Source organism: Sarcophilus harrisii, chromosome 5, assembly GCF_902635505.1.
Source record: "Sarcophilus harrisii chromosome 5, mSarHar1.11, whole genome shotgun sequence".
Classification (NCBI taxonomy): domain Eukaryota; kingdom Metazoa; phylum Chordata; class Mammalia; order Dasyuromorphia; family Dasyuridae; genus Sarcophilus; species Sarcophilus harrisii.
This window is the reverse complement of record NC_045430.1, coordinates 12612524-12681621: the sequence shown is the minus strand read 5'-3', so window position 1 is coordinate 12681621 and position 69098 is coordinate 12612524. Positions and strand designations below refer to the sequence as shown.

The following is a 69098-nucleotide window of genomic DNA, read 5'->3' as shown; positions in this document are numbered from 1 at the left end:
GAAGAGAGGAAGTATTGCTAGTATCCCCAGATGGTGAGAGGGTCAAAGGCACCAGCCTGGCAGAGGAGTGATGGAAGCAGATGGGCAAGAACCCTAGAGCATCCCTCTGCTGATGAGATCCTGGTTTCCTTGACATATCTCAAGAAGAATTGCTTCTCCTGATCCTTAGTCTCACCTCCTGCTGTGGAAATGATTTTTGGTTTTTAAAGGCCACACCAGAGGAATGCAAACAGGCAGGTTCTGCCCAATTGGAGAGATCTTGGAAGAGACTTCAAAGGTTACCTCATCCAAATCCATATTTTATAGATGAGGAAAGTGGAAGGTACTTGGTCCAAGGTCATACAGAGGATGCTAGATATATCTTTGGAAGCAACCTCAGAGGCCATTTAATTGAATCCTTTTATTTTACAACTATGGAAACTGAGGTCTGGAGAGGTTGGAGGACTTTTTTTTTTTTGGAGGACTTCTTAAAGATCAGTGATGAGCTTGAACTCAGGCCCTCAGACACTATAAGCAGTTGTTTCAAGTACAGAAGTAGGGATGAACTGCATAAAATGAATGAAACTCAGGATGAACCTCAAAAACTCAAGAGAACCCTCTTCTAAAGACCTAAAGCAATTTCATTCTATGTTAGTACAACCAACTGCCCACATCATTAAAAATGATGGGGGTGTGAAATTGTGTTCCCTTTAATCTGTAAAATGAACTCTCTAAAATTGAGTACCCTTTGATCTGTAAAGAAGGGAGATTGGAGTCTCAGGCCCTCCTGGAAAGGATATCTCCTCAGAATCCAGAGAGTCTATGAGAGAGAGCATATCCTCCTGGCTGGCCTTTTTAAAGGCAAATCACACCCCATTGATACCCTTTTCAGGAAATTCCAAATTCCAGAAGCCTTCAAAAGTGATTTCCCATTCAATTGGAGATCTAGGCCTGGGGACTTTGGCTTTCTTTTCAACCTGAAACTGGAGCCTCAAGATTCCCTGTTAAAGGGAAATTTTAAACTCACTTCTTTGCAGAATGGCCAAAGCAGGACTACGCCTTGTCCCCTGGTATAGCTGCCCGTCAGGACTCTGCCTGCTGAGAAGACATTCTCTTCTCAGTGCCAGCCTCCATTCCCCTAATAGGATTTTGCCACTATAAAGTCAGTCTCTTTAGCAAAAGTGACTTCTCATCCAACAATAAACTTCCATTTTTGCCACCTAAAACTCTTCCTCCCTTAGCTCCAATACCTATATCAAGGTGAGAACACATCAGGGATGAATCAGTTCTTCCAAGGGGGAACTAGGGGATGGTCAATACAAACTCTTTGCATAAAGCTAGGGGACTAGGTTGGAATGCAAATCAAGCTTCTCTGGTAGAAGTCTTCAGCATAGTCCTGAAGAGCAACCACTTGGGGAGGAGAAAATCTCAGCCTCACATCCCTAACCCTTATTTGACTGGTGGAGCATCTTTGGAGAACAAGATGATTTTGGAATTTTAGAAGCAATCCCTAGCAGTGCACTAGCTGATGGTGACATTGTCGCATCAGGAAAACGTGGATGGCATGGACTGTGGAAGGCGGATTCAAGGTTCTCAAGAGAAGCCAGCAGAAAAACTTTACCAGATAGAAGAGTTCTATCAAGCGTACCTCAAGGAACAATGAATTACCCTTTGCCATTCCTTTGGACTGTTCTGTTCCTGTGGGAGAGTTCATCAAACCTTTGTGGGAATGGCTTTGTTTCAACTAAATCACTTTCATAAATATCCATATTTATTACGGGAGCAACCTGCTAGTGGCTGCTGGGGATCTAATTCTGACCAGCAGAATGGATCTCCTCATGTGAGAGGATGATAATGATACAAGAAGACTGAGAAGCAGTGACATTGTCTGACCTCTCTCCTCTTCCCTCTTGCCTCCTACTTATTTCATTCCTAATTCACAAGCAATATCTGTATCAGTAAAGGCTGATTGGGAATTCCTTCAAGAGTGTTATGATTCACAGCTATGGAGGCTTTTGGAGAACTGACCCACCCCTTAATGGTACAGTTCCCTTTAACCCTTTATAGGCTTTCTGGGTTTCACACTTAGGTGTGGTCTTTAACACATATTATTTATTATGCTCATAGTTGGATCTTCAACCACTAACCATTGGTGTTTCCCAAAGCTCAGTCCTGAACCTTTTTCTCTTCTTCCTCTAAACTACTTACTTCACTTGAGATCTCATCAGTTCCTATAGATTAAATTAGCATTTCTTTTTTTGTTTTGATTTATTTTTAATACACACTGTTTTATGAATCATGTTGAAAAGGGAAAAATCAGAGCAAAAAGGAAAAACCATGGAAGGAAGAAAAAAAAAACAGAAAAAAAGAAATGAACATAGCATGTGTTGATTTAGATTCAATCTCCTTGGTTCTTTTTCTGGATGGCATTTTCTGTTCAAAGTGTATTGGGAATGCTTTAGATCATTGAACCGCTGAGAAGAACCAAGTCCTTCATAGTTGATCATCACATATTCTTCCTGTTACTGAGAACAATGTATTCCTGGGTCTGCTTGTTATGCTCAGCATCAGTTCATGGAAATCTTTCCAGGTCTTTCTAAAATCAGCTTGTTCATCATTTTTTTAATAGAATAATATTCCATTACTTTCATATACCACAACTTATTTAGCCATTTCCCATTTGATGGACATCTATTCATTTTCCAATTCTTTGCTACCTCTGAAAGAGCTGCTACAAACATGTGGGTCCTTTTCCCTTTTTTATAATTTCCTTGGGATACAGACCCAATAGTGTCACTGCTGGGTCAAAGGGTATGTACAGTTTGATAGCCCTTTGGACATAGTTCCAGATTGCTCTCCACAACAAAATATTCAAAGCCTCCCATGATTTGTTTCTCTTTAGTCTTGTGAATCTCAACAGGGTGTATTCCTCATTTTAGTTTTTCTTAGAGGTTTCATGCTTTTTCATAATACTTGAAACTGGAATAAAAAATTATTAAATTTCCCTTTGAGGCCATTCTGCTACACTCCAGAACCATTGGATCATTTCACAACTTCACCAACAATGCATTAGTGTCCCAGTTTTCTTACATCCCCTTAACATTTATCATTATCTTTTCCTATCAACTTAGCCAATCTGAGAGGTGTGAGGTAGTATCTCAGAGTTGTTTTAATTTGCATTTCTCTAATCAATTGTGTTTTATAATGAACAGTTCTTTACAAATGATTCTCAAATGTATTTATTCAGTCTTTCTCCTGTCTTCCATCCTGAATCTCCAATTGTGTATTCATACACTGTGAATTGAATATCAGGCATCTGAAGTTTAACACCTCCAAAACTGAAATCATTATCTTTCTACTCAGAACCTCTTATCTTCTAAACATTTTAAAAAATTATTGTTGGAGTCACCACCATCTTCCCAGTCAAAAAACATTTAATAAGCACCTACTATGTGCCAGGTACTATACTAAGCACCAGGGAAGTAGAGGAAATGCCTTTTGCCTCAAGTCACTAACTGCCTAACGGGGGAGTCAACATGAAAACAACCATCTCCAAAGAACATTGAGACTGTTAAACTGGAGATAACGAACTAAAGAAAGGTGCTATCTTAAGAAAGTCAAGGAAGGAATCGTTATACAAAGTAGTTCACCTAGGAAAGACTCATCCTCCTGAGTTCAATCTGGCTTCAAACACTTCCTAGCTGTGCGACTTTGCACAAGTCACAATACCCTCAACTAGAGATCAGCTTCTCACTCTTTATACCTCCTTCCAATATCAACTGAAAATTGAGTGAATCCTATCTTCATGACATTTCTAGCATATGCCCCCTTCTCTCCCTGACACTGTCAACCTCCACCCCTGCAGCCCCTCATCACCTCACATTTTGACTCTTAGAATAATTTCATTGGTCTCCAAGCCATTAAATGCCCTTCTCCCTCCCTTCATTCAGTGAGTTCCAGTGCTTCCCTATTACCTCCCAAATCAAACAGAAAATCCTCTACTTGGCTTTTAAAGCTTTTCCCAACTCACTCCCTTCCTATGTTACTCCCTTCCACATAATCTACTATCCAATGACATTGGGTTCCTTGCTTCCTTGCCCAGGACACTCCACCTCTTATTCTCTACATTTTCACTGGCTCTCCACATGCTGAAATTCTTTTCTTCCTTATCTCTGCCTCTTGAACTCCTTCAAGTTTCAGCGTAAATTTTACTTTATGCAAGAAATCTTTCCCTTACATTTAGGCCCCTTAATAGCAGCACCTTTCCTTTGCAATGATCACCAATTTGTCACATATATATGCATATGTACACAAATGCAAACAATTCTGTACAAATAAAATATAGATACAGACACTCTGACTCTACATGTTTAGAGAGAAGTAATTTTTGTTCAGTTGTTTTTCAGTCACATCTCTTTGTGACCTTATTTGTGATTTTCTTGGTAGAGATACTGGAGTGGTTTGCCATTTCCTTCTCCAGCTCATCTTACAGGTGAGGAAACTGAGGCAAACTGGGTTATTAAGCAATTTGCCCAGAATCGCATAACTAGGAAGTATGTGAGGGCAGATTTGAACTTAGAAAGATGTCTTAAGACTCCAGGCCCAGCACCTTACTGAGATGTCTATATCTATATCTGTCTATCAGTCAATCAATCTAGATATAGATATATCTTGCTTGTACAGAATTATTTGCTTGTTGGTTCCCCCATTAGATTGTGAATTCTTTGCAAGCAGGAATTGTTTTTTTGACTGTCTTTAAATCCCTATTGATTAACACAGTGCCAGGCATTCAGGAGACATTTAATATACACTTTTAGTGATTCGACTCATTTCTAAAAGTAAATTAAGTCTGGCCAACTAATTTATTTCAACCATTAATCATGATGGGGGATACACAGTGGTGGGGCTCATACTATAGTGTTGGAAAGACACTTCCTAACTCCTCTGGGTTATCCCATACAGGGAGAGAGAGAGAAATTTCCCCCGGGGATCTAGCCCAATAATACAAGTTGAGGTTGGAAGAGTAGCTCTAGAACATATGCTACAATTTCCTAAAAAAGATATTGAATCTAGTGGAGTATAATTAAGAAAGGCAAAATATTCAAAGCCTTCCATGATTTGTTTCTTTTTAGTCTTGTGAAACTCAACAGGGTGTTTTCCTCATTTTAGTTGTTCTTAGAGGCTCCATGATTTTTCATAATACTTGAAACTGGAATAAAAAAAATTATTAGATTTCCCTTGAAGGCCATTTATTTAACACTGCCATACTCTGAACTAGTAGTTTCAAAATAATTGGTAGACAGGAAATGAAGAATAAGTATTTTCCCTCAAATATCTTACATTCTAATAGAGAAGACATGTATATTCTCACCATATACATAATATAAAAGAAACGAGTAAAAGGTAATTTGGGGAGGAAATGTATTAGCAGCTGGGTGCCTAAAGAAAGACAGCATATACAAGGTAGTAGTTAAGGACACAGATTAGAAAGCAAAAACTTTCTAATTAGAATTGTCCAAAAGAAAAAAAAAAGGAGGAATTACCACAATGAAGGAGGGATAATACATTCCTAGTCATCATGGCCAAATACCCACTTGGTAGAACTCCCAAGAGGATTCATGGATAGGTTCTTTCCAATTCTGCAATTTCATGATCTTATGAAATGTCAAAAGTACCTATTTTGTACAAAACTCTGTGTTAAGTGCCTTCAGCCCTAACTTAGAACTGTCTGGGTATTTTCTTGAGGTTTCTAATGACTGTATCAGGGGCCACTTATCAGAGACCATGACAGAAGGTAGAAGCAGATAAAAGACACAGAGGGAGTTTCTTTCCAAAATGTTAACCTAAATTCCAGCACTGAATATCTCTTTGTTTCTTTTTTTCTTTGTTTTTTTTTTCCTTTTTTCTTTCTCCCCTCTTCCCTTTTTTCTTCCTTCCTTTTTTCTTTCTTCCTTTTTTTTCTTCCTTCATTTTTGTTTTTTCTTCTTTCCCTTTTCTTTCATCCTTCCTTTCTTCTTTTTTTTACTTTATTTCTTCTTTCCTCCTTTTTTCTCTTCTTTTTCTTTCTTTTTTCTTTCTCTTCCTTCCTTTCTTCCTTCATTCTTTTCTTGCTTCTGGAAGCAATTGTGATTAAACCACTTGCCCATATGTGTCTGATGCCAGATTTGAATTTAGGTTCTCCTGACTCCAGGGATGGTGCTCTATCCTTCTTAACATGTTTATTAAAAAGTTTTTAATTGGGGAAGACTAGAGGTACAAGAGTCCACTCCAAGTTTTACTTCTCTTTGGAATCATTCAGTAGCATGCTTAATGACATCTCAACATTTTTGGAGAAGGAAACTTTCTAGGGTAAAGGTTTTTAACCTGAGTCCTATGACCCTCCTTTTCTTAATATTTTGATAACTATGTTTTAATAGAATTGGTTTCTGTTGCAGTCTGATGTATCTTATACAGTTACAAATGAAACTCTGAGGAGACCATAGACCTCACCAGACTGGCTGTCAGAAAGGCTAGGACATAAATTGTATCAGAACCACTATTCCAGATAAGAGTGGTTTGATTTTTGTTTCTTTTGAGATGAAGCCTTATGCACACAGCTGTTGAAAAAGAGTAGGACCATCTTCAGTTTAGCTTGTGCTCTATGATTTCTTCAGGAAAAAAAAAGCAGATCCACTGAGCCACCCATGTTTATTTCTTTTATAGCGTCATCTTTGAGGTCATATTTGAAAACAGAGCATATGAGTTGGGTGATTCTGGGCAAGTCACTCAACCCCTATTACATCCAAAAGAAAAGGAAAAAGGCGGAAAGGATACTTCTTAGAAAATAGCAACCTGGGAAAGTTGGCTTTAATTCAAGAAACCTCTAAGAAAAGCCTTGTCTTTCCTTGGAGAGCTTAAGAGGAAACAAATTATCACCCTTGCCCTCAGGGAATTTATTATCTTATGGGTGAAATAAAGTAAACAATATACATTATAAATATACAAGAATTGTTTTTTTTTAATGTTAAAGATAGGATGACATATGGATGGAGTCCATCTTGATGGAAAGTAAGGTTGATGGGAGGGAGGAAAGACCTTTACAACTCCAAGAGGGGGGGAATCCCCATAGGTGAGAAAAGATAGGATATGTGTAATTGGGAACTAATGGCCAGCCCAATTCATAGAGTGTTTGAGGAAAGAAGACTAGAAGCTGAGCACAATGTCCATCACCATAGGCTTTTAACAAATGCTTTTTAGATGGACTCAAAGAGAGGTTGGAGTCAGATTTTGGAAGGTTTCAATCCCAGACGATTCAGTCTTGTGGTCTGAGAAGTGATGGGGAGCCATTGATGTTTTTAGAGCATGGCAGCAATATGATGAAGCCTAAGCCTTGGGAAAATCTGCCTGGTAGAGTTGCTGCTAGAGCCATAACTGGAATACGGTGATGGAGGCTCTTTCCCAGGAAGCCCACATCCAGGGTGAGGTAGGCACAACATCTGCCATGAAGACAAACTGACTGTTTCTTATAAACCCCAGGAAGTTGGCTCAGAAGGGACTGCCAGGGCTTCCTAGAATCTTGGGGTATCAAAGGTCAGCTTGGGAGGAGTCAGGGACCTTTAGACCTGATGGTTTTGCTGGTCCCTGTGAGTCACCACACCTGGTATGAATGCTCACCAGCTATATTTAAGTGTCTGCTAGATTTAGCTTGAAATGGGGCTCATGGAGTATTCTTTCTATGCTGTGATTCCGTTTTGTTCACTGTCAGCTCTCTGCCTAAAGCTGAACCGGAAATGCCAGGCCTGGCCCACAGTTTAAGGAGCGCACTATCTCCCTTCTTAATGAGGGCAGATGCTACTACCCTGTAGTAGCACAGGGACACTTGTGATCCAGAGACAGCCAAGTCTTCAAGATGAGGTCCCACTCTCCCACTAATTAACCGGCCTGCCTTCCACAGCACCCCATTTTACCATCTGCAGAGGCAGGGCTGGACCCTCTGTGAGAGGTATTGAAACTGGGGTATCACTCCCCCTCTTCATTAGATGCTCCTACCTCCAACTGTTATTAGCCCAGATGAAAGAGTTCTTATTTAGGGAGGGCCAGGATAGAGTGCTGGATGTAGAGTCAGGAAACCTTAGTGCGATTCTTACCTAAGACATTTCCTCATTGTGTGACTCTGAGCAGGTTCATTACCTTCTCTTTCACTTTTCTCATCTATAACATGGGCGAGATAATAGTACCTTCCTCCCGGGACTTTTGTGAAGATCAAATGAGATAATACTTGTAAAATGCTTTGTAAACTTTAAAGTCCTACATACATTCTAGGGCGTTGGGGAGAAGGAACAGAGTGGAAGCAAGGAGACCCCTTAGAACACTATTAATGATATTATTCTAGGTAAGAGGAGCCTGAGTTCCCCAGTCACATGTAGTAGGAGGAAAGATTCAGGCACAGAGGCCAGGTCCTGAGACTCAGGGCCACGTAGCAGCTTTTAATGGTTATACTTGTGTGTAAAAGATATGGTAGAGAATTGATTTTCAAAAAGTATGAAGACTTGACTTGTGGAATCAGTTCATTAACAAGAAGCTTCCAACTTTGCATTGTAAATGGAAAATGGAACAGGAATAACTGAAGATGCTTTTTTGATTCTTGATATATGTTTGAAATTGCTTTTAGGTGAGATTTATCTTGGAATTATATTAATGACAATTCAGCATTAAAAGAAACTTTCAATCCAAGGCTACAAGTCCCCTTAGACAGGTCTGGATCACTGTGTTCCGACTTGAGCCCCAGTCCCAGGCTAGGAAGACTGTTGTTGGTAAGATGATGGATGCCCGAAAGAACCCAGATGAGGAGGATGAGGAGAAGCGCATTATGGAGCCACTGCCGGCTTTGGGGGGAGCTCTGAAGGGACTGGAGATGTTCAGTGAGGAGGAGCAGAAGTTAAAGGCCTTGATTCCTCCCCGGGGTCCTCATTCCTAGCTCCCTGACGTGGAGAGGCACTGATCCCCTCCTTCCCGATGAACCTCGCCCTTGTTTCGCACATATTAGGCAGATATGTACATATCCCGGCCCTCTGAGTCAGCGGAGTCTACCCCCTTCCCTTTCTATCGGGAAAGACACGGAGGCACATAGTGATTTAAGAAGTTTGCTCCGATCACCACAACGCCCAGTCCTTTGAATTCTGCCTCTCACGACTGCCCACGAGGGGCTCGGGCGCTGTCCTTGAGGGCAGAGGCAGGCTGACAGTTCTGCCTCCGACACCAGCTGTCAGCCTCAGTTTCCTGGTCCGTAAATGGGGAGAAGTGGCAGCGCCGGTGGCGTAGGGTCGGGGGGAAGCGCAAATTGTCTTTTTATCGCCTGCGCCCCGGAGGTACTTGGTATACAGCAGGTGCTTAATCTGAGGGTGAGCCGGGGGTCCCACGGGATGTCAGGGGCTGAGGTGGGGTTCGAACCCTGGCAGCAGGCAGGAGCTACTTCTCGGGGCTGGGGCACTCGGTGCGATGCTTTTCCTTGGCCCACGACGTGCCGGGCCCCAGACGCAGATGCCGGCAGCCCGAGCTGGCGCCTGGCACCAGCCCCAGGGCCTCCTAAGCGTCCCTTTAAACGAGGGCCCGCCCAGGGCGCGCTGGGCCGCGTCCGCCGCGATCACTGGCCCGCAGCCTGCCCGCTGGGTATTTGGCTGCAACTTTCCAAGCTTTACGGTGCCCAGGAGCCGGGCCAGGGGGCCGGACACCCACCCCGCGTCCCCATTGGTCGGAGGCGGCATCCATCCATTCTCCTCCACGCCCATTGGCGGAACGTAGTTGGGCCGGAGGGAAGACAGTTCCTGAAGGCCGAGGGAAAGGCGTGTGACGTTTCCATCATTATTTGTTGTGAGGGATAAGGGGTATTAAAGATTCCCCTTAGCCCGCGCGGCCTCGCAGGCGGCTATTGGAGGCTCGGGGGCCCCTGCTCGATTATTCATGAGCTGACCCCTCCCCAAGCTCCATCATCTCCCTTTCCCCGGCCGGTGGCGGCTGCGCAGAAAGCCCGGTTCGGCGTCGGCGGCTGCGCAGAAGCACCGGCTGGCGACGGGGGGGCGGGCCCGCGCATAAATTAGTCAAATGCAGCAGGCGCGGGGCGGGCCGGGAGGCCGGCGGCGGCAGCAGCGGCAGTGGCGGCGGCGGCGGGGCAGGCGAGGCAGCCGAGGCGAGTGAAGATGGCGGCGGAGCGAAGCCGCTCCCCGATGGGCTCGCCGGTGCCGGCCTGTATGTTTGCGCCGGAACCCAGCCCCCCCGGGCGCGTCCCGCGCCGCGGCCGCCGCCGCCCGCCTCCACACGGGCTTCGACTCGGACTGCAGCGAGGACGGGGAGGCGCTCAACGGCGAGCCCGAGCTGGACCTCACCAGCAAGGTGCGCGGGGGCCGCCGGGGCTCGGCCGGGGCGGGCGGGCGGGCGGGGGGCCTAGGCCGGGCGCGGGGCATGCCGGGAAGAGCTCGGGGGAGGGGGCGACACCATGGCAACGGCGCGCGGCCCCGCCCCTCCCGGCCCCCCGGCTGCGCGAGCCTGGTCCCGCCCCGCCGCCGCCGGGGAAACTGAGGCCCGGGGGAAACTGAGGAAGGGCACCCTGGCTTTTGCACCTCCTCGTCCCCCGCCGCCTCGGGGACTCCCACCCCGGAAGCGTCAGGCCTGTCAACCCCGGGCTGGCGGCTGCTTATCAGGGATGCGGAGAGAGGGGAGCCCTCCCCCCAGATAAGCACTCGGAGCGCCTCCCTCCCCGAGCGCCACGTGGACAACCCCCCTCCCCTCCCCCCGCGAGCCCGGCTCAGGCTGGGCCCCAGGAGGAAACGGGGAGGGGGGACGGGGGGACCCGGAGGGGAGCTGGGGGGGGAGCTGGGACTGGCCCAGAGGGGACCCGGAGGGGAGCTGGAGGGGGGCTCGGCCTGGCTCAGTGACTCTTTACAGAGGAGGAAACTGAGACGGGGGGAGGCGGGGGGCCCAGAGGGGAGCTGGAGGGACCTGGGGGCTCGGCCTGGCTCAGTGACTCTTTACAGAGGAGGAAACTGAGATGGGGGGAGGCGGGGGGGGGGGCCCAGAGGGGAGCTGGAGGGACCTCGGACTGGCTCATCCCCCCTTTACAGAGGAGGAAACTGAGGCTGGGGCAGGCGGGGAGACCCGAAGGGGAGCTGGGGGGGAGCTGGGACTGGCTCAGTGACTCTTTACAGAGGAGGAGACTGAGGCTGCGGGAGGCAGGGTCTCCCAGAGGGAAGCTGGAGGGACCTGGAACTGGCCCGGAGGGGAGCTGGGGGGGACCTGGGACTGACCCAGAGCGGAGCTGGGGGGGACCTGGGACTGACCCAGAGGGGACCCGGAGGGGAGCTGGAGGGGGGCTCGGCCTGGCTCAGTGACTCTTTACAGAGGAGGAGACTGAGGCTGCGGGAGGCAGGGTCTCCCAGAGGGAAGCTGGAGGGATCTGGGACTGGCCCGGAGGGGAGCTGGGGGGGGACCTGGGACTGGCCCAGAGCGGAGCTGGGGGACCTGGGACTGGCCCAGAGGGGACCCGGAGGGGAGCTGGAGGGGGGCTCGGCCTGGCTCAGTGACTCTTTACAGAGGAGGAAACTGAGATGGGGGGAGGCGGGGGGGGGCCCAGAGGGGAGCTGGAGGGACCTCGGACTGGCTCATCCCCCCTTTACAGAGGAGGAAACTGAGGCTGGGGCAGGCGGGGAGACCCGAAGGGGAGCTGGGGGGGAGCTGGGACTGGCTCAGTGACTCTTTACAGAGGAGGAGACTGAGGCTGCGGGAGGCGGGGTCTCCCAGAGGGAAGCTGGAGGGACCTGGAACTGGCCCGGAGGGGAGCTGGGGGGGACCTGGGACTGACCCAGAGCGGAGCTGGGGGGGACCTGGGACTGACCCAGAGGGGACCCGGAGGGGAGCTGGAGGGGGGCTCGGCCTGGCTCAGTGACTCTTTACAGAGGAGGAGACTGAGGCTGCGGGAGGCAGGGTCTCCCAGAGGGGAGCTGGAGGGATCTGGGACTGGCCCGGAGGGGAGCTGGGGGGGGACCTGGGACTGGCCCAGCCCCTCTTTTTACAAGAGGAGGAAACAGGCCCATGCAGGGACGCCTTGCCCAAGCCTGGGGGTCCCAGAGGGAGGGGTCGGGGCACTGGGCCGGGGCCCCTGAGGGCCAGGCCCCCCGCTAATGGTGGTGATTCACCCGGCTGAGCTGGCTCCCCACCCCGGCCCTGCTGGCCCTGTCTAGCAGGTATGGCAGGGTCTGAGATTCCCCACTTTTCGGTCTGAGAGCCAGAGGCCTTGCTGGCCCGGAGCTGCCATTCAGCCCTGGGGGTCTCTCCCTGCACCCAGCCCAGGGACCCCCTTGCTTTGCATCCTTGGTTACGGCCCGGAGAGTGCCCGGCCCTCTCCCGGGAGGTTGGTGAGGGAGGAAGCTTGGAGCAGGTGGCCACAGCGGGCCGTGTAAGGGTGACCGTGGCACAGGGTGGGATCGTTCGTGGACAAGGGCCCAAGGGCCCCCCGCGTTACTTGGACAGGCCTGGGAAGTCGCCCGGCAAGGCCCTGATGCTCCTTGTTGGGGTGATTTCCATGGCCCCGAGGTTGGGAGTCAGGTACCTTGAGGATCATGGAGGGGATGCTCTGGAGGGGGAGCCCTCACCTGCCTCTAGCCCTTTGTGCTTTTGCGGGGATGACACCTGTCCTGTCTGGGCCAGCTCTTGGGTGCCCAGCTTCTCCCAAGGATCCTTCTCCCCTGGCCCTCACCCTGCTTGAGCTCCCACCTTAGCAGAGAGAAGTGATGAAATGCCCCTCCCCCCAGGGCACTGGCTCTTCCTCCTGGGCTCCGAGACTTCTCCTTCCTCCCAGGACCCGACAGCTGAGGAGGAGCAGCATACGGCAGGTGGAAGCTCTGCTTTCCACCACCTTCTCTTTCCCTGATGGGGCACTGTTGTTGTGGGGGGGCCAAGGGGGTCCCCCTCCTTTGGTAGCTATTCATGGATCTCAGAGGCTTTGGAGTCTTGGCCAGAAACCAAGCAGGAGGAGGCCTGGCTCGTAACAGTGCCCCCAGCCCCAGCCTCCTCCTCTGGGACTCCAGTCAGGGCTCCTGGGGTTCCAAGCACTGATATTTTGGAGCCCTGTAAACCTTTGGCAAACCCTTTCCTCTGGGAGCCCTGATCATGAGGGTATGGCCTACCTCACACAGAATGAGGGAGGGTAAATCTTGAAACACATTCATAAAATGAGTATATTAGAAGCCCTGGAGAGAGAGAGGAAGAGGGGGAAGGGGACAGAGAGTCAGAAAGAGACAGGGGGAGAGGACAGAGACAGAAAAAGACAGAGATGGAGAGGGGGGCAGAGAGAGGGGGAGAGAAGAACACAGAGAAAGAGACAGATGGAGAAAGAGACAGAGAGATGGATGAGAGACGGAGAGGGAGTGAGCAAGCTTCCCAGCAACCCAGCAGAGAGACTGTGGAAAGGGTGACCCCTCCGAGTCAGGAGAACTTGTCTTTCTCCTCCTGTGCCCTCTCAAGTTCCAGGCAGGCAGCAGGGCTAGGGGTGCCACAAGGAAGGGCAGAGGTAGCCATGCTGCCTGTGTAGCCCACCCAAGGCTTGATTTTTGTGCATTATGTGGCCCCCCAATATGTGTATATGACTGGTGGGTGCAGTGAACCTTGAACTATAATGTGACTCAACACTTGCAAAAATAACATAGGAGGTCACGGGAAGCAGAGGGGTCTCTGGCATTAAACACAGACCTTTGTGAACAGTCATCATAAGGACGCCCCTGAGGCCCCACCATGTGCTGCCCAGCCAGGCCTCCCTCCGGCCTTCCTCAGCTCCCTAGTTGGCTCTAAAGTTGAGACAGCTCCCGGGGAGGAGGGAGCTGAGCCCACTTGGGCTTCCCAAGTGACAGCCAGGCCCCTTTGTGTGCAAATCAGCTCAGGATCCCAAAGGGCTGTTTTTCTTCCCAGAGGGGTCCTCATGTGTCATTGGCTGAGAAACTTGGAGAAAACCCTAACCCAATCAGCACGATGGGTCTGTAAACAGACCCAAACCCCATCTGCTGCTTGGCCACATGTTCCTCCTGACCAGACTGAGCTCCTTGCTCTGAGAGCTGCTGGGGACCCCCAGTGCCCTACGCCAGAGGTCCAGACACGAGCCGGCGCCACTCCAGGGAGTTTATCGAGCGGCGTAGGGCGCTTCAGGAGCTAGCCTCAGCTGGGCAGGTGGAGGTTCTTGGCCTCAGGAGGGGACACTCCTCTGCCCAGCAGTGCCCCGGCCTGGGCCGTGCCGGCCGATTCTCAAGGGTTTGTATTGCATGGAGCACTTGGGCCGAGGGTGGGTGGAGGAGCCAGCCCTGCCTCAAGTGACATAGGCTGAGAAGGCGCAGCCCTTTCTGTGTTAGTAGGAGACGGAGGCCCGACTCTCCCCTCTGAGACGCTTCCCATGTGCTGGGAGAGAAGGAGGGCAGAGGTGGGCCTACCCTGGGGCAGTGGGTGAGGGGGTGCCAGGAGGAGGGGCAGGGACAGGGGGAGGGGATGCTACCAGGAAGGGCAGAGTAAGGGATGCTACCAGGAAGGGCAGAGGTGGTCCGGCCCTGGGCAGCGGGGCAAGGGGCTGTGTGGTTGCCAGCTCTGGCTGGGCCAGCTTTGCAGGGCCCGGAAATCCTAAGGCCTTCTGGTTTCTCCCCTAGCTGGTGCTAGTGAGCCCAACATCAGAGCAGTATGACAGCCTCCTCCGGCAGATGTGGGAGAGGATGGACGAGGGATGCGGAGAGACCATATATGTCATTGGGCAGGGATCAGGTGAGCACCGTTCTCCTTTCAGCATTTGAGGACTCCCGGGATCCGCGCGCCCTTCGGCCGGAGGGCCGCGGTGCTCCCTTCACGGCCACAGATCGCCACCCCCTCGGGTCTGAGTAGACTGTCGTTGCGAGCCACTCTGGCCAGACACCCCACCCACCCCCCATGGCCTCAGATGACGAGCTGCCGCCGGGCTGGCCTGTGGCCAAGCTGTGCTCGGAGCCGGGCCGGCACTGCGAGGCCCATCCTGTGCGAACCTAGGTGGCCCAGGGTGCTCAGGAGCAGCCTCTCCTCACAGAAGTCTCTGGTAGTCTGCCGGGTCTCCTTTCAAGCCCTCCCACCGCCTCACTTGTCATGTGGAGGAACCCTCTGCATGGCTCTCTGATTCTGCCCCACCGTCGTGGGCTAGAAGCTGGGAAGGAGCGTGGGTCCCATGGTCCTCCCCACCGAGGCTCCTTAGTGTTGGGGTGAGAAAGGCAGTTTTCAGATGATGTCCCGGATGCATTTCTGTCCCCACCAAGACGACAAGGAAACCCTCCGGCTCACAGTGTGCTTATGGCCATATGGGGAGAGGTCAAGGAGTGATGGGACGCGGGGCCCCAACTGTGGCTCCCATGGAGCCTGGATTGTCAGAACGGCAGGGTTTGACTCTGCCCGTGAGCCCAGACAAGGAAAATCCTGGGCCCAGCCATTTGCTGGCTTCTCCTGACTGAATCAGACCCGCCGTGATCCCCCACTCCTGCCGAGGCCCCTGTTCTCCGCTGCTTGCTCCCCGGGAACCCTGCTCTGTCAGAGAAGAGTTTTATTGGAGCCTGCTGGGTGGCCATTTGGGGCTGGTGGTCTTCGGGGGATAGGACCGCCCCCCGACGTGTGGCTTTCCTCCAAAGTACTCCTTGGTCCTTTGGAGGATCAGGGAGCCCACAGGCCGGGAGGCCTTCGACCCTCCTCTGCATCTTAGCGCCAGTGACACAAACAGGTCCGGCCCTGCCGTGTACCGCTTGCCTGCCTTTGACAGGAGGCTGGGGGCCTTGTTAAAGGAGCAGCTTCATTTCTGGCCTTGGTTTTTGCCCAGGGAGGCTCAGAGTGGGACATTCCCCCCTTCATTCGCCAAGTCTTTGGAGCGGCTGCGGTGTCAGATTGAGTCGAAGATGGGCTCCCTGCCGGGATGGAGCTTGAAATCCAGTGAATGAAAGAAGGCTTGATTCCCTCCAGGGAATTCAGGAGAAGTGCAGACAGGAGGACGCAGGAAGTCGAGAGAGGGGAGCTGCCCATCCCAGCTCGGCCCTCGGCTCCACATAGGCCGTTTTCAATGTTTCGCTGGCTCCCTTTGGTCCATCTCAGCCGGCTGCCAGGCTCCGGCACTCCCCCTCCTTCCCTCTAGAAGCATCCCCGCTAACGAACAAGTGAATCCTCGTGCAGAATAGGTCTGAAAGTAGCTGGTGCTGGTGCCCCATGAGCCAGGCTGGACCCGAGCTTGCCACTCTGTCCTTGCTTCTGGTGAATCCTTCCCTCTGGCTGGGCCGTGTGTGACGAACAGAGGCGCTTCAGAAGGGCTCAGATGATGTCACTCCCCAGACACCAGAGGACCCTGGGCTTGCCGCCTCTCTCTCTGAGGACCCCTCCTTCCTGTCCCACTGCAGGCCATTTCTTGTTCCCCCAGCCTTGCCTTCCTGCCTCCCGTGCAGCCTCCGCACCCCGCCTGCCCTGCCTCCCTCCCTCATGAGCTTTCTTGGATTGTTCTGCTGGGAAATTCACTCATCTTGCATTTGTGAAGGCCCACTGTGTGTCAGGACCAGCCAGGCCCCGGGCTTGGGGCCCACAGAAGTGGGCTGGGCAGGAGGCAGAGACTGAGGAGTCGTGTTCCTAGCAGGGGCAGTGGATGAAACTGAAGAGAGGGGGGGAGTTGGGGTAGATCCCTGGGGGAGACCCCAGTAGGAGCCAGGATGGAGATGGGGCCCAGGGTCATGGAAATGAGGCGCTGGCCCCAGAGGCAAGGGGCATGAGCCCATCTAAGGCATCTCGGTTCCAGATCTGGGGCCATGATGTCTCTCGGGGTGCCCAGTGTTGGGAGAACCTTTTGAAGGGCCAGGTCTCAGGACCACTGTGCTCTGCCTCTTTCATGTGGCTTCTCAATGGTCTTTTCCAGCCCGGCGTCAGACAGCTAATTAGTACCTTCAATCCCAAAGCACCATATGGTGGCGAAATACTCATTAGGTCATCCTGGGAAAGGACTGGGATTAGTACCAACAAGAAGGTGACTCACTCTGTGTGGGAGTTGGGTAACCCCCTGTGGCTCCATCCCCCTGCCTGAAGTGCTCCCCCTCCTTGTCTGCCCCCCTGCTCCCTCAGGGAGCACTCAGCCCCTTCCGCACGCCTTCCTGGCCCCTTCCCTCCGGGGCTGCTGCCCAATTACACAGGATAGAGCCTGAGTGAACGCTCACTGCTGGTTGGTGGCATCCCGTTTTTAGCCATGGATGCGTGCTGACTGACTGAGCTTGGAGAGTGAGCAGCTGGGCTTAGTTAGACCCCTAGAACTTGGTCACCACCTCAGGGTGGGACATGAATCTCCACCTCGTCGGACCCTTCCCTGGCCGGCGTCCGTCCCCATGTCTCACTGGGTCGGGGTCTGCTGATCAGGGTAGTCCTCCAGGTGATGGAGGGAACAGAGAGAAGGGCTCAGCTCGTGGCCTGCCCCCAGCCTGGCCCACAGAGAGCCCTGGCCTCCTGTGATCATTTTGTTCTTCACATCGGCAGTGGGCTGAGTGCCTGGGAAATGAGGCAGCGATTTAGGCTAATAAGTGTAGGGTAATTTGGGTGGGGAGAGGGACCTTCCCAGCAGGTTGGAAGTGAAGAGGGAAGGGGTAGAGGGCAAAGGCATTGAGGTGGAAAGCACATTGTGCTTTGTAAAGAAGGAGGAAATCCCCTTCTGTCTCCCTTCTCCAGTCCTATTCAAGTCTATGAGAGGTTAGGGTGGCCCTCCCCTGCTCAGGCCTGATGTACTGTACTAGGAGGCCCTCCCGCCAGGGTGGCCAGCCCCAGGCCCCCAGACCTGCCCCACTTCGGACAGCTGGGGTGGTCCTGGCTGCCGAGAGGCCCATCAGACAGGCCCCCCGTGTCTCCTCCATCTGTTCGGCCTCTTGGGACGGATGGGGCCGCCTCGTCCCCCCTTCCCTGTGATGACCAGATAAGGCTGTTGTGCTTCTGATCCTGGAACTTGGTGGCTGCCAAGTCAGCGGCGTTTTAATTTTTGTGGGGTATGTCTGTAGAGCCCTGCCCCTGACATAATGCCTTCCTTTGTAGCAGGGCTTCTGGAGTCGGGCTGCCCTCTCTAATTAGACTGGCTGTCCCTCCCCTGGGGATCTCTGCCCAGACCTACGGAGGGGCAGAGGAGAGCTGCGAGTACAGGAATGTGCCTGCGCAGAAGAGGGGCAAAGAGGGAGAAAAACAGTCCTTGCAGTTTATCATAGCACACTGCCCTGTGGGGCAGTCTCCTGCCCATTTAATAGATGGGAAAACTGAGGTTCAGGTCATTGGACTCTTTCTCCTGACTCCCTGCTCCAGCTGCTAGGGTTGCTCCTGGTTAGAGTGGGGGTGATGATGGGGTGGGTGCATACAAGAGTCATCGGCTCTCCGAACGGCCAGCAGGCTTCAGGGGGACCGGGCTCATTCTTCCCTGGGAAGCCTGCTGTTGGCCACCTAACTCCCCCATCATCTGGGGGTGGGGAGGGCTTCAGGGTGAATTCATTGGTGAACTCAGCAGGTAATAGAGATAGTGCCAGGTTCTGGGCCAAGCCCTCGGGACAAAGAAACCAAAGGAACCAGGGGAGGGCGGCCCAGTGGTTATTGAAGTGTCCAGACCAGAGAGCCATTTCCCCCGGGCACAAGCAAGGCTGGCAGGAGCTGGGTTTGCCCTTCCTTTGGGCCTGTCCCCAGGGGCTACTGTGGATTTTGTTAGGAGAAGCCCTTTGTGCTTCTTTCCAGCTTTGAGGCTCTGCAAACATTAATGGTGACATTGCTGCTGGGCCTAGAATAAACAAGGTAATGTCATTTACTGCCAGGGTAAACAGAATTAGAGTTGAAAAAATTCCCTCTAGACCGTCTTGGACCAGATCAGGGTCAGCTCTGAGTGAAGGCCTCTCTCCAGCCGCAGCTCTCACTACATTTCTTTGATGCAGAGATTTTTTAAAAAAGGAATTTTATTTTAAACTGAGCCATGTTTTCTCTTTTATTCTGGACAGACACCAGATAAAATGAGCATTTCCGTGTGAAGTGTAGAAATGGAGAGGTTGCAATCGTGCTCTCATTCAGGATTTGCTTTTTAAGTCTGTGGTAACATTTTCCTAACTACTCTTTTTCTTCTCCCTTCCCTTCATAAAAAGCCAAACTCCTTATAAGACCAAAGAAAAAAGGAAAAAAAAAAAAAAAAAAAAAAAACCCGTCAGCAATAGAGTCAAGCAAAATAAATGCCCACGAGGGTCTTGTTTCGTCTCTTATTCATCACCTCTTGGGAGATCATCAATGGGGTCAACGGGGTGGGAGTTCTTTGGTTTTTCAAAGTTTCTTTTGGTGGAATTATTATTGTTTACATTGTCCAGTTCTGCTCGAGTGGCTCTGCATCAGTTCATTTGAAACCTTCCCAGGTTTCTCTGAAATCATCCCCTTTTATCATTTCTTCTTTTGCAACAGAATTCCATCACACACCCCGTACCCTAACTTATTTAACATATCCTTCCCCCAGTGATGGGCACCTCGTGGCTCCGGTTCTGGATGTCACAAAAAGAACTTTCATTGAGTACCTGTGTACACCTTTCAGATCTTTTTGAGGGCATTGGCCTGGCCAAGAGTACCCACAGTTTAGTGCCTTTCTGCCATCTCTACTAGTTTGAAGCATACAAGATGGAACCATGAATTATTTTAATTTGTTTCTTTAATAGGGATTTGGAGAATTTTTGTCAGCTGCCTCTTGATACTTTGAATTTCTTCTTTTGAAAACTTCATATTCTTTGATCATTTCCCAGGTGGCGAATAGGCCGTCCACTTTGGGACAGCTCTCATTGTTTGGAAGAGCTCCTGACTTCTTCCCTGCCTCAGTCTCTCTGAGGAGGAAACCTCCGTGGTTTTCCTTTTGTCTCTTTGACCCTAGTGACTTAGCCCAGGTCTGGCATGTCATAATTACCTGCCGAGTCTGAATGAGTGAAACAATAAACGCATCCTAGATTTGGGGCTGAAGGGGGCCCTGCCTGCTGAGGCCGGGGGGCAGGATGAGCCCACTGCCCTTTGCACGGGCTGGCCCTTCTTATGTTGCAGCTTCCTCCTTGCCCCAGCTCTTGGCGTAGGAGGCCAAACAGACCAGACCTCAGCCCTCCCACTCTCCAGGTCCTCTCTGTGGGTCTTCATGGGACATAGGCCTGCCTCTGGACCTGGTAGCCTTCCTAAAATGTGGCACCGAATCCAGCCTTCCTGCTGTCCTCTGTGACCACCTCTTTCGGCCAGCAGGCGATGCCCACGATCTGGGGAGCCTTTTGGCTCCTGAGGAGGGCTGTGACCCTTGGGGCTTGCGGTCCACTTAGAACCTTTCTGGCCTTTCTCAGACAAATTGCTCCCTCTCCATTTCTCCTCCATCACATACTTGGGAATTATTATTTGTCCTGATTGCATATCATCAGACTCCACCCTGTCAGGAGGGTGTTGTAGGTAGGGCCTTCCTCGGCCACATTAGCTCTATCATCGTTGCTTTCTGCAGGTCAAGGGTGGCCCAGTTCAAGCCCTAGGACCCTCCAAATTCATTTGTCCAAGTCACTGCTAAGACCGGAGCACTCCAAGCCCGAGCATACCGTTCCCCCGAGCCCACTCAGTCTTGTTTCTCTGGCTTGCACAAGCAGAGTTGGAGGGACGTCAGGTGTGTTGCTAGAATCCAGAGACTGTCTTTGGTGTCTCGTGACCAGATATTCACAGTGAGCCAGTCTGTCTTCTGGGAACCAAAGTCAGACTCATCAGCCCAGAGTCTGCAGACCCTGTGTTTGGATGTTGGGTCGGGGACCTCCTTTCTCTGACTCCATGGCCCCTCTCCCAGTCACCTCCTCCCAATCTTTCCGGGCCTGACAACCTGAGTTCACCAAAGGCAGCTGGGGCCCCTCCTCATTTATCTTATCAGTCATTATTCTTTTGGTGTTTTCCAGTATAAAGACTGTTCTCCTTGGCTTGGAAACGGGAGCCGCAGAGTGGCGCTGTCCCACCTTGTCCTGTCATCCCTCGCCATTGTCCCCTCACTATCCTCTGTTTAACTGCAACGCAGCTGGAGACAAACCAGAAATAAAGCAGCCGCCCTTTTGTTGTCCTTTGCTTTGTCCAAGCCAGGCCAGGCTCATTGGGAGCCTCAGCGCTTCTGAAGTGATTTTGTTCTTTTAAGTTGTAGGGGATCTTTTGCCATTTTTGCTTTTACATCATCTACATTTCCCAGGCTATCCTTATAATAATAAAAATAACTAATAGAGACCTGTGTGCTCAGTGCTTTACAGATATTAGCTCGTTTGATCTTCATATCATTTTTGGGAGAAGGGTGCTTTTATGATCGACTCTGCTGCTCATCCCTTTTAACAATGTCCTTAACCTTTTTTACATCATGGTCCTCCTGGGCAGCTTGTGGAAACTAGTAGCTCCTTAGAATAAAAAAAGGATAATTTCATAATAGAAAGAAATACCGAGTTTCACTTAGACATTACTGAAAATTAAAGGTGTAATTTTTCCCCCACTTGGGTTCCTGGACTCCATGGATCCTTTAAGGGTTTGTGAACCCTGACATGATACGTTTTTAAAAGGGTGGGAGCATAACAGAATTTAATAAAAGTAAGCAAGATATTCAGAAACTCTAATATTCTCATTTCACAGCTGTAAAAAGTACGTTGGGGAGGCTGGGAAAGGGACCTTTTCCCATCTCCTCTTTAAGACCAAGCTTGGTCCTTATAATTTTACCACATTCTGTTTTTTTAAATACATTTTTTATTGATATCTCTTATTTTTCACCTAAATTTCCCGATATAGCTCTATCTCCCAGAAACCATTGCTTATGACCATTTTTTAAAAAATGCAAAAAGACAAAAAAATCAGCAAGATGGATCATATATATATATATAAATCTTTTAAAAATATATATATTTTTAATATCTATGAATGTATGTGCTATTCCTCATTCATGAAATCCTACAAATTTCCTTCTGAAAAGAAGTGGGGCAGGTGTGGTCTGTGGTCCCCTGCCCTGCCCTATCCCCTTGCCTCATTGCTTCACCGGCATACTTGATGAATCCATACCTAGGGCATGAGCATCCCCTCTCACTCCAGTATCAAAGAACCACAAGAAGGGCTGTTGTAAATACCACAGATTATTTGAAGCTTTTTTTGGTGGGGGTCACTGCCCTTGTTGGGGTACCCGATTAGCCGTATGGCGTCTGGGTCACAGGGTTTGGACGTCTCTGTCACTTTGAGCTTTCTAGAATGGTTGTACCAGTGTGCCCATCTTTCCACAGCTCCACCGGCATCACCATTTCACCCAAGGTCTTCTGAGTCTTTTCCTGATTGTTATTGAGTTGCAGTTCTCTCCTGTGGCCGTTTGTTAATCATTTCTGTTCTTTTTCTGAGAACTGTCCATACCATTTGACCACTTAGCTGCCAGGAAACGGTTTGCCTTGGTTAGTTGTATAGACTTGTTAGTTACTTAAGATATTTGTTAGAAGGTTTTAATCTTCCCACTGATGCTTGCTTTTTGTCCTAATTGCATTAATCTTGTTTATGTAAGGACTTTTACATTTCAGGTTATCAGTATTATCTGTTTTTTCCTTGGTGATTTTGCCTATCCCTTGTTGGGTTCCTGCAGCCTTGTAATTGTGTCCTTTTCTCTTTGTCTTGATTATTCAGCTTCGATATTGTTGTCTCTGACAGAGACTCCAGACCGTGTGGTGGTCCAACCCGGTCCCCTCTGGCACCCTGCTGGCCAGGCTTCCCCCTCCCTTCCCAGGGGGCTGGTGATTTCCCTGGGCCACACACACGTCTGTCCAGCCAGTTCCTGTTCTTCTTCCTCATTTGAATTACTCCCTTTTGAGTCTTTAGGCCTTAACCCTTAGCTGGAGTATGATATCACACCTGGGCTCTCTTTGAAGTCTGCTTCCTCAACTTCCAGGCGCCATGCTGGACTTGGCGGCCTGCCTTTGCTCTTTCTGTGTCATTAACTCTGGGAGGGAACGGGATTTTCACCGGGGCACGAGAGGCAGGCAGACAGTCAGAGGGAGGGACAGAGAGAGAGGAGAGAGAGCCAGACAGAAAACAGAGAGAGAGGAGAGGGAGACAGAGACAGAGACAGAAACAAACAGGAACAGAGAGAAGAGAAAGATAAAAGACAGGGAAAGCAGAGAGAAATGGAGAGAGGAACAGAAAGAAAGGAGAAAGTCAGAGACAGAAACAAACAGAAACAAGAGAGAAAGGCAGAAGACAGGGAGACAGAGAGAGGAACAGAGAATGAAAGGAGAAAGCCAGACAGAGACACACACAGAAACAAGAACAGAGAGAAGAGAAAGGCAGAAGACGGAGACAGAGAGAGGAACAGAGAAAGAAAGAAAGGAGAAAGACAGACGGAAACAAACAGGAATAGAGAGAAGAGAAAGATAAAAGAGCAGAGAGAAATGGAGAGAGGAACAGAGAAAGAAAGAAAGGAGAAAGTCAGCCAGACAGAAACAAACAGGAATAGAGAAAAGAGAAAGGCAGAAGACAGGGAGAGGAGAGAGAGAGAAATGGAGAGAGGAACAGAGAAGAGAGAATGAGACAGAGGAAGAGAGAAAGAAAGGAGAAAGCCAAACAGAAACAGAAACAAACAGGAACAGAGAGAAGAGAAAGAAGACAGGGAGAGGAGAGAGAAAGGAGAGACAAACAGAGGATAGAGAGGGAGAGAGAGACAGAGAAGAACAGAGAGGAGGGACAGACAGAAAGAAAGAGAAGTCAGACAGAAGAGAGAGGAGACAGGGAAAGGAGAGAGAGATGGAGAGAGGAATAGAGACACAAAGGGAGAGACGGAGAAACAGAAGAGAAAGCCAGACAGAAAAAAGAACAGAGGAGAGACAGAGATAGGAATAGAGAGAAGAGAAAAAGGGGGAGAGAGGCAGAAAGAAAAGAGGAGGGGGGTGGGACAGAAAGACTGACAGGGAAGGGGGGAGAGAGCTCCCTTAGCCACACAAGTGAAGGTGCCTCTGGTGCCCCTGGGCTGGGCCTGGGAGCTCTTTCCCACACCTCTCTCCAGTCAAGGTGGGCAGTGATGTCTGACAGAAAGCGCCCCTGTCTTCCCAGGCTCTCTGCCCACCCTGCTTTCCCCCTGCCCGCTTAGCCTCTCCATGTGTACACCCCAGCCCTTGTCCCCATGTCCCCCTTGCTGTCCTGTGGCCTCCTGGCTGGCTTTGGACAGACCGAGTCTCCTCCTGACTCCTCACTTGCGCTCCGTGTCCTCTGAACTCGGAGCTGTCTCTGCAGCTTGCTCTCGTTCTTCCTCGAGGATGCTTTGCCCCGGGGGCACGTGAGTGGGAGGGTAGCCTGCTCAGGCAGCCCGGGCAGTGGGGGGGGGCTCAGGATGTCTGGTGGAAGGGTGAGCTGCGTCTAGCCGCCGGGGAGATTGGGGCTGCAGTGTGGGCTCCCCCGCTTCTTGGGAAGGGGGTCAGCAAGGCCTTCTGCTTCCCAGAGGTGGGGAGCCCCGTCCCCAGCTGCCACCTCTGCATGGGATGATGGGGCGGGCGCAATGACCTCTGACATGGACGCGGCCTGTGGAGTCTGTGAGCGCTTTATGGCAGGCGCTGTCTTGTCGGGTCTTCCCCAGAGTCCTGTGAGGTTGGCACTTTGGGCTTGATTAACCAGCCCCCCTTTCACAGATGAGGAGGCTGAGGGTCAGGTTCCCCCTGGAACCTTGGGGACTGAGGGGTGAACTAGGAGCGGGTCAAGCTTAGCAACAGAGAGCCTCGAATGCTAGGCTTGGGTTATCTGCAGGTGTGGGGGACTGTGAAGGTTTTGGAAGTGGCGCTGGGCAGCAGGGGGACTGGGGGGAGGGGAGCGGAGCTGCCACCAGTTCTGAAGAGCACCGCTCTCAGCCTCAGTTTCCACCTCTGCCAAGTGGGAGCAATAATGTTTGTGCTCCCCTCCTCCCCATTTTTATGATGAACTGTATAGAGGTGAGTGTTTAGAGGAGGGCATGACCCCAGGGGTCCAGGAAGAGGCTGGGCTCCCTTCGGAAGAGAGGCGTCTCCTGGTGGGGAGGAGAGGGCAAGTGAAGGTGCGGTCCTTCCCTGGCGTGGCTTGTCTCCGCAGAGTAGAGGCAGGTGCTGAGACTGGGGAATGGGGATGAACACACAGAGCGGCCCCAGCACAGATGGCGGAGAGGCTCCAGGGTGGGCATGGGAAGCTCAAGAGGGAGAGGAGCCGAGGGCCGTGCTGGGGCAGAGCCGGGGTCAGGCAGGCCCTAGGCGGGCACTCTGAGGAGTGAGCGTGTCATCCCCGTGATCTCTCATTGTCATTGTGGCCCCCAAGATGCTAAGAGCAGGGCCGGGGGAAGGGAGGGAGGCTGTGCTTGTTCTATGAGGGGTGCCTGGGGCCTGGGCTGGCAAGCAGGGCTCCCCTGGGCTGAGGGGCCGCTCCTGGCACGGAAAAGGAGCACGTCATGCTTATGGGGAGGGTCCTAGGGGCTGCTCGGTAGCTGCAGTGACACAGGGAGCTGAGGTTGGACTGCCTCCTCATGCTCAGAACTGGAGGCAAGGAGGCTGGGCTTCAGGAGCCTCAGTCTCTGGCGCTGGTCCAGGGGCAAGGAATGGCATCTCTCTCTCCTTTCTGGGCCTGACTTGAGCCCAGGGCCATGGGCAGAGGCCGGACCTCAGCCTGGCACTGCCTTGTTGGCACCCACAGCAGGGCCTCCCTCCGGCCCTCACTAGGAGCAGGGAGGACTGCCCCGGAGCTCGTTTTTGACAATATTTCTCTGTTGGGCGCCTTTAAAAGTGGCTCCCTCGGCAGTCCTGCGTACATTAAAAACGTGAGCCTACCAGAAAGGCTCCTCTAGACTTCCCCAGAGCCCCAAAGCCCAGCAGACGTCTCAGCCTTCTTGGGGAGGTCTGGAAGGAGGGGCTGCCGTGGTGGCTTCATGCCCAGGCCAAAGCCCCTGCCTGCCCCCTGCGCCCCCGGGTGTCCTCGTGCTACCACCCCCTGTCGTTCCGGTCCTGGGCAGGCTTCAGCTCAGGAGTCATGAAGGGTGCGGAAGGCCTGTGGGCAGGACTGGAGGGGGCTCGGTCAATTCTCTGAATGAACGGAAGTACCTTTCTGCAGACGGAACCGAGTATGGGCTGAGTGAGGCCGACATGGAGGCCTCATACGCCACCGTGAAGAGCATGGCCGAGCAGATGGAGGCCGACGTCATCCTCCTCCGGGAGCACCAGGAGGCCGGTGGCCGAGTGCGGGACTACCTTGTCCGGAAGCGGGTTGGAGACAATGACTTCCTGGAGGTCAGGTGAGCCGGCTCGCCCACCCCTGGATCCCCCGGCCTTCCCTCCATCTGCCCTGGCCCACGCCACAGGCTTGGCGAGCCTCTGCTTTCCCTCACTTACTTGCTCATGCCCGTTGCAGGAGTGTGTAGACCCACAGAGAAAGGACAGGCCCCATCCCCAAATTTTCCCATCGGGGTTTAGGTTTGGGGGAGCCAGGAGATGAGGAGTGGGAACGACAGCCAGGGACCTCTGGGGGGAACCCAGCGTTTGTCCTTTTGTCCCCAGCGAGACCAAGCTGGGGAAAGGGAGGTCCAGGGCGAGACCAAAGGGCAAATAGGGAACTTGGTGTTGGGTTTTCCCGCTGGCTTTGGAGAGGAAAAGGAGAGGGAGGCCTCTGGGAGCAGCACCGCTGGCCCGAGCCCAGCCATGCGGGAGCTCCCCACGTCCATCTAGCCAGAGCCCAGGAGGTCTTCTGCTATGTGCCAGGCTCAGGACCTGACCCGTCTGTGGGCATGTGGCCCAGGACGGCACTGAGCCAGGATCTGGCCTTCTGAGGCTTGGGAGACCAAGGCCTGAGCTGCAGATGCGGGGGGTGTTTTCTTCACTGACCCACGTCCCCCACCCTCACGCAGGGTCGCTGTGGTGGGCAATGTGGATGCAGGGAAGAGCACGCTGCTGGGGGTCCTGACGCATGGGGAGCTGGACAATGGCCGCGGCTTCGCTCGGCAGAAGCTCTTCCGGCACAAGCACGAGATGGAGTCCGGCCGCACCAGCAGCGTGGGCAATGACATCCTGGGCTTCGACAGCGAGGGCAATGTGGTGAACAAGCCCGACAGCCACGGGGGCAGCCTCGAGTGGACCAAGATCTGCGAGAAGTCCACCAAGGTCATCACCTTCATAGACCTGGCCGGCCACGAGAAGTACCTGAAGACCACGGTCTTCGGCATGACGGGCCACCTGCCTGACTTCTGCATGCTCATGGTGAGTGTGGCGGCCATCCTGCCGGGGGTGACACCTGGGGAGCCGCGGCCACAGGAGGGGAGAGGGCGGCATCCCAGCTGGATCTGCGCGCTGTCCCAAAACACAGGAAGTCCAGGGACCCTCTCAGCGAGCTAGTGAGCACCAGAGAGGGGTCTGTGGGACAGAGGTCACTCTGGAGAGCCCGGGCCCCAGGACGTCTTACCTGAGGAGCCAGGGACATACTATCGCTCATAAAGGGAGAGAAGCATTGCCTCTGGGCAGTGGGGAGGGTTGGGAGCAGCTGGGAAAGGAGAGGATGTGCTGGCAGGGGTCCGAGATGTCCAGGCTTGTCCTATACAAAGGAAATGGAAAGGGGGACAGCGCTGGGCCTTGTAGCCGATGGGGGTTTTGGTCTGAAGCGGCTGAAGTGATGAACGTTGGAAATCCGTTAGATTTTCAGCCTCATAAGTAACGAGGCTACAAGATTTGGTGGAAGGCAGAATTTGTGTCGGCCAGCCTCCCCGGAGCCATCCCTCGTCGTCCTGCTGCTCGTGTGAGCAGGTCCCTACGTGAGCATCTGCTCATAGCAGCTCACCCACACAGATGCTTGGGGGAGAACAGCCCTGTGTGTGACCTCAGCCTGTACCGTGCCTTCACTTGGTAACCCCTGATGAGGAAAGGTTTATTTGAGCCCTCAGGCTTCCAGCTTTCTGAAGCCTCATTTGGGTTTATAAATACCTAAAAACAGTCTGTCGGGTGACATAGGAAATCTATTATTTTGGAGGACTGTTAGCAGAATTTTTTTTCCATTTCATTATAGTTTTTTTATTGACAGAACATATGCATGGGTGATTTTTCAACATTGACCCTTGCAAAGACTTCTGTTCCAACTTTTCCCCTCCTTCCTCCCACCCCCTCCCCAGATGGCAGGCAGTCCCATACATGTTAAACATGTTAAAACATCTCTTAAACCAAGCCATTCTCCAGTTGATAAATGGTCAAAGGATATGAACAGACAATTTTCAGATAATGAAATTGAAACTATTACCACTCATATGAAGGAGTGTTCCAAATCACTGTTGATCAGAGAAATGCAAATTAAGACAACTCTGAGCTACCACTACACACCTATCAGATTGGCTAGAATGACAGGAAAAAGTAACGTTGAATGTTGGAGGGGATGCGGGAAAACTGGGACACTGATGCATTGTTGGTGCAGTTGTGAACGAATCCAACCATTCTGGAGAGCAATCTGGAATTATGCCCAAAAAGTTATCAAACTGTGCATACCCTTTGATCCAGCAGTGTTTCTACTGGGCTTATATCCCAAGGAGATACTAAAGAAGGGAAAGGACCCTGTATGTGCCAAAATGTTTGTGGCGGCCCTCTTTGTAGTGGCAAGAAACTGGAAACTGAGTGGATGCCCATCAATTGGAGAATGGTTGGGTAAATTGTGGTATAAGAATGTTATGGAATATTATTTTTCTGTAAGAAACGACCAGCAGGATGAATACAGAGAGGCTGGGCGAGACTTACATGAACTGATGCTGAGTGAAATGAGCAGAACCAGGAGATCATTATATACTTCAACAATGATACTATATGAAGATGTACTCTGATGGAAGTGGATTTCTTTGATAAAGAGACCTAATTCAGTTTCAATTGATCAAGGATGGACAGAAGCAGCTACACCCAAAGAAAAAACACTGGGAAATGAATGTAAACTGGTTGCATTTTTGTTTTTCTTCCCGGGTTATTTTTACCTTCTGAATCCAATTCTCCCTGTGCAACAAGAGAACTGTTTGGTTCTGCACACATATATTGTATCTAGGATATACTGCGACATATTCAACATATATAGGACTGCTTGTCATCTGGGGAAGGCGGTGGAGGGAGGGAGGGGAAAAATTGGAACAGAAGTGAGTGCAAGGGATAATGTTGTAAAAAATTACCCTGGCATGGGTTCTGCCAATAAAAAGTTATTATAATTAAAAAAATAAAATAAAATAAAAAGCATCTCTTAGATACAATATAGGTGTATATATATTTATACAATTATCTTGCTGCACAAGAAAAATCGGATTTAGGAAGAAGGTAAAAATAACCTGAGAAGGAAAACAAAAATAGCAGAATATTTTAATGGCTTTTTATTTTTCAGAATAGATGCAAAGATCATTCTCAGCATTTGCCTTGGCAAAACCTTGGGTTCCAAATTTTTCTCCTTCCCTTCCTCCCACCCTCCTCACATAGGACAGCGAGTAATCCAATATAGGTTAACTGTGCAATTTTTCTAAACATTTCCATATTTGTCATATTGTGTAAGAAAAATCAGATCAATGGGGAAAAATGAGAAAGAAAAAAACAAGCAAACACACACCATCACAACAAAAATGGTAAAAATACTATAATTTGATCCACATTCAGTTCCATAGTTTTTACTCTGGGTGTTTAAGACTCTTTCCATCCCCAGTCTATCAGAACTGCCTTCAATCACTTCATTGTTGAGAGATCCATGTCCATCAGAATTGATCCTTGTATAAACTTGTTGTCGTGTACAGTGACCTCCTGGTCCTACCCTTTTCACTCAGCATCAGTTCGTGTAAGTCTCTCCAGGCCTTTCTGAAATCCTCCTGCTGGTCATTTCTTACAGAACAATAATATTCCATAACATTCATATATCACAATTTATTCAGCCATTCTCTAACTGATGGGCGGCCATTAAACTTCCAGTGGAACAAAGGTGTGGAAGCTGCTTTTAATTTGGAATTAAAATGAGAAATCTTTCCTACTGAGTTCTGGTTCCTGACCACGAGTGTAATCGGAATTCTAGGCAGGGTCTTAGAGCCACGGATGGCCTTAGACAGGCCCTTTCAAGAAAACGTCACTTCTGGAGCCCAGAGCCTTTGTTTTTCAGTCTGTGGGTGCAGGTGGGGCCCCCTTTGGGGCAAGGTGGGGGCCCCTGGCCCATGCAGACCTCCTCAGCCATGTCTCACTATAAGTCTGCCAGAGAAGCTCACACCGTGAGCTGGAGACCTTTCCCCTGCTGTCGGTTCTCTTGTAACCTTCTCTTGTGTCCTTATGCGCCCGTCATGCCTTTTGGTGCACGTGGTTGTCACCACCATCTTGGGCCACGAGTCTTGTAAGTGCGTGCCGTAGGAATGGATGGCACAGCAGGAGGCCCCCCCTGCTCTGGGCACTGGAACTGGCTCCACCACACACTAGGGAGGGCCTTCTCTCCCAGCAAGGGGAGCTCCCGGGGCCAGCTCTGGGTGCTCTGGGTCTCTCCAGCCTGCAGCCTGTGCCGTTGGGCTTCTTTGTTGGCAGCCCCAGTGCCCGTGACCACTCTGCTTTGGTGGAGGGAGGTCTCCATGCTGATGATGGGGCTGGCCCCCATCTGGCCAGTATCGGGCCGGGGCGCCGCCAGTGTCCAATCTCGCGCACCGTTGCCCTGTTCCTCCTTTTCCTCCTGGGCCGGGGGCGCCCTCCTGCTCACGGTTCCTTTCTTTGTCTGGGGCAGGTGGGCAGCAATGCCGGGATCGTGGGCATGACCAAGGAGCACCTGGGCTTGGCACTGGCACTTAATGTTCCTGTCTTCGTCGTGGTCACCAAGATCGACATGTGTCCCGCCAACATCCTGCAAGGTAACTGGGAGCTCTCTGCAAGTGGAGGCCTCTCCGGGGGGGCTGCCCACACTGGCTCCCTCCGGCAAGCCGGGATCATCTTCTTCCTCGTTTCTTGTTTGGACCTTGGCCAAAAAATGTCTTTTTAAATTGAGTGACTTTCCCCTCTGGGTCCCGAATAGAACCGGGGGCGACAGTCTGGAGGCCGAGAGAGGCAGGTTACCGGGTGTGGAAGCCGTCCTTCCTTCTGGCTCCCTGCCCAGCTGCCACTCCTCCCTCCCCCTCTCTCACTCCAGCCCATCCTCGCTGAAAGAGGCTTCTTCCCCCATTTTCCCCTGGAGCTCGCGCTGATTCTCTCCCTTGTGACTAGTTGTGTAGTTCAGACTGGTGCCCGTGGGAGGCGCCCGCCTTGCTGAGGAAGGGGCCCAGCGTCCCCCTCTTTGGGTCTGGGGACTGAGGGGAGCTGCATTTTGGGGGCAGGTCCCAGCTGTTCTGGGACAGGCCCTGGAGTCACTTCCCAGAATCCCCTCTGCGGCACTGTTGACCAGGGTCCATACAGATTCCTTTGGGACGGTGCTGGTCTTTAGGAAGGTTTTCCTTACCTTGGGCTCAATTTGTCCAGTGCTCTTCCATGGTGGGGGCGTATGGGGGGCACTGGGTGTACGAAGAGCTTCCTCTCTGCCTGAGGGGGGCCTGTGCTCGCCAGGAGGGTGGGCCCAAGCCTGCAGCTGCCTCCTGTGGGGCGGGGTTTTCTTTCTCCCAGCTGCGGGCAGAGTTGGTGTCAGGGGTTACTCCTCCTGGCCTGCTCCAGGGTGGCTGCGGGTGCTGCCGGCTCGTGGGAAGGATTGGCTTACCTCATGTGAGCCCCTTGCTGCTGCATCAGGATGGGTGGGCAGGGGCCAGGGAGGCTCCCCCTCTCCCTCCCTTCTTTCTCCCTGCTGCCTCTTGCTCTGTCTCTCTTTTGCTTCCTCTGCACCCCGGTCTCTCCTGGGGTAGGCCACCCCGCAGAGTTGTGTCCCTTCTTTCTGCTGCTCTAGGCGCCATGACCGTTAGCCCTCCTCTGCCCGTCCGGCCGCTGCCAGTCCGTCTCTCGCTCGTGCCAGTGCTGAGGGTGCCCGGCCAGAGGGTTGCTGCGCGGGCCCTCATTCTGTTCCCTCTCACCCTTTAAGAGACGCTGAAGCTGCTGCAGCGCCTGCTCAAGTCCCCGGGCTGCCGCAAGATCCCTGTGCTGGTGCAGAGCAAGGACGATGTGATCGTGACCGCATCCAACTTCAGCTCGGAGAGGTAGTGAGGCCCCGGCCTGGGAGCGTGTCCCCGGGCCCCTTGTCCTGCCCCCCCCCCCCCCCTCGGCTTCTTCTGAATCAGGTGCCATTTGTTCCGGGGCCCTCGTCCCCGGCCGGGCCCCACTGAGGCTCACACTGATCTGGTCCCCGTTCTTTGTGGGTCCCTGGCTCTCATGGGAGCGCTGGGAGGGAGCTCAGCTCGTCCCCCTCGGGGGGCACGAGCTATGGGGCCGGTTCCCGGCCTCCTCGGCTGCTTCCATGGCGGCACTGGCCCTGCCTCATGGCTGCCCCCCTCGGGCACTTGCCCAGTCTGGAGAAGCTCAGTCCCCCCAGGCTGATGAGGTTGTGTCAGGGCAGGGAACCTGGTGCCCACCTCTCGTTCCCCGCAGCGGGTGCTTGCCCGTGTCTGGCCCCGGGGGGGGCCCCAAGGAAGGAGCCGTCACTCCAGCGTGCCTCTGCTCACTTTTTCTTCACTCCCTGCTTAGGATGTGCCCCATATTCCAGATCTCCAATGTTACAGGAGAGAATTTAGACCTGCTCAAGATGTTTCTGAACCTGCTGTCCCCACGCACCAGTTACCGGGAGGACGAGCCCGCTGAGTTCCAGATCGATGACACATATTCTGTTCCGGTGAGAGGCTTAGGGCCGTGGCCAGGGGGTGGGGGTGGGGGCGCTAGCTGGCCACGGAGTCGCCTCCACGCCTGCTCTCTCCCCTCCAGGGAGTGGGGACCGTGGTGTCAGGAACCACCCTGAGGGGCCTCATCAAGCTGAACGACACGTTGCTGCTGGGCCCTGACCCCTTGGGCAACTTCCTGTCCATCGCTGTGAAGTCCATCCACCGCAAGAGGATGCCAGTCAAGGAGGTGCGCGGGGGCCAGACCGCTTCCTTCGCTCTGAAGAAGGTGAGGCCGGGGGCACGGGGCAAGCCAGCCCACCCAGGCCAGGGCTTAGGTGAAAGTAGGAGCCTAAGCGTGGCGCCTGGGGGCATTTGGTTAATATGGTGGCTTCTTTGGTAACCCTGTGTATTTTGTTTTGTGCGGTATCACCATGTCCTGAGAAGGGCTCTGTGGGCCCAAGTGCGCCAGAGACCCTGAGATCGTTCTAAAGCCCTGCTTTAGAATGGTCCCCCTGAGCTCCTCTGGGGCTGGGGGGAGGACAGAGATTCCCTGGGGGGCTTATGGAAATTGGTCCTGGTGTGGGAGGCTCGCACCCAGCCCTAGAGGACGCTGCAGAGCAGGAGAGGGGCGCAGCTAGACCAGGCTGGGGCGGGGCAGGTGGACCAGGCCGGGGGGGGGGGAGCCACTGAGCCAGGCCTGGGGGGCAGGTGGACCAGGCTGGGGGGGACCACTGAGCCAGGCCGGGGGGAGCCACTGAGCCAGGCTTGGGGGCAGCCCTCAGATGCCAGCCAGGTATTATGCCCATGGTCCGAGAGCCCCAGGAAGGCCGGTGCACAGTCCAGGCCTGCTGCTGATTGGCTCATCTCCCCTCAGAGGGCCTTTGCCCTCTGAGAAAACGAGGTCTCTTGAGCAGTGGCTTGGGGAGTCTCAGGGCACTCATTTCGGTCCCCACCCTCTCAGATTAAGCGCTCCTCCATACGGAAAGGCATGGTCATGGTATCTCCACGCCTGAATCCCCAAGCCTCCTGGGAGTTTGAGGCAGAGATCCTGGTCCTCCATCACCCCACAACCATCAGCCCACGATACCAGGCAATGGGTAGGTGACCATCCCAGCCCCGAGTGCCCCCTCCTATCCCGCCCGTGCCTCTGCTGCTGCTGTCGGGGGGAGCTGACAAAGAGCAGCCCTTGTCCCCCCTGACTCTTCCTCCCCCCATCTATGCCCTCAGTTGGCCCCTCTCCCAAACTCTGAGGTCCGGGAGGGCAGAGCGTGCAGTTTGTCTCAGCTCAGTTTTGTTCGGCAAACATACCGTGTTAGTCTGTCCCGAGGTCATCTGGGCCCCACCCTCTTTAGCCCCTTCCCCAAGATGAGCATCCCCCCATTCCTGTGGCAGTGCATTGTGGGAGCATCCGGCAGACTGCCACCATCTTGAGCATGGACAAAGACTGTCTGCGCACCGGAGACAAGGCCACGGTCCACTTCCGCTTCATTAAGACGCCTGAGTACCTGCACATAGACCAGAGGCTGGTGTTCCGAGAGGGCCGCACTAAGGCCGTGGGCACCATCACCAAGGTTGGCCCCTGCCCTCCCCCTGCCTTGTCCGACTGCCTGGGGGGTGGCCCAGGGGGGAGCCCCCCTTTGTCCAGATCTGCCCTTTGGGCTGCACCCTCCAGGGGCTTGGGGCAGGACTGCAGGCCCTGGGCAGGGGCCGGGGGCAGACATGGAAGCCTTTGGTGACTGGCCCTGTGGAAGGGAGGGAGGCAGGGCCTGTGCAGGCAGACAGAGGGAAGGCCCTGGACAGGACGGGTGTCTATACCTGGGGAGGGCCCGGGAGGAGGAGGGAATGGCTGCTTGGCTCCCTTCCCCACTGAGCCTCTGTGGCTGCCTTTGACCCCCAATGTGGGCAGCTGCCAACTCCTCCTTCTCTCCCTGGCCTCTCAGCTCCTCCAGACCACCAACAACTCCCCAATGAACGCCAAACCCCAGCAGATCAAGATGCAGTCCACAAAAAAGGGGCCCCTGACTAAACGAGAGGACGGGGGGCTGCCCAGTGGGCTGGCAGCAGGGGCGCCCTCCGGAGAGGAAGCCTCCCCAGCGGGGGCCGTCCAGCCCACCCCTTCCAGCATCCTTCAGCCCCAGGTAGGTCTGGGGGGCCCGGCGGGCTGTGGGGAGGTCCCCTGCAGCTTGCCCTTCGCTCTTCCTGCTCCCCCCCTCACTGTGGCTTCCGCTGCCTTTCTCTTCCCGGGTCACCCTGAGGATCACCGTGTGAGGCCTTTGCCCCACTGGGCCCGCGCTGTCCCTTGGTCCCTCCCTCGTGCTTGCTCTGTCTTTTGCTCACCTCCTCTCTCCCCTTCTCGACATTCCTTCTGCCAGGCTGCCCAGGATGGGGAGACCCCGGGTTGTGAAGGCCCCAAGTTACTCAGGGCTTGCTGGGAGCCAGCTGGGGAGGGTGGCCGCCTGCCCCCTCCCCATCTGGCTCTGTGCCCCTTGGCGCTTGGCTCGCCGCCATGCTCTCGGACCGGTCCTTCTGAGCCCTTGGTGGTCAGGCGAGGTCCTTCCCATGTCAGGGTCCTTAGTTTCCCATGAGCCCATATGAGAGGAGGAGCGGCCCTCCCCTTTTAGAGATGGGCAGACTGAGGCTCCCGAGGGCACCCAGTGGTGGCGTGGGCCAGGAACTAGCCCCTGGGCTCCTTACTCTCTGCCCACCCCTGCGTCCTGGCTCAGGCTCCCCCGTTCTCTCTTGCAGCCCAAGCCCAGCAGCGGGGGCCGTCGACGGGGAGGCCAGCGGCACAAAGTGAAGGCCCAGGGGGCCTGTGTGATGCCGGCCAGCGGCTGCTGAGCCCCTCCTGCCTCCCCCAGTCTTCCCTGGGACCCTTCTGTCTGCCCCCCACCTAGGACGAAGCCAAGCAGCTGTTTCCCCCCCTCCCCCCCCCCCTCCCCCTCCAGCCTTTCCCCCAGGATTGTAATTTATAAGCTCAAGAAAGGGGCTGGAGGAGCGCGGGACTGACCAGCCCCCACGTCCCTCCCGGCCCCTCTGCCCCCCTCTCCCTGACACATTTTTGTACATCTTGGGCCCTTAGTTTTTATTCCTTTTTATTATATATATAAATATATATAGAGAGAGTGTGTGTGTGTGTGCAGATGAAGGCGGCTAGGCTGGCTGGCAGGCCCGTCCACCCTCCGTGCCTCGGCCATTTCCGTGTAGCCATCCTCAGGGGTTTTCCGACCGACAGGCCGAGGGGCGGGGGCCGCCATACTCCGGCCTCCCCCTCTCTGGAGAGCACAGCGGCAGGAGCGGCCCCCCCGGCCCCCCGCTTCTGTCTGAAATGGAGGCGAGAATGGGAGCGCCGCCCCCTCACCCTCACTCCATCTCTTTTTAGTCCCCCCTCCCCTGGAAGAGGAATGTCCCAAGCGCTTAACTTTGGATGGGAGGGCCGCAGATCGGCCTTAGCCTGTCCCTCGGCCCACCGTGGGGGGCTGCCATTTTTCCCCTTTTGGAGACAATCCCCCCTTTCCCCCCCTCAGCCCAGCAGCCCCAGAGTGAGACCCCCCTGCCAGTCCCTTGGAGTTGGCTTTGGGGATTCTGGAGAAGTCCCATCTTCCTCCTTTCACTCTGGCCCAGAAGGGGGCCTCCAGCCTGCTGAGGGTCGTGTTTATGAAGTCCCCTGTGGGCTGGGGACCCCTTCCCCGAGTGGGTGGGGCAGCTGTTTCCATCGCCCTCCTGAGCCATACGAACCCTCTCGCCCTTCCAGCATCTCCACCCTGTCCCCATTGTGGCCACTCCTAGGGCAGGTTGGGGACCCGGGCGCTGAGAGGCCTCCATGGCCTGCTCCAAAGCCTGCGGTTCAGGAGGGACCTGTGTGCCTCAGAGATGCTCAGGCTGGGGATGGGACTAGCTGTGGGGGCAGCCTTGGGAAGGGGGAGGATCCACAGCCTGGGGGGTGCCCTCCCTCAGCCTCCATCTTCCACCCCTGTTGCCCCCTTTCCCACTGGAAGACAAGGCCCCTCCCCAGACTTGTCTTGCTTTCCCCCCCTCACCCCCAGGTGTTTGCCCTGGTTGTTACTGACCAGCATTCATGGACCGGCCAGACTGACATCCAAAATAAAAGTTTGTTCCAAGTTGAATGGGCTCCCGTGTTCCCTTGGCCGGTCTGAGCTCCTCCAGGCAGCCCATCAAGGGGAGCCGGGTCAGGGCTGCTCCGCTGGGGAGAGGCCGGTGCCCCTGGCACAGGAGAGGCTGCGGAGGGCAGTTTGACTGTGTCTCCATCCCAGGCAGGTTGGGTTCCCTTGACCTCCCTTTCAAGGCTCGCGACGCTGAGAGCCACATAGGGCCTCCCAGAGCACCTGGAGATGTGGGGTCCCGCAGAGCCAGTGAGGTGGGCAGGACCAGGATGGGGCACCAAGGCCTCGGGCCTGTGTCATGATAGCCCGGAGCGGGGGGTGGAGGTGCCCACGGGACCTGCCACTTTGAAGCTGCAGGGAGGTCCCACGAGGGGTCCTGGAGGTCTGCTCGTGGAGGGCCGTGCCCATGGTCACAGCCCGAAGGCCATCCCCACGGGTGCGAACTGCTTAGCCTCTCCTAGGTGCCCCTTCAGGCAGCCCCCCCTAGGGTGGAATCCTTCCCCCCCCCCAACCTGGACTGAGGGTGACGGGAGGAGCAGGAGCCTTGGTGGCTGATGCTGCCCAGCCCTATAGTGTGCCCCCCCCAATGCCAGCCAGCAGCCCCTCACGCTCTCCAGTCTTCCCAGAGGCCTGCCCTGGTCCTGGCAGCCTGGTCCGCGCTGGACGCTCCCATGATGCTCCGCAGTCACATGTGCCCCTCCCTCTGCGGGCCACCATCCTGCTCTGGATGTTGGTCCCTGGCTGTGTCGGGCTGTTTGCAAATGAGTCTCGGAGTCCCCGGTTGCCTTCCATGCTGGCTAGGACTTCTGGCCTGCGAAGTGGCTGGGGGGAGGAGGGGGCGGCCACCCTATACCCACTAACCCGGATCCACGTGGCAGTGACCAAGTGATGGGGACTCATCCCTTCGGGATCCCCCAGCCCCACCCCTCACTTACAGAGCAGAGAATTGGGGTCGGCCGAGGCAAGGAAGGCAGACTCCCATCCCCTGCCCCCCGTAATGTCCGGGACCCCTAGTGAGGGTCGCCCGCCAGGCGTGGGCCCTGGAAACCCTGTGTATGACCCAGGCAGTCCCACCTCTGCACCAATAATAGGCAGCTTCTGGGAGATTGAGTGTGACCCTGGTTTTGCCTGAGACTCGGTGGAGGTTGCGGCTGGGCCAGAATCACACAGGAGGGAGCAGAGCCGAGTCTCCCCGGGCTAAGTCAGGGCGGTGCGTGAGCCAGGCAGCTGCCATCCTGATGGCTCGGAACCTGGCACCGTGAAGGCTCCAGAAAAGTAGGACTCCTCGGGGTTCCCATCCAGCATCAACCATTTTTTAAGTCTGTTTTGTTTTTTTTTCTTTTACATCTTCACTTTTTAAAATATACATTTCTGTATGAATCACATTGGGAGACAAAAATCAGAAAAAAAGGGGAAAACCATGACAGAAGAAAAACAAACCAAGAAAGCAAACAGATGAGTTGATTTACCATCAGTCTCCATAGTTCTTTTCCTGGATGAAGATGGCATTTCCTGTCCAAAGTCCCTTGGGATTGCCTTGGAGCACTGAACCACTGACAAGAACCGAGCCTTTCATAGTCGATCATCACACACTCTTGCTGTTACCGTGTACAGTGCATTCTCACTTCTGTTTGTTTCCCTCAGCATCAGTTTGTGTAAATCTTTCCAGGCCCTTCTAAAACCAGCTCGCTCATCATTTTTTTTTTTAAATAAAACAATAATATTCCATTACTTTCAAATACCAGCCCCAATCATTTTCACAAATGGGATGAAATCCCAGGCTCCAGCCTCCCTTTCTCCCAGTGCCAGGCTCATGGGCCAGCTAAGAACCACCAAACTACATTTGCGCATGATGTGTCAGCCTCCTGTGTGTGAATTCCATATGTGAACATCTCAAGTACCTTAATATCTGCTACGTTTCTCAGCAGCATTCGTTTTGGTGAATATTCAACTCTTTTCCTAACCCCAAACTGCAGCTCTAAAAACTTGCTATTACTTGAGAATGGTTATAAGAACGTGATTTTCAATTATTAGATCTAATGCTTAAATACATTAGTCTTAAGTACAAAGGTGTGTGTGTGTGTGTGTGTGTGTGTGTGTGTGTGTGTATTTAAGCTATAGCAGAGGCAAGAGAAGGTACAGGGAAGGGATGGGACTCATGCTCACATAAATGGGCCAATAAAATGATAACTGAACTATTCATCTTTTACTTTGCTTCTATTTTCTTTCCTGAGAAGAATGAGTATTGGAAGAGGAAGGATAAGACACCAAAATCGAAGCCCAAGAACAGTGTGGAGGTAAGGAGTCCATTCAACTCGATAAAATCTGAGAAACTACAGAGACAGCAATGAAAACATAGTCTCTGTTCCCAGGAAGCTGCTGTTTTGCTACATGTACCCGAATAAGTCAATATGTGGTGCTTTGAGGTTGGGGAGAACACTTAACAATTAGGAGAATTGAGGCTTCCTACAAGGAGGCAGCACCTGAGATAGGGATTTTCAGTAGTCTTAACTGCGGCCTAGCCACTAGGTGGTGACTTTTGGCCATGACGACTCATAAAACTAAAATGCAAAATTGCCTTCATTGTGGGCGTTCCCCTTGTACATCATCAGCAAAAGGAGCAGAGGAGGGCTGTGAAACTGCAGCTTTAACTGCATTACCCTACACGGCAGAGCCTTAACCAGAGATCTCTCTATTGGAGGATTTGAAGTGTTATCAGTGTTGTCATTCTTACAGTAAATGAAACACCAGGAAGTGGAAGGATGGCTCACAGGTTCTTGAAGAAGTAAATAAAGAGTTCAATTTCATTGGGCCTGCAAAGCAACAAATGGGAAATGTTCCTCGATTACTTAATCTTCTGGTCTTGCAGAGCTCATTACAAGCACAAAGCATCTTTGTAGCTTCTGAGCCGAAGATGAAGTTCTGTGAAAAAATCAATACATTTCTCCAGATGAAATCAATATATACTTTAATATTTAGTGATTTCAGTGCAAAGGATGGCAGAGAAGATGCAAAAAGTACATTGGAAAGTATAATTTGGGAGTAGGAAAGGAAAGAGTTCGATATCTATATAGCATAAATACTTCCTTCAGAAAGACTTAGAAGAATTGAAAAACATTTAAATGCGGGAATTTGCATTACTCAATTTTACATGTTTATTACAAGGGCTTTGTTTTTCAGTGGAGAGAGATGGGAAAGAGAAACGGTAGATTTTCATTAATATGAAAAAAATTCAAGGTGGAAGTCGCTGGATGTGGCAAACGCCAAACAACCTCACTAAAAAATTGAAATTGAATCCTAGTGGATAAGAAATAATTGATTATTGATGAGGAAATTATTTCTGAATAAACTTGGCAGTCAAATCATCTTGTTAAAGCAAAGGTCAAAAGTCCCATTTAAAAAAAAATATAAGATGACATGGAATTAAAAACTTCAACAGCAATATGAAATGGCATGGAATTAAAACAGTTTCAAATAAGTTCCAAGTGCTGAAAAGCAGGGAAGAGATTAAGGAAAGGGCAGAAATTCAATCAACATAAAGTATTGCTTTAGCCAACCAACACCTTATCTTCTTATCAATAAAGCAACCAAGGCAAGACCAGTTTAAAACATAAAATAAAAATACATAAAAACCTTAAATAGGATGGTGGAAGATCATGAACAGGATCACTTTTAATTCTCTAAAAACAGTGAGAAATATTAAACGGGAAAGTAAATTTCCAGAAAACCGGGTGTGAGACTTAATTAAAATAAATCATTCCGAGAATATTTATTAAAAATGAAATTGGCAAGAAGACAACAACATTACTAAAAATGGATAGATTTATTATATTATTTTATCATTGACCACATTTGGAGCCTAATGTTTCTGTTCCTCATGTTCTATATGATGTAGAAAATGGGGGGAAAAAAAACAGCTGGATTGAGAAATGTGTACTGATGGATTACATTGTTTGCAAGAGGTACCTAGACGTCCTTTCCTTTCACTCTCTTGACTTCCTGCAGTCTGGCTTCCAACCTCTTACTCAACTGAAACTACTCTCTTCTTAATTACCCAGTATAAAGCCCTTCTCTCCGTAGTCATTGTCATTCATTTCTCTATAGGCTTCAATGAGATCACTAATGCTTACTTTGTGTTAGACTTTGTGGTAAAAGCTAAGAATACAAAGAAAGGCAAAAACAGGGTCCTTGCCCTCAAGAATCTCACCATCTGCTGAGGGAGTCGACAAGCTAACATCTTTGTAAAAACAAACCATGTATGGGAAAAATAGGAAAAATTCAAAAGGCCTTTAAGAAGGATGGGAGAGACTTCTTGTAGAAGGTGAGATTTTAACTAGTACTTGAAGGAAACCACGAAAGCCGGGAGGTAAAGGTGAGGAGGAAGAATGTTCCACACATGGGGAATAGCCAGAGAAAAGGCTCCCGAGTTGGAAGATGGAGAGTTATGTGCAAGCAATAGCCAGTCCAGTATCACTGGACAGAAGAAGATGCAGAGGAGAAGGAGGTATATAAGAAGACTGGAAAAGGGAGCTGAGGGTTATGAAGGATTTTGAATGACAAGTAGAGGATTCTGAATTTGATCCTGGAGGTAATAGGGAGTCACTGGGGTTTATTGAGTAGGTGGAGGACATAGACCTGTACTTTAGGAAAATCAAGACAATTGAAAGGAGGATGGACTGGAGTAGGGAGAGATTTGAGGCAGGCGGACTCACCAGCAGCTGCAGGGATGGAGTGATGAGACCTGGACCAAGGTAAGGGGGAAACAGAGGAGAGTCTCAGCTCATTTTTGAAAGATGCTGTAGAGATGAAATTAACGAGAGATGTTGCAAGGGGTGAAATTGAAGACAGACAAAAGTGAAATTTACGAGAGATGTTGTAGAGGTGAAATTGACAAGATGTGCCTGTAAAGGTGAAATCCACAAGAGATGTTGCAAGGGGTGAAGTTGAAGAGAAACAAAAGTGAAATTTACAAGAGATGTTGCAGAGGTGAAGTTGAAGAGTGAAATCTGCAGAGTTGAACTTGAGAGGTGCAACAAAGGTGAAATCCGCAAGAGATGTTACAGGGGTGAAACTGATGAATGGGACAAGCTTTGGCAACAACTTGGATGAGGAGGTGATGACAGTGAGACATTAGACTCCCGGGGGTCCTCAAACTACGGCCCGTGGGCCAGATGAGGCAACTGAGGACATTTATCCTCTCACCCAGGGCTATGAAGTTTCTTTATTTAAAGGCCCACAAAACAAAGTTTTTGTTTTTACTATAGTCCGGCCCTCCAACAGTCAGGGACAGTGAACTGGCCCCCTATTTAAAAAGTTTGAGGAACCCTGCATTAGGGTTAGGATGATTGGAGGCCCAGGAAGACCTACTAAAGGTCTTTATATCGGGTAAATTGCATTCAGATAACTAAGTCCTGGATTAACTTGCTTTCATTTTCATTTTTATTTATTTATTATATTGGGGGGATAATATTTTATTTTACTTTTTAAATACATATTGCTTTATGAATGATGTTAGGAAAGAAAATTAAGAAGAAAAGGAAAAAGTCACAGGAGAGAAAGAAAAAACAGAAAAGAAAGTGAACATAGTATGTGTCAATTTACATTTTCTGGATACAGATGGCATTTTCTGTCCAAAGTCTATTGGGATTGCCTTGGATTGCTTTCATTTTTAAACTTTTTTCTTGTAGTGAGAAGCTAGGAGGCAGAGATCTTAAATACTTTCACTCTCTTCCTTTCCCCTAGATTGTATATATAACTAGGCTCAGAAAGAGCTCTAGATTACCCTAAATGTCCCTTAGAGAACCCTGAAGTTACATTCTGGCCCTATGCATGGTTTTTGAGAGACCTTGGGGACAGGTAACTCTTTCTTTTTTGGCTAGGCAGTTAGGGTTAAGTGACTTGGGCTGAGTTACACAGTTTATAAGTGTTAAGTGTCGGAGGCTGAATTTGAACTCAGGTCTCTGATTTCAGGCCAGATCCTCTATCCACTGTGCCATCTAGCTGCCCCTGCAGGTGACTCTTAACAGAGAACAGAAATCAGGCACAGATTTATAGAAGGTGTATAGATTCATCAAGCAGATGGGAACTACCTCCAAAAAAAGCTGTTTTCAATCTCACTGGGAGCACTGCTTAATTTCATACTGTACTCTAGTTCTTCCTTTTTTGATGATTTATTTTGATTATGTTAAATTAAAAAGGTTTTGTCCAAACTAAACCACTGCTGACAAGATTAGAAAGAAAGCAGAAAACTGGAAAAAAAATGTTTACATCTTTTGTGACCGGAGGGCAGAACCATGTGATAAAAAGATGCATTTCCTCCCTACTCTGCAGAGAGCTCAGATCCTTTGTAAAACAGTGTCGGATGTACAGCTAGTCTTTGATTAGATCAGAGAAACGCTGCAAAGTGCACTAAAATTTGAGCAAAACCTTTGATTGCATCATTCCTGCCATCCTTGCAGATTGTTGGGACAGGGACCAGATGTTGGATCTGGAAACAGTTAAGGAATTAAATCACCCAGGCTGATGAATGGATGGATGCCAACTCATCCGGAGGTCTCAGGTGACTGTCCTAATTGTCCTTGGGAACTCTCCTTTTCCTTGTGCTTGTTCCAGCATTTTTCATCAATGACTTAAGTGAAGCCATGGAAGGTGTACTTGTCCAAAGGTACCAAAACCAGAGCTGGAAGGGGTGGAGATGAATATCAGAAGGGAGATGAAAACATTCAATTCTCAATCTGAGTTTTAAAAAAATGAACAAGTACCGAGGTGGGGAGAGGAGATGGACACGGCCCCTGTTCAGTGGATCTTGGGGATTTCAGGGGAAGCAGAATCTGGGTGAGTCACTTGTGGAACATGGCAGCTGGAACGGCTAGTTCCTGTCTACAGGGCATCGAGGGGCCCACTGGTCCAGAAAGAGGGACAGACTGATAGGCCTGCCTTACTCCAGCCTGGTCAGACCACAGCTAGAGAACACTGTCCATGCCTGAACATCACGTTTTGAGAGAAAAAAAATGGACAAGTTGAGGTGCATTTAGAGAAGGGTGAGCAGAATAATGAAAGACCGGAGGAAAATGCCGTAAGGACTGCTGTAAGACTCTCAGAGGCTTAGAGGGACCATGGGAACGGTCTTCACATGGTTCAGGAGTTAGAGCATTGGGCCTGGAAGAAAGAAGATCTGAGTTCAAATCCACACTCAGATACTAGCTGTGTGATCCTGGGCAAGTCACTTACTTGTGTGTGCTTCAGTTCCCACATCTTTAATAAAGTGGGGATAATCACGGCACCTCTCTCTCAGGGTTGGTGTGAGGATCAAAAAAGATTTATAATGTGCTCTGCACATAGTAGGTGCTTTATAAGTGCTAGCTATTATTAGCCTATTCTGTTTGACTCAGGAGCAAGAGGCAGATTTCAGGACCATTTTTTCAACAATCTGAGCAGTCCCAAAGTGGGTTGTTTGATCTTTGCTGGAGGGTTTCAAAGGCATGCTAGATGGCCCCATGTTGAGAATGCCGTAGACCACGGCTTCTTAAATTTTTCCAACTCACTGATGCTATAAGCAAGCAGATTTGAAGAATAAAGGATAGTCTACCTCTCAGATTTGTGGAGAAGGAATTTATATAAGGCCAAAATTGCATTTCATACTGTACTCTAGTTTTTCCTTTTTTATTATTTTGATTATATTAAATTAAAAAGTTTTTGTACAAACAAAACCAATGCAGACAAGATTAGAAGGGAAACAGAAAACTGGGAAAAAAATCTTTACATCCAAGAATTCTGATAAAATTCTTATTTCCAAAATATATTTATTTATATTTTTGATTTATAAGAATGCAAGCCATTCTCCAATTGATAAATGGTCAAAAGATATGAATAGACAATTTTCAGATGAAGAAATTAAAAGCATTTCTAGTCAGATGAAAAAAAGCTCTAAATCACTATTGATCAAAGAAATGCAAATTAGGACAATTCTGAGGTGCCACCTCACACCTCTCAGATTGGCTAAAATGACAGGAAAAGATAATGATGAATATTGGAGGGAATGTGGGAAAACTGGGACACTGATACATTGTTGGTGGAATTGTGAATGGATCCAAGCATTCTGGAGAGCGATTTGAAACCGTGTCCAAAGGGTTATCAAACTGTGCATACCCTTTGATCCAGCAGTGTTTCTATTGGGCTTATATCCCAAAGAGATCTTAAAGGTGGGAAAGGGACCCACGTGTGCAAAATGTTTGTGGCAGCCCTCTTTGTAGTGGCCAGAAACTGGAAAATGAATGGATGTCCATCAATTGGAGGATGGCTGAATAAACTATGGTCTATGAATGTTATGGAATATTATTGTTCTGTAAGAAATGACCAACAGGATGATCTCAGAGAGGCCTGGAGAGTTACAGGATCTTATGCTGAGGGAAGTGAGCAGAACCAGATCATTGTACACGGCAACAACAAAATTATGTGATGATCAACTGTGATGGATGTGACTCTTCAACAGTGAAGTGATTCAGGGCAATTCCAGTAGACTTGTGATGGAGAGAGCCATCTGCACCCAGAGAGAGGACTATTGGAACTGAATGTGGATCACATAATTTTTCCACCTTTATTTGCTTGCTTTTTTTTCTCATTTTTCCTTTTTGATCTGATTTTTCTTACACAGCATGATAGATGTGGAAATATGTAAAGGAGAATTGTATATAATTAACCTATATTGGATTACTTGCCATCTGGGGGAGGGAGTGGGGAAAGAGGAAAAAAATTGGAACACAAAGTTTTGCAATGATTAATATTAAAAACTATCTTTGCATGTATTCTGAAAATAAGCTATTATTTAATTAAAAAAAACTTTTCCCACTTGCAACTCCTGTTTGAGAAATTTATATACAACCTCAGGTATATAGGTATATAAAATACATATATAAACCAAACATTTACTGATAAATCATAAATTCATTTTAAAAACAATTCTTTGGTATTCATATAATTTTACCATTTATTAAGTAAAAGCAAATTTGCATACTAATGAAAGGGATGTGCTTTTTTTTTTTTAATTTGATCCTGTGGGACAGAGAGCATCTTCAACGTTTTTCAGAGTTGATCAATATCTCGATATTCCCTTATGTCGCAACCCAGAGTTTCAGCAGCTTTGCTGTAGAGGGGATTCTTTCCGTGGAAGTTAAATGTATGGAACGGCTCATAGTAAGTGTCGGCTGTGGGGCAGACCGCGTGCTGAGTGATGGGGAGCTAAGACACAGAACCATTCCTTCCTTTGGGGAGCTCGCCTGCCATTGCAAGATGTAACAAGCATCTGACGCATCTGTCTAGGTACATATCTAGAGACGTACAACAAACAAGCACAAAACAAATACAGATTTCTGGGGGCCCACAACTGGAAGGGAGCATCAAGACCAGGAGAAGCTTCATGAAGGGGCGAGGAGAAATGAGAACCAGCTCAGCCAGTGCTGGGCTGTTGTATCTGGCTTATTTTTCAGTTCTGCCCTCTTCCTTTCACATGACAAATACTGAAAACACTCCCCCCCCCCCCCCGCCCCCACCTCTACTTCAGATTTAAAAGTTTTCAGTGAACAAAGATCTTTTTCTCTTATCTCCATAAAAAAACAACCTCTTGTAACAAAAGTGTGTCAAGAGGAATAGATTCACAAACATTCTCCCCAAATTGTGTCTTTTCAGCAGAAACTTTGTGTTCGTCGGAAGTCTTTGAAAGTTATGCTCACTCGCTATTTCTGGCTCTGTTCACTGCACACCAGTGAGTTCCTGGGTCATCCAGAGGGCTGAGGCAGCTCGGCTGTGCCACAGGGCCCACAGTCTGTTGGCAGCAAGACATCTTCCCGAATTCAAATCCAGCCTCAAACTCTTCCCAGCTTCCTAGGCCAGACTCTGGGCTCAAGGTTCAGTCAAGTCACCATTTGCCTCAGTTTCCTCATCTGTGAAATGAGCCGGAGAAGGAAATGGCCACCCATTCCAGTCTCTTTGCCACGGAAAGCCCAGATGAGTTTGAACAGTCACTCATGAACTATTACTGAACACCCCATCTCAAGGTATTCCCACCTGCCCCAGCACTCTGTAAATTGAACCAAAATTTCTATAAACCACCTTTATGTTTGCCCAGGTACTAAGTTATTTGCTAAGGGAAGAGGCCATTTTTCTTCCCTGATAAATTTATCCCTAGTGTTGACCTCTCCCCCAAAGCCCTGCCTTTCTTTCAACTTCATTTGGAGCGGATAACCGACAAGTGGATCACAACATGGCCCTTTGAGGGGCCAGAGGAATCATTTAGGTTGGGATTTGAGAGACATTTGGGCCCATAACCTTTAGGGTGTGCCCTGGTCTGAATCGGGAGCTCTTCCTGTTTTCCTGTACAAGATCATCCTCCTTTAGACTCCGTCATCTCTCCCGCTGACGTCTTCTCTGGGGAGCACGGAGCGGGGCTGTCCCGAGGGGAGGCTCCAGCCCATCGCCGGCACTTCCTCCGTTTCTAATCATCCCAGCCTGCAGTTCTGTGACTCAGGAAGCTGACGTATCGAGGGCCCTTTCCATCCTGGCTCTGCCACTCGCTGCCCATGACCTTGTCCAGGCCCGGGCTTGGCTGGCCCGGGACCCTTCCTCCTCACTCGGCAGGAGGGAAACCTTGTTCCGCCCGCCAGCAGGGGGTTTCCACCCAAATCCCGCCTCCTTGGCCTCCTTACTCCTAGAGCGGCCTCCGCATGACAGACAGATGAGCAGAAACCACAGATGCAAGAAAAAATTTATTGTTTTTTTGCATAGGCATAAATTAGAATCTGTCGATTAAAAAATAAAACTAAGGAATTAAACAGTGTAGCCTTTGGGATGGGGAAGAGCTAAAGCCCCAACTGCAGTTCTATCCTATCCCTATCCTATTCCTATTGGATGCCAGCTTCCCGGGGAGGGGTCCGAAGCAGAGGGAGCGGGCTGGGCCGAGGGGCAGCTGGCGGCAGCCCCGCCTCGACTGCCGTTGTACAGAGCGGCCTTCCCTCCTGATGGTTAAGAGGCAGAAAGGATGGTGGAATCGGCGCTCGACAGTCCCCTCCCCGGCTGGGCTGGAGTGAATATCACCCGGAGCCCCAGGGGAGGTGGCCAAGAACAAAGCCCTTAGCTTTTCTTTCTGGTAAAAAAAAAACAAAACACGAAATATATCTATATATAAATATAAATATATATCTATATACATAATACAATTGGCCCGCAGGGCCAAAGACTTTGTGCCCTCCCCCTCCCAACCTGGTCTTAACTCCAACAAGCCCACCCCTCCCCCCCATCCCAATGAACTTAACACCTGCCCTGGGCTTGGTTGGCCAAGCCAGAAAAGAACTAGGGCTCGAGCCCCTAGTGAGAGCCCAGGGGGACCTATAAGGCCCAGTTTCCCTGCAGAGGCCCTTTGGGCATGGCAGGTCCCGCTCCCGCACGGGAGAGGGCAGCACATGCTCAGTGCAAACCTAGAGGACCACGGAGGGCCCCTTCTCATCAGCTTCCCCGCCAGGCTCTTTTCCCACCGGTCCCCAATTATGGAGCTGGCGGGCCCCAAGGAGAGCCCCTGGGGACCCAGGCAGAGCAGGCTGGGCTCTAAGGTGGAAAGATGGGCCTCTGGGCCTGCAGGGGGAGGGAGAAGCCGCAAGACAAGCTGCCCTGCTGCCTTGGGAGCCCTGGGCCTGGGCGCCCAGGACCCTGAGTCCCCCGTAGCTCCCTTTCAGCATCATCTAATCCATGATTAATGCTGTGTCTAATACTGCCACCAGAAGCCCTCGATACCTCTCACAAACCCCGCTGGGTCGAAGGCCTCCCCGCCAGGGCTGGATCCCTGGGGGGGACAGTTTCTAAATGCCGCGCCAGGTGGTCCCAGACGCACAACTTTCCCCAAAACGAGGCTGTTGGCACAAAGTCCAGGGAGTCACGGTCCATCTCAGGTGCTTCCGCTCTCAAAATCCACACCCGTCGTGCCCCTTGGTGGAGGGGACCAGGCGGTCCCTTGGCAGGGGCTTTGGCCGGCGCCCGGGGCACGCTCGCCACAGGCTGGCCGCCAGTCTGCCCTTTGCAACTGTTCGATCAGTCCATCCTTAAGACACCCGACTCCCTGGCCTGCAGCCAGGTGAGCCACGGTGCGGGGGACCGGGCAGAAAGGGCCCCCGGAGGTCCAGGCCCCACCCCCAACATGTAACACATAGCTATATATACACTTCCGAGGGGGGCAGCTCGGCCACGTGACCCAAGGGGAAGGGGAATGAAACAGAAATAGCTCGGGGGGCCCTCTCCATGTCCGAGGGGGCCCGCCGAGCAAGACTGCTCCGCAGAGGGCTTCTATTCCTCCATCCCTCTCCCAGAAGCCTTTGGGGGGCTTAAGCGTGGGGGTGGGAGGAGGAAGTGGGAGAGCTGCTTGCTGCGGGAGGGAGGGGAGGAGGTGCACAGGGTGCTGAGAGGGGCCTAATTGGCGGCTGGCCGCTCCCCGTGGACCCGGAAGCGGTAGATGCAGGTGTACTGGGGGTGACCCCAGTTGCTCAAGATCCGAAGCTCAACTACATGGTATGCAAATGTGTTGTTGCCCTGTGGGAAGGGGAGTGTGGGGGTCAGGGAGGCCCGAGATCCCTGGGACGCCCTGACCCCCAGACCTGGGCCCAAAGCTCACTGGCTGCATTAAGCCAGAGTTCTATCCCTCCTGCTGCTCTTGGGCCCCCGGGCTCCCGGTTTCCATGACTGCCACCCCCAGAGCCACAGAGGGCCCGGGGCCCAGAACCAGGCCTCCCTCCGTACCTGCAGCTGGAAGGTCTGAATGGGATCCCCGTCCTTATCGTAGGTGAACTCCCCGAGGACGATCCCCTCCGACTCGGATTCTTTACTCAGCCCCTGCAGAGGAGGAGAAGCAAAGGGAAGGGATGGAAGGAGGCTGGAGGAGAGATCGTGCTGTTAAGGACGTGAATCCAAATCAATCCGGGGAGGCAGAGGTGGAGATGGGGGGGGGGGCGGGGAAGACGACGAGCAGTGTGGGGGGGGGAGGAGGAGGAAAAGGGGAGATGGAAGAGGGGGGAGGAAGAAAGGGGAGGAGAGGGGGAGGGATACATTGGTGAGAGTAAAGGGGAGAAAACAAAAGCCACAACAATGATGTTCGCTTCCTTAATAGCCTCTCGTGCGCCCCCCCCCCCCCACTTCCACCATCAGATCCTCTCCTCTCTGAGCCCGACCTCCTTGGCCTCTTCTCCATGGCTGCTGAATGCTGGCCCACGGGTGTCTCAGTTTGTCCGGATTTAGGGCCCGAAGCCCCCCCTCCCCTGTGTTCATTGCCCTCTCCTTACTAGACGTTCTAGCTCTGCCCTAGGAGGTGACTGCCATGTGGGAATGGCGCTCGCCCCCTCCCCAAGCACCCCTGGGATGGGGGGCTGTGAGGGGACCGTGTTTACAAAACCCCGACCACAGCAGGGAAACCTGGGCCCATCTGGCCGCTCTCCTGTCCTTTCCTGGCCTAGGCTCTGGCCGGCCCAGGCTCCGGGGGCTCCCAGAGCCCCCGGCCGGCTCTATGTTCCCCACCCCCTCCCCGAGTGCCGCCAGCCTCAGATACTCACTAAGACAGCGAATTCGCGGGGGGCACTGGGGATGTCGCCCGAGGGGGACAGGGTTCTGGACACGTGCTCCAAAGTGACCGAGGTGGGGCGGATGCGGGCGGCCAGGCGAATCACTGCAAAGCCCTGGGGGCCCTCGAATGCCCAGCAGTTGCCGGGGTACACATCTGGCTGTGGGCAGAGCAGGCGGGCTCAGGGGGAAAGGTGGCCCAGAGCCCGGCGGGGCCTCCCCGTTAGTGCCCATGGGCTCAGCCTTGTGGGAGGGCGGCCGCAGGCCGAGAACCAGGCTGGGACCCTCAGCCCTACCTGGAGGATGGCTCTTGGGGACTGCGTTAAGTACCACAAGGGGACGCCAAACAGACTGAGGACTGCCGTCTTAGTGTCGTAAGTCTCTGAGCAGCGGGTGCTGATGATGCTGGCGCCTGAGGAGCAGAGGCAGGTGAAGGGGGCGCCCCCGCCGGGCCCCGGCCCCCCACCCGTCTCAGTAGTCGCCTACCTGCCGACTCCAGGGCGTAGTCCACCAGCCCGATGCGGTCCTCGCTGTAGCGCTTCAGGGCCTGCTGCACGATCTGGTTCACTTCCTAAGGGACACAAGGACGGACTTATGGGGACCAGCCCGATCCCCCTTCCCCACTCAGTCCTGCTCCGGGGGGCCTGGCCGAGCCCCCTGCCCGTCCCCCCCCCCCCAGTCCTGTACAGGGGCCGGCCCACTCCCTCCCCATGCCGGGCCCAGGCCCCACTGGCTCACCTCCTCAGTCACGCCGGTCATGCCTTCCTTGCGGAGGGTCAGCTTCAGGTTGGCGGCGGCTTCCCGGGCCGACCGGCCCTGCTCCTCGGCCACGCTCACCAGGATCCTGCGCTCTAGCTCCTGCAGTTGGGCCTGCACCTCCTCCAGCTGGAAGAGCCTGGCCAGAGCCTCCTTGTCTTGGAGGAGGAACTGGTGGATCCAAGCTGGCAAGTGCGACTTCACCTAGAACCCATCAGAGGGGGAGCTCAGCCACGGCCTGCCGTGGGGGGGCCCGCGCGGAGCAGGCCAGGCTTCCGGCAGACGCCCCCGCGCAGCGGCCGGGCCCAAGCCCCCACGCTGGGACCCCACCCCCGGGACGCGAGCTCACGTCATCGCGCAGAGCCTCCATCTTCTGCGGCCAAAGGTCCACTTGCTGCTCCACGGCCGCTTGCCTCTGGCCCAGGGCTGCCAGCTCCTGCTTCAGGCCGGCCAGCTGGGCCTCCAGCGGGCCCATCTCCTTCAGCACATTCTCCCGCAGGGCTTCTTGGGCCAGACTGGTCAATGACAAAGGAAAGGTCAAGGGCATCCACCAGACGGGCACGCAGGAGCGAGCCGGACGGAGCCGGGAGACCACAGGCCTACCCAGCGGAATACCGGAGCTGGAGTCCCCAGAGCGGCTCCTTCCCCTCCCGGGCCCGCCCTTGCTCCGTGGGACACACTAGCCCCAGATCCTGGCTGCCCCGCCCTCCCCGCCCAGGCCCACTGTGGGGAGCTCTAGCTCTGGGCCTTCCCTTCCGGGGTCTCGGCCCTCAGGCTCCAGGCCTTACCTCTGCCACTCAGACTTGAGCTGGAGGACCCAACTTTCCATCTCCTATAAGGAAGAGGAGGACATGATGAGACAACTCAGTGCTGCCCCCCGGGGACTCGCCTCTCCTCTGGGGGGCCCCGTCTGCAGGGGAACGTCTCTCAGAGACCGGGCTCTGCCGACTAAACCTTGGGGCTCCAGCGGGAGGAGACACCGAGAAAAGACCCGCGCCCGCTGGGAGGAGCCAGGAACCACTTTCCCCGGAGCGTGAGGCAAAGAAAAGCTCCCACAGTCGCTCCTGAGTCTGCTCTTCTCGCTGACTGCCTTATCCCTGCCTAGTTCCCATGCGCACATGTGCACACATGAGGGCTCTAGAGAGGAGCTGCGGGGGGCCCAGCTTCTCTTACTCAGTATCCTTCATTCTGCAGTACCTGGGAGGCCTGAGTAAACCTCTTCAAAAGGTTATCCAGATCCTGCCGATGTTCTGCCCTGAGCGTGGCGAGCTCTTCCTGGGGAGCAAAGAGAAGGAGAGGGAGGTTCGGCAAGCTGCAGAGATCTGTCTCACCACAAGACCTCCAGGCTCCACCCCGGCCCAGTCATCCCCAAATGAAAACGGCTTCTGGCAGGCTTACCGGGCGGCCCTTCTCACCTGGATGTAGGCGGCCGTGTCCCTGCGGAAGTCCTCCTTCAGGGCGGCTTCTTGCCGGCTCAACCGGCCCTCCAGGATGGTCAGGGTGTCGTCGGGGCTCGGGCCTTTCCCACCGGCCCTCTGCTCTAGTTCCCGATGCTCCAGACTCACTTTCTTCTGCCAATGGGTAGAGTATTCGGAAGCCAGAGTTTCCAGGCGTCTTTCCAGGGTATGAATCTTTGACAGGACATGCTGTTCAGCCTTGGGGATCAAGAAGATAAACACACAAAGGTGAAAAGTCTCCGAGGAGGAGGAACAAGAACACTGCGTATTAAGAGACACCAGCATTTATTGAGTACCTACTGTTTGCCCGGCATGGGGTTGGAGGCTAGAAATCCTAGGACCGAAAATGAAACCTTTCTAACCCTCACCAGGAACTTCTGTCCCAATGAAGGTGACAACATTCCAGAGTGCCGGGTATTACACTACTGTGTATATTAATTTTATGCTGCCGCTGCTGCTGGCATTTCCTATGCTATTTTTCACTTCCCCCATTAGAACCTAAACTCACTGCAAATGGAAATTGTTTCATTTTTTGGTACTTTTATTCCCACCCTGAGGTCAGGGCCTGGTACAATGTGCCTACTAAACACCAGCTTGGGGAACAGAAATACAAGTGGAAAGGGAACCCAGAATAAATTCTTCCCATGAAGACAGCCATTTTCACTAAGGAATATTGATGCAAATAATTTAAAATACCATTAAGAAAATTACAGGAATATATAACAAAGATCATACACTCTGACCAGGCTGGATTTCAATTATTAGGAAAACAATTATTAATTATAATTATATAATGTATATTACATAATTATATACTATAATATATAATTATAAATTATTAATTTCAAAAACAACAAAAATCACATTTCAATAGCAGCAGAAAAAGCTTTTAACAACATACAACACCGATTGCAGTTAAAAACACTAGAAAGCACAGGAATAAACGGAGTCTTTCTTTAAATGGTTTAGCTAACTAAAACCAGGAGCAAGTAGCTGCTGTAATGGAAATAAACAAGATGCCTTTTCAATAAGATTGGAGTGAAGTAAGAATGTCCATTACTACCATTACTATTCAATATTGTACTAGATATAGAAATTGTAAGACAAAGAAGACGAGAAAAAGAAATTGAAAAGGATAAACATATGCAACAAAGAAACTAAACCACCCTCTTGTAGGATATAAAATAAATCCATAAAAACAATCACAAAATCCAGCAGGAAGAGATAAGAGAAATTCCATTTAAAATAACTGGCTAACTGTCCTCAGACACTCTTGACACTTCCTAGCTGTGTGACCTGGTCAAGTTGCTTAGCCTCGATTGCCTTGCCAAAAAAATTAAAGAATAAATGAGTGCAGTCAGCATACAATACCCAGAAGTTTACCTGCCAAGACACACACAGGAACTATATCAAGATAATTACAAAAGTTTTCCCACACAGATATCTTAACAATTGGAGACATATTCATTGCCCATGGGTAGGTCAAGCCAGTATAATAGAAATGACATTACCTAAATTCACTTTCTTATTCAATGCCATGCCACTCAAACTACCTTAAAAGTTATTTAGTGGCAAAGAATTGTAAATAAAGTAGATACCCATCGGCTAAACCCATCGGTTTATAGATGCAATTAAATATTACTATGTTATAAGAAACCATGATATCAATAAAATAAACACAAGAAGACCTATATGAACTATTATGTCCCATAAAGTAAATTAAATGAACGAGAACAAAATAATAAGGACCACAGTCAACCATGTAAATAGAAAGAACCACCAACGATTGAAACCAAATGTTGTGAAAAGATCATGATCAATGTGGCTCCAAAGATGACCAATGAGGATTCTCTTCCCTTTCCTCCCCTGCAGAAATGAGCCTACTGGGATGCATATTGCATATAATGCTGGACGTGGCCGATAAGTTGGGTTGGTTTTGCTGAACTCTTGCCCCTTTTAAAAAATTCCTTTTTGTAAGGGACAGCTCTGTGGGAAGCTATATATATATATTTTAGGAAAACTACATGAAAAAGCTATATATCTATCTAGTTCTTAATTATTTTCACTATTAGATCACACAAGCTCTGAAGGTTTTATCTCAGACACTGGCTATGTAGGTTATGTAAAAACAAAAGATATTAAAATTTTTTTTGAAAAACAAAAACAAAGACGACCAGAAGACTATTTTCAGACATTGGAGGACAGGGGTTAGATTTGTTCTGCTTGCCCCAGCAGGGCAGAAGTTGTGCCGTGTTTCAAAGAGGCAAGAACAATTTCCTAACAGGGCGAGTTGCTAAAAGGGGAGAGGGACTGCCTCCGCAGGAGGTTAAGGGCCTCTAGTCTCAGGCCTGGGCTGAAGTCCCTTCCTGCTTTCTGCTATTTCATGAGGTCACGGTTGGTGCTCTTTAGTCGCCACCCTTTTCTCTTTTGCCAGTGACCCGTCCTTGGACCCAATGTTGCTTTTGGCTTCCGTGGCTTGGCAAAGAGCCTCCGGTCTCTGACGAGAGGCAGCCTCCAGGCCTGTTAGCCTTCTCATTGGAATATGGTGTTTGGGGGCAGTACTCAAACATCCTTAGGAAACGATACTATGAGTCAGTGTTACTTTTGTTCATTCCTGAGCTGTTAACACATCTGAACAGGAAGGATCGGAACTGTTGTAACTGCATAGTGTCTATATGATAACAGCCCAAAGCAAATCACATTTAGGGATGGTCTAGAATGTGAAAGCTGTGGATGACCCGGGACTGTTACTACTTCAAGCAAAAACAGCTTAATTATGAAAATAATGCTTAGAAATGAGACTAAAATTAAATTAAAAAAAACTAATTTAGGTAAAAATGGTAGATCACAAAGCTAACAAATTTACAAAAGAAGCTGAAATTGAGACTATAGGGAAGAAGCAAAAAAAATAAGACAAAAAGGATCTGTGGTTTTTCCCCCATCAGACTTCTGTAGCTAATTCTCCAATAGACAAATGGGCAAAGGATAGGAATGGGCATTTTTAAATTTTTCTCTTTTTTTTTTAGTTGTTATTTTTCCAAAGAAATACAAGCAATCAATAACCTATGAAAAAAATGCTCCAAATCACTAATAAGTAAGAGAAACTACCTGACACCAGTCAGATTGGTCAAGGACAAAAAGAGAATGCCATATTGAGGACAGGGACTATGGGGGTTTTTGTTTTTGCCCTTCTTTGCATCCCTCGTGCTTAGCTTAGCGCTGAGCCCAACACACACTAGGCCATGGTTAATAAATGCTAACTAACACTGGGGTGGAGATGGATGACATCAGCCGTGGGTAGGTGGTCCGCCTTTTCCGTGGGCAGCGTTCCCGGCACTCACCTGGAAATATGGGGTGGAGTCTCCCGATTCCCACACCTCCTCTCTCCTGCTGCTGCCCTTTGCTGCCCACCAGGAGAACATAGCAGGCTGGAAGGTCTGTAGTCCATAGGGGTAGAAATACCAAGCGCCTAGCCCAGGGGGGGAAAGGCTAATTAAGGCACAGGTCACGGGCGCAGGAAGGCAGCAAGAAGTCCAGGGTGACCCCAAGGATGGCAGATGCCCAGGACTAGAGTTCCCTCTCACAGTCATTTAGACATATCCAGGTTATGCAAGAATGAGGGGAAAAGCTAAGCTGATGAGAGGACGTGGACTGAGCCCTGAAGCTCTGCTGCCTGGCCGACACACAGCCCTGTCTCTTCTGAATGGGGGAGACCAGAATGCTCTGCAGGGAGGCCCCTGCAGCAGCCCTGGGGTCATTACTCCCGAGCTAGGCTCCTGACAGAGAGTCCAGGCCTTTGGGGACCAGCAAGGGAGTATATCCAGAGAGGAGGGGTCTAGCCCCCTGGAGCACAGATTTGTTCCTCTGTCAGTCCCCTCCCTCATGTGCCTTGTCAGTGACCTCCGAGGGCACAGATAAAACACCGGGGAAGCGGCCCCCCAACTGCGCCGCCCACGTGCACACATCTGCCAGACAGACAGAGACCCGACTCCCACAGGAGGCACGAGGACTGCCCAGGTGGCCTAGGTCCCTTTTCCCAGGGCTTTTGTTCTCTCCCCCTCGAGGCTCCCCTTCCAGACTTTCCTTCAGTGGCCCCATCCCCCAAACCCTTGTCCGGCCCCCTGCCAGGCTGCCGGGGACTCACCATAAGCCAGCGAGGCCAGAAGCAGCAGCATCAAGAGAATCAGGAACAACTTCTTCAGAGAGGAAAAGCGTCTGCATTCATCGGGATGAAGGAGGGGGCGTTAGTGCTCAGAGTCTCCCGTGGGAGCCTCCCGGGTGCGAGGGAGGCGACCCACAGGGGGAGCCCCGTGGCAGCAGCGCACGGAGAAAATGAATCCCCGCTGTTCTGCAGTGTGGCTGTCTGGTGGGACACGCCTTCCTCCCGGGGCTCCATTAGAAATTAATACACCATGGACGACGACTTCTTTCCAGGGCTCAGACACATGGGCCCCAAGAGCCCCAGGAGGAAGCCCTACTGAGGCCCACTGGTCACCCCTGGCCTAGGCTGGGGCCCGAGTGTCCCGGGGCTCCTGCCTCAGCCCGGGGGTCACCAGACCACTCTGACCTGGCCACGCTCCTCCCCAGAGAAACTACAAGAGCAGCTCGAGGAGGGATCGTCCCCTCATGCAGCCACGGTGGGCCCAGTGGCAGACGTGGCTGAGATCAGAGGCAGGAGTCCGGTTCTGACCCACACCCTGCACCCAGAGCCAAGAGGGGTGGGAGCAGGGCTGGGCTGTAAATGTTTAACAAGCGGCTCTGGTGGAGGGAAGGCCCACAGGCCCTCCCCTCCCCATCCTTTCCTTCTGCCTTGGCACTCGGTCGGGCCTTGATTGGTGCCCCCAGAAGACCCTGACCTGACCTTAAAAACTGATAGAAGCTTAAAACAAACAGGGCGAAGTCCGGGGAAATGAGGGCCCAGGGAGGCTGCACTGACCTGGTCAAGACAAAGACATCCAGCAGAGAGGCAGCCGTGGTCAGGCGGTACCAGGTGGTACCGAGCCACCAGTAGAGCAGTCCGAAAAGCCACCCTGTAAAAGTCCAGCACGGGATTCAGAGGCTTCCCCTCCGAGCCCCGTGCCCATCTTGGAGCCAGCCCACCCACTCTGCAGCTGCTTCTCGTTATTCTGCTCTCCGTGCTTGGGGGTCGTTCCGTAACGGGCTGTGTCTCTGCTCTCCTCGAGTCCCGCCACCAGGGAGGGCCAAACGTGCCCCTGCAGAGGGGCAGGAGGCTTTTGTGGGCACATGAGGACACCCGGGCACTGGGCCCTCCCCCTTCCAAAACCCACCTGGAAAAGTGATCACCGTCCACAGGAAAGCGCCAGCTTGGGAGGCAGCATTCCTGAGTGTGGATGCCGAGTTAAGCTGGTCCATAACTGCATGCCCTGCAGGGAAGGGAAGAATTGAGGATCCACGCCAGAGACACGAGGGGCCCCAGCATCTCCCCTCGGCGCACCGAGGCTTGAGCCCTCTTCCCCTCTCGGCCCCCCATCTGGAGCTAGACTGCAGTTTTTTCTTCCTCTTACCTGAGATACACCTGCCCCCTCCAGGTAGAGGATGGGTTTCCCAGGAAGGGGAGCAGTGCTCGGGGATGGGGCTCCCGGGGAGGAGGCGCTACCTACCTGTGAAGTCATCCTCAGAGGAGTATCCTGAGGAAGATCCATAGGTGTCATAGGTGACTTTGCCCTCCGTCAGGCCATTAATCTTGCTGCTCTCAGAGCCTCCTGTGCCTCTCCTCCTCCTCACCAGTGGGTCCCCACCTGTGCACAGAGTATATATATATATATATATATATATATATATTTTTTTTTTTTTTTTTGCTGAGGCAATTGGGGTTAAGTGACTTGCCAGGGTCACACAGCTAGGAAGTGGCTGAGACCAAATTTGAACTTAGATCCTGGCCTGGTTCTCTGTCCACTGCGCCCCCTGCTGCCCCAGCCCTAGAAACCTTTAAGACAGGGATCCATCCCCCTGTCCCTCCTCCCAAACCTCCAAGTGTGCAGGCCTGTGAGCTCCCACACTCACTCCAATAGGAATCGCTGTCCAGCTGCTCATCATTCAGGATGGAGCTTCGGGTTCTGGCCCCCGGGGTGGCCCGGGGTCTCCCAATGTAAGTCTCACTGACCACGGATTCGCTGTAATAGGTGCTCTGAGTACTGGGAGCAGGGCCCGTGAGGCGAGACGGCGAGAGGCGCTTCACGCTGCTGGATTTCCTCTTCAGAGTCCTGGGGCAGCAAGCACGAGGAGCAGACAGGAGAGGGTGAAAAAAGGGACAGGGAGGGGACAGGCTGGGAATGAGGCTTCCAGAAGGGAAAGGATGCTCGAAGCCTCTTTCCCCAGTCTCAGTCCTTAAGCAGATGAGTTTTAAACGGGCGGCAGCACTGAACGAGCCACAGCTGCCACAGGCCAGGCCTTCTCCTCAAATACCCCCCGCATGAGGCCGAGCCCTTCCCCTGCGCGGCTGCCTGTGCTGCTGGGGGCCCGGGGCTCACCCTGGGAGCCTCCGAGAAGAGATCTGTGGCAGAGGTGGGGGGCTCGTGCCCACCACTGGGCCTCAGGGCTTCCGGCCTTCTGGATGCTCACAGCCCCCTCCCTCCCCCTCCCCCCCCCAGTTCCTGTTCTCAGAGAGTAGAGGCAAACCCCAGGTAGTTTGTGGCAGAAGGGGAAGAGACGGTACAGGGGACAGGAAATCCTCACATTTGTGGGCAAAGAAAGTGCTAGAGCAGGGGGCCAGGTCAGTCCCTCAGACTGTTGGAGGGCCGGACTAGAGTAAAAACAAAACCTTTGTTTTGTGGGCCTTTAAATAAAGAAACCTCCTAGCCCTGGGGGAGGGGGAGAATCGTCCTCAGCTGCCGCATCTGGCCCGCGGGCCAGAGTCTGAGGACCCCTGCCTAGCGTGATCCCTCCCCCAAAGAGGAGGCAGAGGGCCGCCCGCCCGGGGAGGGCCCCTTTGGATACCTGATGGGGCTGTCCTTGAAGGCAGCGTGCTGGCCCGCAGTCAGGGAGCTCCCTCCGCTGCTGCTGCTGCTGCCTCCATCATCATCAACCTGGTAATAGTGGCTCAGGCGCTGACTGCGGCGAGACATCATCAGTACTTTTTCGCTCTAGAAGTTCCTGAAAGAAAGAAGGAGGAATGAGAAGCAGGAGCCCAAGTGCTCGCGGACTGAGTGACGATGCCGTTTTCCGGGACTCCTGAGAGGCCGAGGGGTGACCTTGAAGGGGAGCGACGAGATGCCCCAGACTTTTCCTCCAAAGGAGACAGGCTGGGCCTGGGAGGATCCTCTCCAGACCCCGCTGGCGGCCGCCTTCAGGGCCCAGCCCCCCTTCCCCCCCCCCCCTCCCCTGGCTACGGTCCAGGCTCGGGCCTGTCCACAGGTGCCACCTGTCGGCAGCCACGTTCCCTGGGCACTTGCAGGCGGCCTCGGGGTAAAGCGCCGCCCTCCTCCATGCTGCTCAGCCCCAGCCCGTCTTTCCTGCATCTCTTCTCTCTGACTGTCTGAGCCCCATCTCCTGCTCCTGAGAGACTAACTGAAGGAGGGGCCAGATTCTCTGGCTCCCGACCCCGACGTGCCGGGGGCCCCTTCTGGGGGACCTGGGGGCCACACGCACGAACTCTCTGGGTCCGAGCCTAGCGCCAGCCTTAGGGAATGTGTCTCACGGGGAGCCCGGCACGCGCCGGACTCTTGTTTCTTTTGATCGTAGCCGCTGTTAAGGGCCATCGAACTCATTTTACAGACAAGTAAATGGACGAGAGCTAAGCCCCTCAGGGCCCCCTTGTCCCCCCAGCTCTCCGTGCTCCAACCGCAGCGCCTCAGGGAGCTCTCAATGGCCAGGGACTGCCCAGAAAGCCTTTGAGCGAGAAGGCCGGTGGGAAAGGGGCCGGTGGGAAAGGGGCCGGTGGGAAGGGGGCCGGGGCCCCGGGCTGGAGGGTGAGCCAATCAGGGGGAGCCCTCACTCGGCGTCCGGGCGCTCGAGCAGGTCTGGTTTGGCTGGCGGGGAGACTGCTTACCAGACCTCTCCTCTAAAGCAAGAAGCCACATGCCCGGTTGGCAAGGAAGCCCACTCGCAGCCCTGCCGGCTGCTGGGAGGCGGGCTGCCGCTGGGCGGGAGGGCAGGCAGACGGCTGCCCTCGGCCCCTTTCTCCGTCCCCCCGTGGTAACCTATCCTGCCCCCCCTTGCCCCTGGGTCTCTGCATGCCCACCCACGCGGACACCGGCCGCAGCTCTTTCCTTGTCAGCCCCGCTGGGGTGGAGCCTGTCCCTGAGGCCTCAAAACAAAGCAGGCGCTGGCACTGGGCTGCTGACACTGACCTGGCCCCCACAGGGGCCTGGAAAGTTCTAGGGTTCTGTGGGACAAACGGCCACCCGGCCGCTGCCACCCTCATGGGACCCTTGCCCTGTCCTCCTCCCCCCCAGAGCCCCCGATGCTCCCAACTGCACAGAACCCGCTTCTCCAAGTGACCCGATCTGCCGCCGCCGCCTGGCGGACCCCCAGACCCCGCGCTCGGCAGCCTCCCCGCTCCCTCAAAAAGAGCCCCCTGTCTAGGAGGAGGAAAAACTGCTTGGGAAGGTCTGGACTCCTGGGCCGTCATCTGGCAGGAACGGGATGGGGCCAGAGCTTGGGGTGCCCGAGCCCCCCATCCGCTGCCCCCTCTTGGCCCCCGCCGCCTCCCCCTCCTGCTCCTCCAACTCTGGGCATCAGGGCCCACTTTACCCAGAATCTCCCGGGCAGCAGCAGCCCCCCGGGAGCGCCCGCCAAGATGCCCCTCTCCCTCCTCCCGCTAAAGCTCCCGCGCCGGCCCTGCCAAGGGATCTGGGGGCCACCGACTGCCCGCTCCTGCCGTGGGATCCCCCCGGCTCAGGCGCCAGTGCGCGGGACCTGACCCCAAGCGGCAGACAAAGTTTGGGGGGTTGGACCCCCCGGCTGCCGGCCCAGGCCCCCGGGCAGCTGCCCCGAGCACCCGCCTCCGCTCCCCGGCTGCGCCCACAGGGCAGGGCCCGCGCGCACCTGCCCCGGCTCGGCTTCACCGAGTTTCACTCAGTTCTCGGGTGATTTCGGGGCGGGTGGGGAAAGGACCGGGGGAAGGGGCCGGGCACCTCGGACGCCCCACGAGCCAGGGCATCGTGCCCAACTTTAGAGGGCACCCGGCCGGCGGCGGGCACAGACGGGCATCTGGGGCCGGTGCCCTCGGACCGTGGCCAGCCCCGCCTTCTCCGCCATCCCCTCCACTGGGAAAGTCAACACAACTCTGGCCAGAGGGAGACGGAGAGGGGCCGGCGCTGGGGCGGGCGGCGCGGCTTGGGGGTTGTTTGTGGGAGAGGGAGGCTGGCGGGCACTGTCCCGCCCAACCCCAGCCCGGGGAGGGCGCCCAGGCCCGGAGCTGTGCCCTGGCACGGGGGGCAGACAGGAGAAGTCCCCGTGCCAGGCTGGGGGGGCGGCCGTGCCCTGGCACAGAAAAGCGGGCAGACAGAAGTCCCCGTGCCAGGCTGGGGGCCGGCCGTGCCCTGGCACAGAAAAGCGGGCAGACAGAAGTCCCCGTGCCAGGCTGGGGGGGCGGCCGTGCCCTGGCACAGAAAAGCGGGCAGACAGGAGGAGGGGCAGCCCCGTGCCAGGCTGGGGGGGCGGCCGTGCCCCGCACGGGGGGCAGACAGACGGGAGGAGGGGCAGCCCCGCGCCCGGGCTGGCGGGTAACTCTCGGGGGCAGCTGCTCTGGCACCGCGGAGGGGCACCGTGCCCGCGCCCCGATCCCCCCCTCCCCCGCCCCGTCTCCCGGCCCGGCCCGTTGGGACCCGCCCGGTACCTGCCGAGACCGCTCCGTCCTCCCCGCCCTCCGCGTCCCGCCCGCGCCCGCGTCCGGTTGGCGGCTACCGAGGGAACGCGGCGCGCGCGCCCGGCAGGCGCGGAGGGACCAAGCGGGCGCGCGCCGGGACCCGCGGGCGCGCGCGGCGAGCGTTCCGCGCAGCTCCGGGGGCGCCTCCGTTCTGCCCGAGCCGCCGCGCTCACCGCCAGCAGGCCGAGGCCCAGGCAACCGCCCCCGGAGCCGGCGCCGCCCCCGCGCGCCCATTGGGCGGTTTGAACAAAGGATTCGAGGCCCGCCCCACGGGGCCACCAGTCGGACTCGGGTGGGCCCGCCCCGTCGTCCGGAAACGCCCCCAGGCCCCGCCCCCCGGGCCTACCCTCTCCCTTTCTGCCTCCGCCTGCCTCTTCCTTCTCCCCTCCCCCTCCCTCCTCCTCTCCCTCTCCCTTTCTCCCCCCACTAACTTTTCCTTTTCTGCGCCTTCCCTCCCTCCCCTTCCTCTCCCCCTCTAGTCTCCTCCCTTCCCTCCATCAGGGTCCTCCCCCTCCAGTCCTCCTGCTCCCTCTCCCTCCCCTCCCTTGCCCCCCGGTCCTCCCTGCTCCTCCCCTTCTCCTTTCCCCTTACCCTTAGTCTCCCTCTCCCCTCCCCCCCATGACCCACCTTCGGTCCTCCCTGCTCCCTCCCCACCCTCCTCTCCTGGGGCCTCCTCCCTTACCTTCTCCCTACTCATTTCCCCTTCCTGCGCCTCCCGACCAGCCTCCCTCCTCCCCTGCCCCTCCCTCCTCCCCTGCTCTCCTCCCCTGCTCTCCTCCCTGTTCTCCCATTGCCCAAGGGCTGGCATCCCCAGGTCACTCAGCCTGGGCACGGGAAGGGCGCTGGCCGGTGCCAGGGGTGTCCAGACCCCCGGCAGCATCCTCCTTTGTAGTTCAAAGCACCCGAGACACAGCATTGCCCCCCCCCCCAGTCCCCAGCCTGTGGGGCTGCCCGGCCCTCTCAGTTTCCTCAGCTGTAAAATGGGCATCACAAGGGCACAGGCTTCCCACTGCCTGGGACACGAAGTGCCCAACACCCGTGTCCCTGCCTCTGGCTCAGTCGGTGCTGGCTGCTCCGTAGGAAACATGGGCGGGGGCCCGAGGACCTCACTTGGGGCAGGTTACCTCACCCTCGGTGCCTCGGTTTCCCCCTCGGGTGAGGGGTCAGCACCCTGCTTTGGCCTCCTTTCAGTTTTGGGGCTCAAATGAAATAAAGCGTGGGAAGGGCTTTAAAAAGGTCCACAAGAACCAAGGGTTTGGCTTCTCCCCACAGTTCCCTTCGGCCTGGGTCAGCGCCGGGCTCTTTCCTGCCTCTTTCTGCCCAGCTCTGCCCATGCTTCCTCTGGGCCTGCAATGCCCCGGCCCGGCCCCGCCTGTCCTGAGGCCGCAGCCCTGACCGTCCCCCCTGTTCCTCTGCTAGGTCCTGAAGCGCCTACTATGTGCCCGAGGTCTGAGAGGAAGCAGGAAGTGGTCTGTGGGGGCTGCGAGTGCAGAGGCCCCTGGTTCCTCCTTTTACAGAGAAAGAAGGGACTCGCCCCATCACAGAGGGAGGAAGGATTCAGATAAAACTTAGGCAGGTTCTTCCATCCCTAACGCAGCGCTCTGGCCCCAACTCCTCTGCTTTTGTTCAGAGGGGGACAGTAAATTGTTTTTAACCAGTCAGGTACTAGAATGTCTCCCTCCTCTCCCTCTCCCTCCATCCTCCCCTTCCCCTTTCTTTTTCTTTGCCTTTCTTTTCCCCTCTCTTTTCTTCTTCTTCTTCTTCTTCTTCTTCTTCTTCTTCTTCTTCTTCTTCTTCTTCTTCTTCTTCTTCTTCTTCTTCTTCTTCTTCTTCTTCTTCTTCTTCTTCTTCTTCTTCTTCTTCTTCTTCTTCTTCTTCTTCTTCTTTTCCTTTTCCCTCTCCTCCTCCTCTTCCTTGTTCTCTGTCTCTCTCCTCTTTCCCTCCTCATTTTTCTTTTCTTCTACTTCTTTTTCTGTTTCTTTTTTCCCTTTCCTCTTTCATTCTTTCTCTTTCTCCTGTTCTTCTCCTCCTCCTCTCTGTCTCTTCTCTCTCCCTTTTCTGCCTCCTCCCTTCCCTTTCTCCTCCCTTTCCCTCTCTCCTTTCTTTTTTCCTTCTCTCTCCTCTTCTGTCTCTGTCTGACCTCCCTTTCCGTTCTCTCCTTTCTCCTCTCTCCCTTCCTCCCTTCCTTTCTCTCCTCTCTTGTCTGTCCTTTCCTTTGGCTTTCCTCTCTAGGGATGCCCTGGTATCCAATTTTCCGTCCTTCCTTAAAGGGGCGGTACTTGGTGTTACCTGTTTTTTGACTCCTTGAAGGCAAATTCTTTCTCTCATTCCCAAGCGCTCCCACACTTCTTCAAAAACCTTTTTATCCCACAAAGGGTATCCCTTTATTGGAACATTATTTCCTCAAAGGGTATGGTGATGGTTGGATCAATTTGTGGGGTAAAGGAAACAAATAACAAGGCCTCACAGACACGTGGCTTCCGTCCTCAGAAAGGAAAAGGGGGCAGGGCCCAGGGCCTGGGTTCCACTCCTCCAGTTCTCGGGTTCTCTGGATAAATCCACTCATCTGGGTCCCAGCTTTTCATCTGCCCACTGAGGTGCTGCCAGCCTAAAGACAACAGCAAAGCCCAGGGCCTGCTCTCAGGAGCTGATTTTCTCCTGGATAAGTGATTTTTCCATCTTCTCTCTCCCTGTTTAATTTTTTGCCCCTGCCTCTCAAGGCCCATTTCGCACAGTTTTTATTTGGGCGCCAGATCGGAAGTTCGCTGGGACTGGTGCTGGGTTAGCCCTATTTCTTTGTGACTTTCATATAGAGCAGAAATCTCTCTGGCAAACTTCTTAAATCAAATCAAATCTTTGTGGAGGCAGTGGTGACTGAGTGGCCGTGGAACTGGACTCATCTCAGTCATCCCAGCAACTGGAGTCAGTCTCCTTCAAAGCTGGACTCCTCAGTCCAGAAGCCTGGGCCCGGGCTGGGAGTGGGATCAGCCTGTCTCGGGCCTTCCCGGCGGGAAGGGAACGGAATTCTCCCCCCCGGAAACGGGTCCTGATCTTGAAGCTTTCTTTTTAACAACAAAGAGCTTCGTTTCTAGAAATAAGGCAACCTTGTTTTCTGCACACCCCGTGTGTTGTGGCTGTGGCCGTGATTACTACAAATTCCCAGGGGCTTTTGTCCTGTGTTTATAGGGTTTATATTATAGTTATTTTATTATATAAATATATAATATTTACATATAAATATAAATGTATTATATTTATACTAGGCTTGCAGAGCTTTCGCTCTGCTCCTCTCTGTAGCAGGAGGTGCTGTTGTTACCCCAGGAAACTGAAGCTCACTGAGGTTATCGGATGGGTGGGGTGGTGGGTCTCAGGGCCGTCATCCAACAAACCCTTCCTTTACAGAGGGGGGAATGGGGCAGAGAGGGAAGATTGACTCAAAGCCACACAGCTGCTGTCAGCTTAAGTGAAGTCTGGTGGAACTGGGGAGGGTGGGGTCAAGCCATGTTGTGCCTCTTAAGTCTCAGTTAACTTTTCTCTGAGATAAACGGACTAGAAATATCTCTAAAGAAGCCCGCCCTCCTCCCCAGAGATATAACAATCTGATTTGCTTAGATTTAGTGTTTATGGCAGGATTTGAATCCAGGCCTGCCTAGGCCAAGTTCAGCACTCACTCTACTATCCACATTGCTGCAGGACTTTTTAACTTTTTAACTTAACAGCAGCTACTACATCTATCCCTCCTTCCCTCCTTCCTTCCCTTCATACATCCATCAACAAGCCTTTAAATTAAGACTTTACTGTGTGACATTCACATAATAAATTCATAATAAAAAAATTAAAAAATAAATACATCGTCTCTGACTTCAAGGAGTTTACCTTCTACCATATGGGAGCCTGAGGGATTTGGGGGAGCTAAAGTTTATTTAATTTATTGCTTAGCTTTGTCCTTTTTTATTCTTCCTAGAAGGTTGACTCTCTTTTTGGGGGAGGAGGGGAGAAGAATATATTGGGAAATGAAAGTGATATAAAAACACATGAATAACAATTTTAAATTAAAAAAAGAATAAGGGATTCTTATACTTTGGGGAGTTACCAGTGTGGACAAAGCCTGCCAGTTTTCCAAATCTGGGGTTCCAGAGAGGCTTTTGATCAGGGCTCCCCGGAGTCTATTCCTTAGTCCTCCACCCCAGTGCTCCCTCCCAACTAGCCCCCCTCCATCTCCAGAAAACATGTCATCGATGTTCTTGCCCTGTGAGTTTGACAGGAGACCGGGCACATAGATTTAAGCTGGAAGGGATCTTAGAGCTCTTAACCACAGTTCAAACACAGTGCTGGTCCCCTCCTCATTTTCATGAAACAAATTCCCAAAGCCCACCTTGCTTCCTTTAAGGGGGGTAAATCGGGGTACAGAGAGTCAAGAACCCTTAGCTTCCAGTCTCAAGAGCTGACCCGCCGTGTTGCCCTATCTGTGAAATGGGCAGGAAGGCTGCTTTGGGTAATATGAACTGCAGTCCTATGAGGAAAGATGCAAGATCTCAGAGCAGTTGTTTTAACCAAATAGCCCCCAAAAGGGGCCTGCAGGAAATGAAATGAAACATGGCCCAACCACTGGAGGAAGCTGCAAGAAGGCTCGGGCCGTGGGGAGAGAAAGGAAGTGGGTGAGTCAGAGTCCTCCCCTGGAGAGCCCGCAGATGCTCAATCCAGAGCAAGCATTTATTAATCTGGGGGAGAATAAGGACAAACACAGGAAGGAGGCACATGGACAACTGGCAAAGTTAGCAGACTTTGTGAGCTTTGAGGTCGCATTTGGGTCTGGGGTCCGGTCTGCCTGAAGGCTGAGATGTAAAGTCTCAGAGTCAAGGAGGCCCAAGTGAAGGCCGTGAAGGGCTGGTTGAGGCTGCATCTAAAGCTGGGAGAGGCCTCAGTCACCATGGAGTTCTTCAGGTGAAGACCCTTTGAAGTTAGAGAGACTGACCTTGACATTCCTGATGTCACAAGGCAGTATGTGATGGAACTAGCCTGAAGTTCTATAGTTCTGGGTCCCTTCCCTCTGGCTGTGATTTAGATATGGGTGGTCCCCTCTCCCCCCACCCAAGTGATTTAGACATGATTTAGATTTGGGTGGTCCCTCCTGCTTTCCCAGCCCTGCTGTAATTTAGACATGGATGGTCATCCCTCTCTCCCCTCCCCGCTGTGATTTGGATATGATGGTCTTCTCCTTCCTCCCCCCTTCCTCAGAGTTTAAGCATTTACCAGAATACTACTGATTTTGTGCTTCCCTCTTCCTTTTCTATCTCCCTCTGTCCCTTCCATAATGAAAGAAAGTAGAATGAAGTGGGCCAGGGAGTGGGGGCCGAGATGGTGGTGTCTCTTTTTCACCTATTGGGGCAGGAATCCAGGAGCTGAAGACTGATTTCAGATCAAGATGATGGAGAAGAAAATATTAACAAAGAAAAATCATAATCATATTTTTAAGTTTTTTTATTTTCAAAACATATGCATAGATAATGCCCTTTGCAAAACCTTGTGTTCTAAATTTTTTCTCCCTCCCTTTCCCACCCCTTCCCCTAGACAGCAAGTAATCCAATATAGATTAAACATGTAATTCTTCTATACATATTTCCACATTTGTCATGCAGGACCAGAAAAATCAGACCAAAAAGGAAAAAATGAGAAAGAAAACAAAAAGCAAGCAAACAACAACAAAAAGAGTGAAAATGCTATGTTGTGGTCCACATTCAATTCCCACAATCCCCCTTCTGGGTGCAGATGGCTCTCTCCATCACAGAATCATTGGAACTGACCTGAATCATCTCTGGGAGTCACATCTGTCAGAACTGATCATTGTATATTCTTGTTGCCGTGTATAATAATCTCCTGGTTCTGCTCATTTCACTCAGCATCAATTCCTGTCAGTCTCTCCAGGCGTTTCTGAAATAATCCTGCTAATCATTTCTTATAGAACAATAATATTCCATAACATTCATATACCATAACTCCAGCCTTTCTCCAGCTGACGGGCAGCCACTTAGTTTCCAGTTTCTTGCCAATTCAAAAAACAAAACAAAAAACATTTTTGCACAAGTGGGTCCCTTTCCCTTTTTCATGATCTCTTTGAGATACAGACCCAGTGGAGACCCTGCTGAATCAAAGGGTGTGCACAGTTTGAGAGCCCTTGGGGCATAGTTCCAAACTGCTCTCCACAATGGCTGGATCATTTCACAACTCCACCAACAATGTATTAGTGTCCCAGCTTTCCCTCATCCCCTCCAACACTTATCATCTTTTCCTTTCTTCTTAGCCAATACAGATCATATTTTAAAAACAGCATAAACTATCTCATTGGATCGCACTCTTGTGATAATATGCAGGGAAGGAATTACTACACGAGAAAATCGAGCAATTAATTAAATTATATATATGTAAAATATATATAAATAAAATAAATTAAAAATTAAAAAGGCAATAACTTGGCAACTTAGTGGGTTGAGGGTAGAGCCAGGTCTGGGCCAATAGGTTTTCCAGCTCCAAACTTATGCACTTTTCTTTTTTTTTTTTTTTTTTTTCAAACCAAGATTTTTATTTTTTATTTTTATTTTTTTTATTTTATTTTATTTTATTTT

At 52.5% G+C, this 69098-nt stretch overlaps 2 protein-coding genes across 6 annotated transcripts; one reads left to right on the top strand and one right to left on the bottom strand.

Annotated features, from left to right (window-relative positions):
* The first annotated feature begins 10091 nt into the window (after positions 1 to 10091).
* GTPBP1 (GTP binding protein 1) lies at positions 10092 to 36840 on the top strand. Its single transcript, XM_031940830.1, is given in 13 exon segments — positions 10092 to 10226; positions 10228 to 10347; positions 14637 to 14748; positions 26086 to 26266; positions 26876 to 27224; positions 30721 to 30844; positions 31993 to 32107; positions 32592 to 32736; positions 32826 to 33008; positions 33684 to 33819; positions 34115 to 34293; positions 34663 to 34860; positions 35468 to 36840. Coding segments are annotated over 13 exon segments (2007 nt in total). The 5' UTR covers positions 10092 to 10154; the 3' UTR covers positions 35561 to 36840.
* A 10750-nt stretch (positions 36841 to 47590) lies between these two features.
* Positions 47591 to 62551, bottom strand: SUN2 (Sad1 and UNC84 domain containing 2). Of its 5 annotated transcripts, none has more exons than XM_031941022.1 (18): positions 62446 to 62551; positions 59604 to 59759; positions 58671 to 58870; positions 58268 to 58405; positions 57935 to 58030; positions 57583 to 57676; positions 56791 to 56861; positions 55988 to 56115; positions 52605 to 52844; positions 52387 to 52464; positions 51978 to 52021; positions 51539 to 51704; positions 51172 to 51393; positions 50920 to 51004; positions 50730 to 50845; positions 50427 to 50594; positions 49621 to 49770; positions 47591 to 47980 (listed from the first exon to the last, which is right to left on the bottom strand). In XM_031941022.1, the coding sequence occupies exons 2-18, from the start codon at positions 59732 to 59734 to the stop codon at positions 47717 to 47719; spliced, it is 2391 nt and encodes a 796-aa protein (XP_031796882.1). In that variant the 5' UTR covers positions 59735 to 59759; positions 62446 to 62551; the 3' UTR covers positions 47591 to 47716. The 5 variants fall into 5 exon arrangements, with proteins under 5 accessions (XP_031796882.1, XP_031796885.1, XP_031796884.1 ...); XM_031941025.1 differs by having other exon boundaries at positions 49621 to 49713; XM_031941024.1 differs by lacking the exon at positions 62446 to 62551 and adding an exon at positions 61653 to 61897.
* Between the last annotated feature and the right edge of the window lie 6547 nt (positions 62552 to 69098).

Bases quoted from the DNA above. Each gene is read 5' to 3' on its own strand.
- SUN2 (XM_031941022.1), bottom strand. From the start codon at position 59,734: ATGATGTCTCGCCGCAGTCAGCGCCTGAGCCACTATTACCAGGTTGAT. The intron at 52,465-52,604 runs GTGAGAAGGGCC...TTTGCTCCCCAG, and splicing joins ACACGGCCGCCTACATCCAG to GAAGAGCTCGCCACGCTCAG. The intron at 47,981-49,620 runs GTACGGAGGGAG...TTTTTTTACCAG, and splicing joins TTCAGACCTTCCAGCTGCAG to AAAGAAAAGCTAAGGGCTTT.